The 72,089-nt window shown below is 39.5% G+C and overlaps 1 long non-coding RNA gene across 1 annotated transcript; it reads right to left on the bottom strand.

Annotated features, from left to right (window-relative positions):
• Nucleotides 1-47,864: 47,864 nt before the first annotated feature.
• On the bottom strand, nucleotides 47,865-49,948 carry LOC140481018 (uncharacterized). Its single transcript, XR_011961454.1, has 3 exons — nucleotides 49,865-49,948; nucleotides 48,745-48,917; nucleotides 47,865-47,919 (listed from the first exon to the last, which is right to left on the bottom strand). It is a non-coding gene; the product is annotated as an uncharacterized lncRNA (long non-coding RNA).
• Nucleotides 49,949-72,089: the final 22,141 nt, after the last annotated feature.

Raw genomic sequence — 72,089 nt, 5'->3', positions numbered from 1 at the left:
CTGTTGCTAAGATGGAAGACTGGGAAGAACTATTTTCCAATGTTATCAACACTGAAGAGAATGCAGGTTCCAAAAACGAGCAAGACTTGTGAATAAATTGAAGCAATCCGATTATGTAGCACTGTGGCTCAGGTGTTAGCAGTACTGCCTCATAGTGCCAGAGACCCAGGTTCAGTTCCAGCCTTGGATGACTATGTGTGTGGAGTTTTCATGTTCTCCCTGTGTTTGTGTGCGTTTCTGCCAAGTGCTATAATGTCCACTCACAGTCTAAAGGTGTGCATGTTAGATGCATTGGCTATACTGAATTGCCCCATAATGTGCAGGCTATGTGAGATAGCCATGATAATTGTAGGATTATGGGGATAGAGTGTGGAGCTGAGTCTGGTACGGTGCTTTTCAGAGAGTCGGTGCAGATTTGATGGGCTGAATGGCATTTTTCTGCACTGTAGGGATTTTAATAAGGAGTCTACTTTAGTTCATTCATGTATCTTGAAATGCTGTAACTCAGAAGTCAATAGCAGATACCAGGTATGTAGGTTGTGTGTCTTAAGAACTGGCAATTATACTTTTCAAAACAATCAAGGTTTAGATCAAACCAACCAGTCACAAAACTCACAACACAATTTCTAACATCAGATGTGACTCCACATATGAACAACATTCGTCGGATAATCCTGAGTATGTGAAGAATTATACTGATCACCAATTTAGCAATTTAGGTTTGTCAGTCAGGCTTGAAGTGTGGTGTATTGGAAGGAATGTAGATTAATATACATAGCACTGTTCTTTACAAATAGATAGAACATATACACACAATATGCATATTTGAAGTCCACAAGATTGATGGCAGTCATTTGCTGGCTCATTTTTCTGAGCCTTAATAATTCTTAACATTGATTTAACATTGAAACAATGCTTAGTGGTTAACTGACAGTCATCATTAACTGCTGTATTCTGCATGACAATGTAACTACCAATCAGAGTTCAGTTGCAAAACAATCAGCACTATCCTTTCATACAGTGCAAATTTTAGCTTTCCCCTCATACTGGGATTCTTGCAAATTGCCCCAATGAGTGCAAGATGGAAATTTTTGACAAATTATATCCTTTATTCATCAACACTCAAGTTTAATGCTTGTAAATGATGAAATATTAATCAGAAGAAATGAAAAACCTGAAAGGTGTTAACATTGTATAAGTGTGTATGGATCTGGGAGTGTTAATGTTGAAGTGATTCTTAAGCCTAACACAATATGATAATTTCATGCAGACATGGGGAAATAAAAGCTTAAGATCTCAAAGAAGTGTGACTTACCATCTAGGTATTCTCAGTGGTCTCTCTAATAATGCACAAAATATCAAAGTAACTTGTACATATTTCAGGTCATTACAATAAGTTATATCTTGTTTAAGACAGGAGCCTCTTCGTATTAGACTGCCAAGTATTTATTTTCTACCACATTACACCAAGCAGGCTATGTAGATCTATACCAACAGAAAAGATGGTGGAATCAAATCTATTGGGTGCAAAGTGCTAAGTGATGATTAGAACTCATTGTTCAGAAAAAAAGTAATTTCTGAATTTGCATATCATGATTTTTGAAAACAATATACTCCAGGTCTTAGACTAGATTCTCTACAGTACGGAGACAGACCCTTCAGCCCAACAAGTCCACACCGCCCCTCTGAAGAGGAACCCACCCAAATCCCTACCTTATATTTACCCCTGACTAATATACCTAACACTGTAGGCAATTCAGCAGGCCAATTCACCTGACCTGCAGGTCTTTGGATTGTGGGAGGACACACACACAAGGAGAATGTGCAAACTCCACACAGACAGGTAGGAATTGAACCTGGGACACTGGTGCTGTGAGGCAGTAGTGCTAACCACTGAGCCACTGTGCCACCCTGTGGAGATTGTAAACATTTTAATGTGATGAAAAGCTAGATAACCTCCCAGGTTTCTTAAACCTGAACATGGAGTCACCAGTTCCCTTATGAAAAAGACAGATTTTTGCTGATTCCATTTTTGGTTATTACAACCCAGGAAATGTTTTACAGGGCTCTCCATATGATTTATGAGCATATGATAATGTAGCCATGTTAATGGATGACATTGTATTTTGTGGTGTGTCCAAAGCAAAACATTGTACTTGACTTGAAAGTTACCATTAAAAAAATTAGAATGAAAGCAGCTGTATTTTTGAGTTAATGTTTGGTGGTGTTATTCCTCATAGAATTACTAAGAATTTGGCTATAGACCATATGGCTCATTAACATTGAGGAATATTTATCTATTATACTATAGGTTTCCAAAGAATTGTCGGCACCTTAACTCTAAGTCTGCATGGTCCTGTCAATTTCTCCCAGTGCTTTCCCAAATAAACCTCCTACACCTTGTTTGTCACAAACCATTCAATAGTTAGCAGAGATGTTTTAGCGCTTCAACAGTGGTTTGACAACTTTCCTAAAGGGCTGCTGTTGTATTCCTGGGAGTATCTTGCCATAACAAAGTTCCAAGTAGAGCCATTGCTTCAGATTCTTGTGTCAGTCATTGGAATGATATGTCTCAGCCAATGGAGTTAGTTTTGAGTAATTAGTTAGCTTAATGCTTGGCCTTCATTTTTGGTAGAAGGGCATCGTTGTTGGATGACATTTTCTCTTATCGGACTTTGAAGACTTTGCTGCTGGTAATGATGAGAATGGCGAATACCATGATCAGTAAATACAAAGCTATTCACCAAGACTTTCAGAAACTGTGTAAATAGTTTATTTTCTCTTCTGCCAGCAGACTGGAGCAGAGGGAGCGATGTCAGCAGCCTGAAGCAGAAGGAGATCAGGCAGCAGCCTGGAGCAGAACAGAGGCAGCCAGGAGCCTGGAGCAGAATGGAGATATCGGAGCAGAATGAGGTGCAAAGCAAAGTTAGCTACTTATTGGGAATGGGTGAACCCCGGTCAGACCATGCGGAAACCCTTAGAGAAAGACTGTAGTGCCTACCTTTTTAGCTTTATATCTTACTTTCTGAAGATATTTATGATATGTATATCTGTAATGTTGTGTAAATTTTTTTCTTTATTTTTTAAACCTAGGATTTATATCTAGGTGCTTTGTACCAAAGATGGCGCTGTGTGTTGATGACATTGTACACTTTTCACTGTTCTTTTGCTCCTGCTCTTTTATAACTTGAGAATAATGACAATAAACCTAATTCTAATTGTAATTCTAAATCTATGTGCTATTCCTCAAGGCAATGGTTGACACTTACTAATATCTCTCATGCCTGGAAGACAGGTCGATACAGTCATTCCTTATGCAGTCTTACCACACAACCAATTATGCATGATATATAATTGAAAAGATGTAAGCAATTGGTATGACAGCATGATCACTGAGGATAGAAATAGTTAGTCTTACGTGAACCAGAGAAAAGCATAGAGGTTTGAGAACTTTGTATATATATTTGTCTGTATAGTTAATTGTTAAAAACCTTCCAGATATTTGACTTAATACAAAGCTGTCTCTCTGTGGTATGTAATGTTTGATAACATATAGAATTGCATAGAAATGCATTAGTGCAAATGAATGTTTGAGGCCCCTTCCTGAAACAATTCATCTATATTCTGGGTGCAAATGTTGACATGTGACTTAAATGTCCATCCCTAAAGGAACACTGCATGCTGTCATCAAAAATATAATGTTAAACGTACATACTTATCAGAGTCATAGAGCCAGAAGCTGATGAATAAATTGTGTTTTCCCATCTTGATAGAAGACCTCAAGGCTATTGTGTTGACATTTAGTCCCTTTTCAGGCATATCCCATTCACAGGATTGATAGTCATATTGTTAAGTTAATTAATATTTTTACTTGATGTTCGGCAAAATGGGTGATAATGATTAATTGTCTGAGCAAATATAAATGGGAGTGTTTAGAAACAAGATGTGTGGGGTAAGACTAAGGAAGTCAATAAACTTTCCTCACAAAATAAAATATATCATACATCTTGCTTTAAAAAAAAGGCTTTCCCTTCCTTCCTCCTGATCAGCTCCTCCTGTCTCAATTGCCATTTCTTTCACGCTTTCTCCTTATCAGCTCCCTTCTGAGAGCTTTGTATAATCTACACTATGATCTATTGCTGGTGTGGCAGTCTGTCCAAATTTGTCTTCATTGAACCAAGGATTTTCCTTTGGGTTCCTGAACACCATTCACAGAAGCTCGCCAGACTTATCCTGATGACTCTCAAGACTATAATTCAACAGAGGTTGTGGCATGGGCCATTAATATGAGCTGTTGACATCTCTCCTCATCTGAAAAGCAGTCAAAATGAATTTCCATCAGATGTTTTCAATCTCGATAAATATATTTCATTACATTCAATTTTAGATTACAAGGAGAAGTTACAGAGAGTGCATATGCTACACTTAGTAATCTAGTTACGCTTCGGCGAGGCGGTGTGGACTTGTTGGGCCGAAGGGCCTGTTTCCACACTGTAAGTAATCTAATCTAATCTAATCTTAACCATGTGCCCAAAAAAGTAAGGTATAATACTGAACAAGAAAACTAGTCAGAGCTGATAACCAGGAAGCAAAACAAAATAATCAGAGCTAGTCAGAAGATTTGTATTGACTCTATCCAGATCTTTGCAGTTAATTTATCAGTATAATGAAAGGCAAAAACTTAAGTCTTCCTCATTCACAATCTCAAGTGATATCTAAAGCAGCAGTCAATTTGACCATTTAAACCTTGCACAATATTTTTGGAATGATGACTGGGTCTGAAGTAATTCCTCTTTGTGAGACAAAGGGAAAATACAACTACACTGAATTTGCTCTCCTGCACATTATTTCTATCCAAAACTTGAAAACAAGTAAAATCTGATGGCATCATATAAAGTTGGAAAGCTTAATGTATCAAAATGATCAATTGCTCCAATCTGAGATCTAAGGTAAATCCTACTCAGATCAAAAGATCCAACTTCAATGAGAATTTAAACCGAGGCATAAAGATATTTGCAAAGCTATGGAGAAAGTCATTCCTTTTTTCATACACCTGCAGCTTTTAATGGTAACAATCAGCAGTTAGGCCTGAAGCTGCATCCTGTTATCTGAAATTGACCCATCATAATTGTTTTGCTGATTGCTACAGAAGATGTGGCCAAGTACATGGATTCCATTTGATTTAATTCTATGTAAGAAGTAAAGATCACAAAGAACTTAAATTCTAAATGAGGGAAACATTCAAACCAACCAACTCAAAATTAATCGGTCAAGTTGTTTCATTTTCTGTATGTAATCAGAAAAATTGTCACAACGATACAAGAACATGCAGAACAGTTGCAGTTAAAATATTTATGTGACCCCTTTGTCCCTTTCCATTAAACATGAAAAGCAGAGTCTCATGTTAGTACCATTGACAGGTACCAGTTTCTCTCTGCGGCCATGATTAATGAGTACTAATTGGCTGCTCAACTGAGGGAACCTTCAGAATCGTTACATGTGTTCTTCAATGTGAATTACTGAAACAAGAACAGTAAGAGAAGCATAAATTCTGATCGCTCCCATCCCAGAACTGTTTGCCAGAATAATTTTGTGTAGTTGTTTGGCCTTTCATACACGTAATATGTTGTGATGTAACATATGCAAGATTAAAGCTGTGGGCTCACAAAATTCCACTGCATTCACATTACTGGCATTCCCTCACTAGAGCTGTAGTAGAACCCCTGTTTAAATCACCCATACTGAATATCCACTGCATTTCTGCTAAAGTAACGATGGCAGAGTAGGAGCAGATTAGAGCATTACCTGGCTATGTTAACTCCAATGTAACAAACTGGAATTTAACATCGTGAAAAATCACAGATTAAGAACAGTCATTTTCCAGTGGTCGATTTTAATATTTTCGTTCTCGACAGTGAGTAAAATTCAAATTGGTCTTTGCAATTCCCACTTAAAGATTTTGCCATCATTGCTAAATGCAGATTTCCACATAGACATAATTGTTTTAATGAATTTTGACCTTGAAATCTGCGCATAATCTTTTAAATGGAAATTTTAGCCATTATGTCAAAAGGATTAGACTATATGAGAAATGAAGTCTTCTACAATGACACAGGACTGTAATGTTTTGGTCTCCTTATCCAAAGGAATATTGTATTGGCTTTAATGGGTGATGTAATAAATGTTCCTTAGATTGATTACTGAGATAAAATGCCTTTTCTATGGAAGAAGGTTGAACATAATGGATTGATTTTCTCTGTCTTTAGAAGCACAAAAGACAATTTCATTGAAATGTTAAATAAAATTCTTAAAACCTTGAGATTGATATGAGAAGGCAATGAGCCTGACTGAAGACCCTAGAACTAGGGATCATAGGTCAGGATAAGTCAATGTCCACTTAAGTCATAAGGTAGGAGAAATTACTTCACTCAGAGGCTTGTGAATCACAGGAATTTTCAGGGAATCAGATAGTTATGCAGTTGATGAGAATGTTCAAAGCTGAAGGGATGGATGTTTAGGCACTGAAGGAATCAAGTAATATAATCACATAGTAACAGAAGTGGGTCATTCAGCCTATTGAATCTGCTTCATCATTCAATTAGATCATATCTGATCAAACAGCTCAACAACCAGTCATTTCTCCACCCTATCTACATATCCCTTAATGTTATCAGTCTCCAGAAATGTAATCATTTCTGACCCGACCCTACTTAATGATTGAGCTTCTGCAGTCCTCTGGGGTTGAGAATTCTAAAGATTCACTCTATTACCATTTCCAAAATTCATTGCATTTTACGCCTAGACATTGCAAGTGCATGTCTAACTACTTCTTAAATGTTATGAGGTTTCTACATCCACTACTCTTACAGGCAGTAAGTTCCAGATTCCCACTGCTCTCTGGGTATAAAAACATTTCCTCTCATTCCCTTTAAACCTTCTGCCCCTCACCGTAAATATTTCCCCCAGTCATTGATTTCTCTACCAAAAGGAAAAGTTCCTTCCTGTCTACTCTGTCAATGCCCCTCATAATTTCATGCATTTTAATCACACCCTCCCTTAGTCTCCCCTATTTCAAGGAAAACAACCCTAGTTCATCCAATCTTTGTTTGATTTGAATCTATCACAAAGTTGATGAATAAAAATGGTTGAATTGTAAAATGGGGGAAAGCATTGCTTTGTCCCTTTGTAAGATGATTTTTTTTTCAGTGCTTAGAGTGAAAAAGTATGTCTGAACAGCAGTTAAAGTGCAGGTACACAGATTGAAACATTTTGTATCAAACAGTGAAGCAGTATTTTCACCAAGAAGATAGATTTTTTCAAGTTCAACCAATTAATTTGAAAAGGCACTTGGAGACTAAGAACAAATTAAATTTAAATCTGATGGTTTTGACAATGTTGGACCAATCAGGTTGTAAAGAAATTACTATGTCCACAACGGGTGTAAAGAAGGAGGCATAAGGTCAGAGAGGGGTGAGCTAACTGCCATCTGATGAGATAAGAAATCTCCACGCTCTCATAAAAAAAACATTTATTCATAAAGGTACATGCACCTTTAGCGTATATCGCTGACACCAGAATTCGATGTAGTGAGGCATTCAGAATAGAAGAGTTAAAGAGACACATTCTCGACAGCAGAATCAGCAGAGAGGAAGTGGAGCACTCCAGACAACATGTTCTGTGTGAATTTTGACAGACTATGGTTTAAGTTATTGTTCTTATTACCTGGATTTATGTAAATGGGACCTCTGTTATTGAAACAGCAAACCAATAGAATTTAGTTCAGTTAGGAACTAGGTAGTAGTTAGGGAGGAATTGTCCATTCCTGAAGAAATGCCCGAAACATCGATTCTCCTGCTCCTCGGATGCTGCCTGGCCTGCTGTGTTTTTCCAGCATGACATTTTTCAACTCTAGTACTCCAGCATCTGCAGTCCTCACTAGGGAGGAATTGTCCGGTTTGTTAGTAATTCTATTAATTTGTTCAATGTTGGGCTGAAATAGATAAATTATTGCTTGTTACTTATAAAGTGAGTAGCAGTGATTCCTTTCATTTTACCATTCCTTTATAATAGATTGGGACTGAGAGGTAGATTATGCCCCTTGTCATACTTCTTTATCAGATTACAAGGAAAAGCAAAGCCCTTTGGGTGTTTCAGTTTTAATTATCAGAGGAGCGTCGACCTCCTCTTGGTAACAAGTCATCAAGAGATACTGCACAGAAAAAAGTCCTTTAGTCCAAATTGTTCGCGCTTTGAAAGAAATGTGCACCTGCACCCCTAGCTCTCTTTGTTTGGCAACATTCCTTAAGGCTCTACTATTAACTATATGATTCCTGCCCTGATTTGCTTTACCAAAATACAGCACCTCACATCTGTCTAAATTAAGCTCAGTGTGCAAATCCTCAGCTCATTGGCCCATCTATCAAGGTCCCTTTGTATTCTGAGATAGCCTTCTTCACTTTCCCTACACTACACTATGGGCAGCACATTGGCAAAGTGGTTAGCACTGCTGCCCCAGAGACCCAGGTTCAGTTCCTGTCTCAGGCCACTCTCCGTGTGGAGTTTGCACATACCCCCCGTGTCTGTGTGGGTTTCCTCCCACAATCCAAAAATGTGCAGCTTAGGTGAATTGGTCATGCTGAATTGCCTGTAGTGTTAGGTGAAGGGGTAAATGTAGGGGAATGGGTCTGGGTGGGTTGTGCAACGATGTGGACTTGTTAGGCCAAAGGGCCTGCTTCCACACTGTAAGTAATCTAATCTATCAATTTTGGTGTCATCTGCAAACTTACCAAACATATCTCCTATATTCATATCCAAGTCATTTATATAAATGAAAAAAAAAGCAGTGGACCCAGCACTGATCCTTGCCACACATCACTGGTCACAGACCTCCAGTAAGAAAATCAACTCTCTTCCAATACCCGCTGTCCCCTACCTTCAATCCAATTTTGAATCCAATCGGCTAGCTCCCCCTGCATTCCATGTGATCTAACCTTGCTAACAAGTTTACCCTGCAGAACCTCAACAAATGCCTTGTTGAAGTTCATATAGACAACAGCGACCATTCTGCCTTTATCAATCTTCTTAGTCCCTACTTCAAAAAACTCAGTCAAGTTAGTGAGACATGATTTCCCATGCAAAAATCTGCATTGACTATCTCTAATCAATTCTTGCTTTTCCAAATATATATAAATTCTGTCCCTCAGAATACCCTCAACAACTTACTCACTACTGTCATCAGGTTCATCGGTCCACAGTTCCTGGCTTTTTCTTACCACCTTTCTTTTGTAATGGCACCACATTAGCTACCCTCCAGTGTTCCAGTACTTCACCTATGGCTATTGATGATACAAATATTTCAGAAAGGGCATCAATGATGTCTTTTCTAGCTTGAGTACATGAAAAATTTTAATTCTAATTATCTACCTTTATGCATTTTAAGACCTCCAGCACCTCCTCTTCTGTAATATGGACATTTTGCAAGACAACACTATCTATTTCCTTAAGTTTCCTACCTTCCATGTCTTTCCCCACAGTAAAAACTGATGTGAAATGCTTGTTTAATTTCTCAGCTATCTTTTGTGGTTTCACACATAGACAGCCTGTGTTGATCTTTAAAGGGACGTATTCTTTTCCAATTTACTCTTTTGCCCTTCATGTATTTGTAGAATTTCTTTGGATCCTTCTTAAACCTATTTGCAAAAGTTATCTCATGTCCCCTTCTGGCTCTCCTGATTTGCCTTTTAAGTATTGCACCCTCGGGGTTCACTCAGACCAAGCTGTCTATATCTGACCTATGCCTCCTTCTTTTTCTTGATGACAGCCTAAATTTTTTCTTCATCAAACATTCCCTACACCTACCAGTTTTGCCTATTACATTACTGGGAATATATTGTGTCTGAATTCGCATCATCTCATTTTTGAAGCTTCCCAACTTCAACCCACCCCTTTATTTATGACCAGCCTCTCCAATCAACTTTAACTTTTTGATCAGGTCCAAACTTTTCCGTGACTATTTTAAAACTAGTAGAATTATGATCACTTGCTCCAAAGTGCTCCCACACTGACACCTCTGTCTCTTATCCTGCCTTATTTCCCAAGAGAAGGTCAAGTTTTGCTCATTCTCCAGTTGGCAAATCCACATATTTTATAAGAAAAAATTCTTGTACACAAAGTTAACAAATTCCTTTCCATCCAAGCCCTTAATAGTATAGCATTCAAAGTCAATGTTTAGAAAGTTAAAATCCCCTACCATTGCAACTCTTTTATTCTTACAGATAACTGAAATCCTCTTAATATTTGCTTTTCAATTTCCCACTGATGATTGGCAGCCTATAGTACAATCCCAATGAGATGATCATCCCTTTCTTATTTCTCAGTTCCACCCATATAACTTCACTAGATGTTTTTAAAGAAATATTTTCCTGCAGAACAACCATAATGTTATCCTTAAACAAAAACACCACTTCATTCCTCTCTTGCTCCACTTTCTATCCTTCCTATAGTGTTTATACCCCAGAATTTTAAACTGCCAGACCTGCCCACCCCTGAGCCATGTTTCTGTCATAGCCATGTTAACTCAGTCACATGTTCCCAACCATGCATTGAGTTCATCTGTCTTACCTGTCAAGCCTCTTGCATTGAAATAAATACAGATTAATTTATCAGTCTTACATCATTCTCTGCCATGTCCTTGAATTCTTGATTAATTAATTTTCTCCTCTTGTCTGCCTACTGTACCAGCCTCAAATTTATCACTTTCCTCACAATCTCTTTGGGCTGCAACTCCCTTACTAGTTGAAATCCTCCTGGATAGCAATAGTAAATATCCACACCAGGATATTGGTCTCTTTCCAATTCACGTGTAATATGTTATTCTTATACAGGCTAATTCTACCCCAGAAGAGATCCCAATGATCCAAAAATGTGAATCCTCGCCCCTTACACCAACTCCTTCATCATGCATTCATCTGCCCCATCCTCCTATCCCTACTCTCACAAGCACATGGCACCAGGGGTAATCCAGATATTATCCTCAAGGATTTATTTCTTAATCTCCTGTCTAATTTCCTATATTCTCTCTGCAGAACCTCACCCCTTCCTCTATCTATGCCTTTGGGACCAACTGTACGATGACCTTCTGGTCACTCTCCCCTTTCAGAATATTTTGCACCTGTTTCGAATCACCATTTACCCTGGTACCAGGAAGGCTCCTGATGTCTAGCTGACAGCTACAGAAACATCTGTCTATGCTCCTGATTAGAGAGTTTCCTGTCACAATCTATCGCCCGAATCCTGATATACTCCTCTTTACAGTAGAGCCAGTCAGGGTACCAGAAACCTGGCTGTCAGTTCTGTCTTCCCTTTACAGGTTCATAACTAAAGTTCTCTAGCTCAGGTAAATAATATTCGGCCTTTTTGTTTCTTTTTTCGACTAGCATGTATGTCTTCTCACTTACTTACATTAGATTCCATCTACCATACTCTGGTCTATTCACTTTTCCTGCCCAAGTCCCCTTGATCCTCATTGCATTCTCTTCAAAACATGCACTTACATGTTGTATGTCATTAGTAACACATTCAAATCATTCATGAAGATAATGAATAGCTATGGAACAGACAGTATGCCACCAGTAAAAGCCTGTTACTTCTTGTTTTGTAAATACCTATTAATTAGTTAAAGCTTTCACAAGTTTTAGTATAGTATGTATCTTGTTGGTATGCAACATAAATAAGTGAAAAATATAACTAAATAATTAATTTTAAAAACTCATCAAGAATGGTAGTATATATGGCATGACAAAGCTAAGTGGGAACTCAAGGTTTACCATTTTGATCCAATTATTGGTGTTTGAAGTTCAAGTAACTTTGGCTCAGAGTTTATAATCTGGAGGCTGAATTAAAGACATTGTGATGCATAACAGAAAGAAAGTTCTTTGAATTCTTTGTACCAGAATGCAGTCACAGCTCTTAGGATAGGGTGATCTGCTATGGTCAGTGATCAGGGTGAGGAGGGTGTGATGGTAAGTGAGGCAGGTAACTGGACACAGAGTGCAGTCGTGTCAGCCTCAGGTGGGAGGTGCTTTCAGCTTACTGGGATGAAAGCAAGGGATGGAGAAGCTAAATAGCAAGAAGCCACCTAAGCAATAGGGAGACAAAAGGAATGCAGTGGTGGTTGAGGAAGGTGGTTAGGTCATTTGGCTGGATGGCTGGTTAGTGATGCCAATATTGTAAATTCAATTCTTATATCAGATAACGTTGCCATGAAAGCTGGTGTGTATGAACCTGAGAGAAGCAATATTTGATTCCTGTGCTAATACAAATGAAGGATTCTCCTATTCAACCTTGCCCCTCACCTAAGGCATTGTGACCCTCAGGTTGAACTATCTCTAGAGAGGGAGCAGTTTATGGTCTGATAAGGCTATGGTGATCTTTACTTTTACCTTAACGCCAGTAATTCCTTGGAAACTGATGTGGACAAACATAGCAGTTATAGAGTCATAGGGTCATAGAGATGTACAGCATGGAAACAGACCATTCGGTTCAACCCGTCCATGCTGACCAGATATCCCAACCCAATCTAGTCCTATCTGCTAGCACTTGGCCCATATCCCTCCAAACCCTTCCTATTCATATACCCATCCAAATGCCTCTTAAATATTGCAATTGTACCAGCCTTCACCACTTCTTCTGGCAGCTCATTACATACATATACCACCCTCTGTGTGAAAATTCTTTTATATCTTTGCCCTCTCAACCTAAACCTATGCCCTCTAGTTCTGGACTCCCCGATCCCAGGGAAAAAACTTTGCCTATTTAACCTATCCATGCCTCTCATAATTTTGTAAACCTCTGTAAGGTCACCCCTCAGCCTCCGACACTCCAGGGAAAACAGCCCCAGCCTGTTCAACCTCTCCCTACAGCTCAAATCCTCCAACCCTGGCAACATCCTTGTGAATCTTTTCTGAACTCTTTCAAGTTTCACAACATCTTTCCAATAGGAAGGAAACCAGAATTGCACGCAATATTCCAACAGTGGCCTAACCAATGTCCTGTACAGCCGCAACATGACCTCCCAACTGCTGTATTCAATACTCTGACCAATAAATGAAAGCATATCAAACACCTTCTACACTATCCTAGTTCCTTCAACTCCACTTTCAAGGAGCTATGAACCTGCACTCTAAGGTCTCTTTGTTCAGCAACACTCCCTAGGACCTTACCGTTAAGTGTAAAAGTCCTGCTAAGATTTGCTTTCCCAGCATCTCGCATTTATCTGAATTAAACTCCATCTGCCACTTCTCAGCCCATCTGGTCAAGAGCTTGTTGTAATCTGAGGTAACCCTCTTCGCTGTCCACTACACCTCCAATTTTGAGGTCATCTGCAAACTTACTAACTGTACCTCTTATGCTCGCATCCAAATCATTTATGTAAATAAAAAAAAGTGGAGGACCTAGCACCGATCCTTGTGGCACTCCACTGGTCACAGGCCTCCAGTCTGAAAAACAACCCTCCTCCACCAACCTCTGTCTTCTACCTTTGCGCCAGTTCTGTATTCAAATGGCTAGTTCTCCCTGTATTGCGTGAGATCCAATTTTGCTAATCAGTCTCCCATGGGGAGCCTTGTTGAACACCTTACTGAAGTCCATAAGATTCCATTAACCGCTCTGCCCTCATCAATCCTCTTTGTTACTTCCTCAAAAACTCAATCAAGTTTGTGAGACATGATCTCCCATGCACAAAGCCATGTTGATTATCCCTAATCAATCCTTGCTTTTCCAAATACATGTATATCCTGTCCCTCAAGATTCCCTCCAACAACTTGCCCACCACCGAGATCAGGTTCACTGGTCTGTAGTTCCCTGGCTTGTCCTCACCACCCTTCTTAAACAGTGACACCATGTTAGCCAATCTCCAGTCTTCTGGCACCTCACCTGTGACTATCGATTTTGAAGGTGTGTACAAGGGGGAAGAAAGAAAAAGAACAAAATAGCTTTTTTCCTCATTTAGGAACTACAAACTATACATCATTAACACTAGTAGGTAACATATCAATGAATAGAAAGTAATGGAGGCTAGGCCATTGAACTTACTGCAGATTCAGTTAGATAGCCAATTGATTGACAAAACAGTCCAAGAGTTATGGGAGCAGATTAAAAAATCGGAGTTGAAAAGACAATCAGATCAGCCATGACATTATCAATTGATAGAGCAGGTTTGAAGGGCCAAATGATCTTCTCATCTTCCCAAGTCCTATGTATTATTATTTCTGGCATCCTTCAAAGCTACTTCCTTTGATGTAATACTATCTTTGTCTTCTTTCATTCACAATTGTTCATTCATCACTTTTGGGATATGGCTGGAGAATGGAATTGGTATTGCAATACTATCATTACCTTTTCGGATGGAAGACTAGGTTTGAGGGGCCTATGATCTACTCTTGTTCCAATTTCTTGCATTTTTACAAGCTTGTGTTTTTTATGACTAGGCATCCAAGTTAAAGTTGTGATGAAAGGTCACAGACCTGAAATGTTAAATCTGGTTTTCTGTCCTCAGATGTTGCAGGAACTACTGAGTGTTGCCAGCATGTCTGTTTTTGTATATCAGTTTTCCAGAAGTTGCAACGTTTTGCTTTTGTATCTGATTTAAAGCTGTGTAACAGGTTGTTTTCTCCAGACATGGCTAGTGAATTCAAATAGAAAACTGCGCACAGCTGCTTAGCTGGAGTGCAATGACAGCCATTCTGTCACAAGGCTCATTATTGAACAATCATCAGGTTTATTTAAACAACACTTCTGCTACTTAAACCTTTCAGGTATATTCTTGCAGAATAAAGATCAAGAACATTGGGGGAGAAGATCTCTGCAGGCATTGCTATTCCTGGTAGAAGAAAGAACTATTTTTCTAAACCCTAATCGCAAAACACAGTGTTGTGTAGAGTAATTTAGGACAATGATAATTTAATAACCATAGAATCCCTAGAAAGTACATTGCATCAGGAAGTCATTTGATTGTGGTCACAGAGGTGAATGAGGGGGAAATATGTTTATGAAGGTACTGGAAGAATCACCTACTCTAGCAGGGTTTAAATATCCTGTTAAAGCCAGGAGTTGAACTGAACTCTAAACTTACACTACTGTTCGGCAGAGAAAGTGGAGTAATGTGCACATGGTGAATTTTTAGCTATGTTTATTCAGTAGGTTAGTAAAATAATTCAGCAAAAGTGAGGACTGCAGATGCTGGAAATCAGAATTTAGATTAGAGTGGTGCTGGAAAAGCACAGCAGGTCAGGCAGCAGCCAAAGAGCAGGAAAATCGACATTTTGGGCAACAGCCCTTCATCAGGAATAGGAACAGGGAGCCTCCAGGGTGGAGAGATAAATAGGGAGGAGGAGGTAGCAAAGATGATAGTAGGTGAATGGAGGTGGGGATGGAGGTGCTAGGTCAGAGGAGAGGGTGGAGCGGATAGGGGAAAAGGGAGATTGGCAAGTAGGACAGGTTGCAGCCCCAAACCATCATCTCCCAGACCATACACAACCTCATCACCTCAGAATATCTCCCACCCACAGCTTTCAACCTTGTTGTCTGGGAATCCTGCACCACCTGATTCTACCTCCTTCCCAAGATCCACAAGCCTGACCACCCTGGCTGACCCAGTGTCTCAGCCTGCTCCTGCCCCACCAAATTCATCTCCACCTACCTCAATATTGTCCTATCCCCTCTAGTCCAGGAGCTCCCCACATACGTTCAAGACACCACCCACACCCTCCACCTCCTTCAAGACTTCCGTTTCCCCGGACCCCAATGCCTCATCTTCACCATGGACATCTAATCCCTCTACACTTCAATCTGCCATGACCAGGGCCTCCAAGCCCTCCGTTTCTTCCTCTCCCAACGTCCCCATCATTACCCATCCACTGACACACTCATTCGTTTGGCTGAACTGGTCCTCATTCTTAACAATTTCTCCTTCAAATCCTTCCACTTCCTCCAGGCCAAAGGGGTAGCCATGGGCACCTGTATGGACCCAGCTATGCCTGTCTCTTTGTCGGCTACGTAGAACAGTCCATCTTCTGTAGTTACACTGGCACCACTCCCACCTCTTCCTCCGCTACATTGATGACTGCATCACCGCCACCTCATGCTCCCGCTAGGAGGTTGAGCAATTCATCAACTTCACCAACACATTCCACCCTGACCTTAAATTTACCTGGACCATCTCTGATACTCCCTCCCCTTTCTAGACCTCTCCATCTCCATTAATGATGACTGACTTGACACCGACATTTTTTACAAACCTACCAACTCCCACAGCTACCTGGATTACACCTCTTCCCAACCTACCTCCTGCAAAAATGCCATCCTGTATTCCCAATTCCTCCACTTCTTCTGTACCTGCTCCCAGGAGGACCAGTTCCACCACAGAACACACCAGATAGCTTCCTTTTTTAGAGACCGCAATTTCTCTTCCCACGTGGTTAAAGATGCCCTCCAATGCATCACATCCACATCCCGCACCGCTGCCCTCAAACCCCACCCCTCCAACCATAACAAGGCCAGAACCCCCCTGGTCCTCACTTTCCACCCTACTAACCTTTGCATTAACTGCATCACCTGCCGATATTTCCTCCACCTCCAAACAGACCCCACTCCTTTCTGCTTTCCACACTGACCGTTCCCTCTGTGACTACCTGGTCAGGTCCACGCCCCCCTGCAACCCACCCTCCCATCCTGGCACCCTCCCCTGCACTGCAGGAATTGCAAAACCTGCGCCCACACCTCCTCCCTCACCTCCATCCAAGGCCCTAAAGGAGCCTTCCACATCGATCAAAGTTTCACCTGCACATCCACTAATATCACTTATTGTATCCGTTGCTCCCAATGCGGTCTCCTCTACATTGGGGAGACTGGACGCCTCCTCACAGAGTGTTTTAGGGAACAACTCCGGGACACCTGCACCAATCAACCACACCGCCCTGTGCCCCAACATTTCAACTCCCCCTCCCATTCTGCTGAGGATATGCAGGTCCTGGGCCTCCTCCACCACCGTTCCCTCACCACACGATGCCTGGAGGAAGAATGTCTCATCTTCTGCCTCGGAACACTTCAATCCCAGGGCATCAATGTGGATTTCACCAGTTTCCTCATTTTACCCCATTTCCAACCTTCCAGCTCAGCACTGTCCTCATGACTTGTCCTACCTGCCAATCTCCCTTCCCACCTATTCACTCCACCCTCCTCTCTGACCTATCACCTCCTACCTCACTCCTATTCACCTATTGTACTCTTTGCTACCTTCCCGCACCCTCCTCTCTGAACTATCACCTCCATCCCCACCTCCCGTCCACCTATTGTACTCTTAGCTACCTTCTTCCCAGCCCCCCCACCATTTATCTCTCCACCCTGGACGCTCCCTGCCTCTTTTCCTGATGAAGGGCTTTTGCTCAAAACATCAATGTTCCTGCTCCTCGGACACTGCCTGACCTGCTGTGCTTTTCCAGCACCACTCTAATCTAAACTCTAGTGAAATAAGTCAATGTAGGCCAATATCCCATCAGCAAGTCATCCTTTCCTTACACATGCATTATACATGACATTGATCCAAATAGGTCAGAGCTGGCTCCTAGCGTGATCAGACCTTCCAACACTCCTGTTTATTTTTTTTTTCCCTCAGGCAACAGCAGCAGTGGTGGAGGTCCTGGGGAGGGGCCCCAAGGCAAGCCCCAGGCAGCAGCAGTGAGGCAGGCCCCAAGCAGCAACAGGGAGAATCCTTGCACGTGTTCACACACAGAGTCACAGTCCTACACTGATCTGATTTCTCCAGAATGGGGGAAAACACCCGAGTGACCAGTGACAAGCACTGCCCTTCACATCAAAAACATTCCTGTTTATACCTGTTAACCAGGCATCCTGGATTGGACCAAGTTAACAGCCCCAATCAGGGAAATCATATTGTATTGAGTTCACTTGGCTGACCTCGTTCCACTCACTACAGTTAGTCTATTAGTTGCTTACTAAGTAATGATCAGTCCATATTTTTATGCATTTGTTAAAAAACTAAAGTCATAACTTATAAATGTGGAATCATGTTATAATCCTTAATGTTTGTCAATAGAAAATTAATTTGCTACATTGAAAACTCTTAGTCTTAGTAGGATTGCAACAGATATGGGAAGTGAGGCAGTCAATTTGCAGCTGATTAGGTCCTAAAATAAGCATATAATAATGATTGGATAATTTGCTTCCTGATGTTGGTTAAAGGATAAATTTGGCAGAACACCAGCTAAAACAATCCTGACCTCAAAATAGTGCTAAAAAATTGTTTACACCAACTTAATGTCAACTATCCAAGACCAGCCCACCATCTCCAAGGCACATGTCAAGAGTGTTATGGAATATTCTTCACTTGCCTGAGTATATCCAGCATCAACAGCACACTAAAAGCTCAACACTACCCAGAAAAAAGCAGTCTACTAGTTTGACACTTTATCTGCCACATTAACTATTCCACCATAAGTTCACCATGGCTCCCACTTCTGCCATCTCCAAGCTGCACTAATGTATAAATGCATCATTAGGCATTCAGTTGCATTTGTAAGTTAATAAAGAATACTTCTTCAGTCGGTCACCTACTAACTAATGGTTAGTCCATGTTGATTTCAGTGCAATTGTTACAAATGGCAAATTGACCAATCCTTTGCCAGCATCTACTAAACCTGCAAACTATGCCATCTAGAAGAATAAGGGCAGTAGGCAGGTGGGAACATCACCACTTCAAAAGTTCAACTTCAAGTCACATACCATTTTGACCAGGAACCTATACATTGCCCATCTTGACACAAGTCAAAGCCCTATAACTTCCTTGCTAACAATTGTCCTCATACAACAAGAATTTTAATGTTTTAAAAGGTGGTTTACCAACACCTTCTGAAAGACAATTAATAATGAATGATAAATGTTGGCCTTGTCAGTTGCTTTCTGTCTCCCAAATTAAATCAAAAGAAACTGGAGAGGGCAAGCAGGCAGTTCCTCAATTTAATATCTTATCCAAATACCACACTTGCATCAAATACTTCTTCCTAGGTATTGCATCACATTGTCAGCCCAGAATATATGGGAGTGGTACTTAAACCAATTGATGAACTATTTCAAAGTCAAGAGTGTGATCTCTGAGACAAGTCTGGCACCCAACTGTTCGAGTTAATCCAACTGATTGTAAGGTATTAGTAGCTGAGGTGGTATGGAAGATGTGAAGAGAAAAAACATGCTATAAGCTTTTGTTTTCAGAGGTATTTCAGATTATTTTATGCTCATAATAGACATATTGGCGACAGGAAACAGAAGAGTGTAAAATTTAAATCTAATGTGCTCATTAATTAAAGTGGAGCTCCCAGAAGGGATTGCATGGCAAAGCAAAATTAAAAATAATGGAAAAAATGTGGCTTATTAAAATATTTTAAGTGTTTTGGCACATTAAATTCAAGGTTTTCAACAGTTGCTGATTTTCATCACCAGAGACATTCATTTACATCTTGCCAAGAAACATATCCAGAAGGTTAGTTCCCAATCATGTTTGATAAAACTCGCAAGAGAAATGAGACAGAGCACCTGCAGTTCAATGCCAGCGGATATCAATCTGCAAGTCTTTTATTTTTCTGTTTTGTTCATATTCATAATTTAAATCTTAGAACCCAAAAGATATTTAGAATATATTTGGTATGCAGTGCTTGGTTCTTGAGAAAATGCTCATGTTTGGGCTTCTCACTCTCTTCCAGATTTAATGTACAGGTCCGTATTATAGGATTAATCAATGGTCGTTCTAATTAGTTAGGATAAGTAAATAATAATATAAGGTGCTCCCACTTTGCAATTCAATCCAGTGCGATTACCAAGCATGTTCCAGTGCCTAAGATTTTGCTCAGCTTAGTAGACTTCAAAGAATTGAAAATATATATTAGTATTGGCTGTTTGCAAGAAGACATTACACAAGCACATCACTCTAAATTAAAATTATATTGGATACTGCCTTGAATGGTGGAAAATTCATTCATATGCAGCTGTTGAATATGTTTCAATCCCTTAACGTTTTTGTTAATTTTGCTGCTGAAGATAATTTTAGCTGTGTAAGCTTCTCCAACATAAATTTCTACTTCTTGTCTTTTCTAATGTCATTTCTTTTCATTTTCTCTCCTTTTTTTCTGCTTCTGCTTTAAGTGTGTCTGCCTCACAGACTAATATCCATATTCTGCCAATATCTTCGCCGGTAGCTAGTCAGGTATTGACTGGTGGGATGGCATTATGAGTGAAATGGAACCATTCCAACCTCCTGCCATGAACTTTGGCTGACAAACCATTCTCTAAACCCAAACAGGTAAATCTGAGGGAAATACAAAATGGGACATCAAGTCTTAGCTGATCGAGATTGAGAGACGATAGACACTGCATATTTAGTGGCAGTTTGTTGCCAAAATGGATTAAAATTTCAGCCCTCTAATTAGTCCTAAGAGGAGGAAAATGATTGGAAAGTGGGAAAGCAGTAGGTATCAATGATCTTCTGAAATTATTTGGAGAAAAGAGAATAATTCCCAGCTCCACATTCAGGTAAGAGCCTTTTTAAAAACATCAATGCTTTTGAAACTTCAGAATTGTGTGAGGTCCCATTACTTTGGATTTGACAAACCTATCATTAGCAACTAAAGCAGATATTGGTCTACTTTAGGGACGTATCTCGGATGTGTGTGTGTATGTATGTTGTGTGTGTTGTGTGTGTGTGTGTAAGAACATAAGAACTGGGAGCAGCTGAAAGCCATTCAAATCTTCAGCCTCTTTCAGCATTTGATATGTTGGTGGCTAATCTTGTCTTGACCTTAATTTTATTTTCCTGTCCACTCTTCATAATCTGTCAACCCATTATTAATGAATAGTTTGTTCGTTTCCTCCTTAAATTTCTTCTGTGTCCTGCCATCCATGACATTCTGAGATAGTGAATTCCACAGATTCACAGCTTTTGCGAGAAGTAATTTCTTTTCATCTCTGTTTTAAATTTGCAACTTTTTAAATCCTAAAACTATTATCTCTCATTCTAGATTGTCCTACATGAAGAAACATCCTCTCTACACCTACTCTGTCCATCACCTTTGATATCAATTAGATACAGAGATTATAAGCCTAAATTGCTCAATATCTCAACATAAAACAAATCACTTATCTCTGGAATTAATCTGGTGAACCTTCTCTGAACTGCATTTAATACAATTATATCCCTACTCAAGTAAGGGGCTCAGAATTGTACATACTACTCCAGCTGTGGTCTCACTAAAAACTTGTACAATTGCAGCAAAGCTTCCATACTTTTATACGCTCTTCCTTCGGCAATTAAAGCCAAAACTTCATTTGTCTTCCTTATTACCTGCTGTCCCGCATACTGGTTTTCTGTGATTCATGCACTTCGGTTCCCATTATGTACTTGTAAAGTGGAAAGGATGGCAATGAAGTTTTAGACCTTTGAGACATAAAGTTTCCTCCCTGGCAACAAGCTGAACTCTGATACCTTTGGTTACCTCTTCTTTAAGGGCAAGCTTAGGCATTAAGGCCGTAATTTGATGCCTTACACGCATTCAAGCTGATCAAAGCAAGTTGAGACAACAAATCAGGCAGAGGTCCGTTATGTTTGCTCCTAATTCTATTTTTTCCGTAAATTACATACACAGCCAGAAGTATTAACATTTGCTGAATTTGCCTGTATTTAACTTAATACCTTTTCCATCATTATTACTTTCAGGCCATTGATTATAAATCCCTGCATATTACCAGCAAAGAGCATTGCTAAGGGGATTAACATGACTTCAAAAGGCTAAATAAAAGAGTTAGAATAAAAGAGGGAGAATCATTAATGCATTAGGCTGTTGTCAACATGTAGTTAAACCTGATTTAGTGTCCTGACCAGTTGTCCAGTTACACACACTTTAATAGTGGTTAACTGAATTCTTACCCAAAATGTAATGGCCTGACTGATTTTTCTTGCAAATCAGAAACAAGTAAATTTGTTAATGCCAGACTCCACTCTCATTTCAGCTGAGAATTTTAATTTTGTATTTATATCTGTAATCTTCCACAGAAGACAGTGCATTTAGCAGCAAAACCACAAAACATCTGCAGATATTGTAATAATTTGTTTTATTGACAATGAGAAATTGTTTGTTGAAAATATAATGTTTGATTCAAATAAAACCCCCAAAATGATGTTAAGCACTAAAACAATAATAAAGATTCTCAACAACTGCAGAAACCATGACCTGATAATCACTAGCAAACTACATAAGAAAAGCTGCAATGTGTGGAATTGCTTTCCATAGCCAAGGGGTAAGGTAAAATCATGAGTGAACAAAGTACTTTCAAATGCTTGCCCAAGTAACTTCAATGCTGAGTCTACCTGCATCTGATGCTGTAAGTTGTAGCCTGATTTGGAAAGTAGGCAAGAATGAGCTGTATTTTTTCAATAATGTCATACAAGCCACACAGTGTATCCATACCAGACCATTAATGAAGATGTAACAGCTGCACTTGTCTGGGGACTGGGTTATTATATTTATCTTCCCATAAAGTATCAAAATATCACTCTTCCTCAGGACAAAGCCTACACAGAGTAGTGGTATTTCTCAGCATTTGATGTGTTGACATGTTGCTGCATTCTAGTTATGGAACTAGACTTTTAAATATCTGCACAAGAGGTGAAGATGGCTCTATTTGGGGTGGCATGGTGACTCAGTGGTTAGCACTGCTGCCTCACAGCACCAGGGACCTGGGCTCGATTCCCTCCTCAGGCAACTGTCTGTATGGAGTCTGCATATTCTCCCTCTGTCTGTGTGGGTTTCCTCCAACAATCCAAAGATGTGTCGTCCAGGTGAATTGACCATGCTAAATTTTCTGTTATATTAGGTACATGAATCAGGGATAAATATAGAGTAGGGACTTGGTCTGGATGGGTAACTCTTTGGAGGGTTGGTGTGGACTTGTTGGGCTGTTTCTATACTTGTTTCTATACTGTAGGGAAACTAATTTGTTCCATAGAGTGGAAGATGGAATAGACCATGAAGTGAGTGATTGTGAATGTGGATCCTTAATTTTCTCAAAAATTGACCCACTATCAATTAACAAATTCAGATACTGAGGCCTGCTGCAGTTATTGGAACTAGTTGCTGGATAGTTTTCTTGAAAATAAAATACTTGCTCCTTTAACTTGTTAACTAAGGGCTGAATATTTCTCTTTCAGTTAAAGATTTTTTTATTAAATGGTATTAATTCAGACTGCTGTGCCTCAGAGTGAATCTTCTTACATGATGTTCTGCTTTTTACCTCATTAATTTTGCAGCTAGGCTGTTGGACATGTCTCTCAGGCAATCACATAGTGAGCAAAGTGAATGTGCTTGCCACTGCTGAAACCTTCCAGCTTCCATGCCATTGGTATAGTTGCACATCACTCAGATGCGGCAAGGAAAGAACAGCTCCTCATACTGAGGTGTGCAATATAGGAAACGTCACGGAAGAAAGGCGTGACATGCTCTCCACTTCCAGAACAGGGATCTGGAGCTGTTCCTTGATGATCTGCTGCAGAGCAGCACAATCCATTTCACCTGTTGTCAGCCAAAAGACACCATGCTAACGGACATAGTCAGCCTGAAAGAAATTGCAGCTTCGGTCAGTGCTCTATCCAGTGTCAAAGTTTAGAAAAAATTCCAATGATTTCCTGCACTCCACAAGATTAAGTTTTGCCCTCTTCTATCTGCTGGCTCAGTTTGACAGGGTCAGTACTCAGTCAAACTCTGCTATTGCATATTTATCTTATCATGGCTCATGGATTACTTCTCTTAGTATTGCATGCTTCATGTCCACTCAAGAGCTCTAATCTAAACCTCATCCTCCCAAATTACTAATGCTTTCTGCTCTCTGCCTTTTTTATTACTCACTGGGAAAGGCTCACCATCTTTTCTTCTCATGATGACTACGAACTGCTGTTGCATTGAATGTCATCATACTCAATACATCCTTCTGTCTCATGGCAGGAAAATATAGTTCACAACAAGGTGGAGAGATCCAAAGATGGTGGGATGAAGATGGCAGACATCAGGCTCATCAAGTGTGGCTAAAATTCTGGATCTAGGCAGAGAAGACCAGGACACCTCTTGGGGTTTTGTGGAGACACACATGAGAAACCAATTGAGCCAATTTCAGTGTGCAGTGCAGCTCTCCCATTATCATCTTACCACTTTATCTGCAGATTTATGATCCTCCAAGAAAAGGAATTCCTCATCACCTATGCCTTAAATGTGTGACCCCTTATTCTGAGACTATGCCCTTTGCTCCTAGAGCTCACCCATGAGGGTAAACAACCTTCCCATATCGACTATATCAATTCTCTTAAGTGTTGCCTTGTGTGGCAACATTATACACTTTTCACTATACTCCTGTACTTCTGTAACTGAGTACGCATGACAATAAAATCTAAATTAAATCAAAAGGATGAATTAACTCTTACTTTTATACTTTACATAAATGCAAAAGCGTTTATGCATTTTTTTTTTACAAATAATTCCCTCTCTTTACTTATGCAGGCAATTGGGACCTCACAACGAATCTCTCCAAAGAGGCTAATGCTGGTGGTCTTCAGCTCCACCTCTAACTTTGAGGTGGAAGATCACTTACAGGATGTAGTGGCAAGGCGTGTACTTTCACCCTCAACCAGCTTGGAGACTTTCATCTCAGTCAGCACTTTATCTAAATTCAAATCAGGAACAGAATCTGTCACTCATATCACTGACATGTCTCCGCAGATGGTATGGATGGTGGTCAAAGCTTCAGGAGCTCAGAAGACAGTCAGAAACCAAGCACCTTGTTCAGTCCCAGACACTGTTGTTGGCCATTGATAAGTTTGTCAAACTGCAGTGACAGGAATCATGCATTTCAGTCTGGCTTCAGCAATTCTCTAATTGCTTCCATGGGCAGGTTGAGGATTGCCTTGGATGCCCAGGTTCAATAAAGCATCAGTGGCTGCTGGATACTCAGGAGAATATTCACTCCATCACACAGATTGTGATTTGTGTCGTTGATGTCCCAAGAAGAATAGTGTCCATGATACATACTTAGATGATGTATAGAAGAAGTAGTTGCATGACGACTGGGACAGGAATTCAGGTACCCACTCTCTTGTTGAAGGAGGTTTGAAACTGACAAATAAGATGAGTTGTCGTTTTAATGAAATACAAATGCATGGATATAAGGCAATCACCACTCAAGGGTGAGAATCTAAAGTCATCATTCAAGGACTGAGGAGAAAACTGAATTTGACAATTTGCTTTTTTCATTCTCACCCTATTTCATCACTATTCTCCTCATTACTCCACACAAAAGGGAGGAAAACATTTTGCCCATGACTCTGATTAGTTGATATGGCACCATCAGTATGTTGATGTTTGGAAAGGTGCATATAATTTTAGTTCAGAATTTGAAGGGTGCAGCATCAAATATATGCTGTCACAGTCAAAGGTGTAAAGTCGAAGTTTGTTTCTGCTTACAGTAGGAAATAAAAGACTATCTGTTTAAAGTCCTTAGAATGTTCTTGAGGGGTTAGGCTTTGACATGCTAATTGAGATTTTCTGATTTAATGACAGCTATGAATATGGCTGATTTCTTTGAGTTCTCAATGTTCAGATATTTCTCCAATTTGCTTTATGATTGGGATTTTTCTTTCCTGAAAGACCAAATAGAGAAAGAGAGAGAGATCCTTCGCCAGTTTCAGTCACAATCCACCTCCTCAGCTCTGTCAAAGTGGTTCCTTGAAACATCGCTTATTTCTGTATTGCCATTCTGAGTTTGATGTCTCACAATGGGATAATTGAAGGGGACTTTAGTTTTTACCTCCAACACATGAACTTCTTATGAAGGTATTAATTAAACAGGATATATTTGGCATTAATTTCAGTTCAGACCGATTCTTGTTTATTCATTCACTAAGCTTGACTCAACATGTGGTCAGGTGACCAAGGCATTGATTTTGAGTCAGTGTTTTTCAGTTTTGAAACTGTTTCAGTTTCTGAAACTCTCCAATATTAAAATTAGATGATTGGTGTTGATAACTTACCCATATTTTATTACAATCATGATAACCAATTAATTCTCCATTTTCATCCTTCTGTTTATTTCTGAAATCCTTGATCATAAGAAAATGCTCTCTTCCAATGTCCATTAGGATATCTGGATGGCATTTTGCACCCACTTGCACATCCAGCAAATTTGTGGGGCAAACATACTTGAATTGAAGGTTATAGGAACAAATACAACCAATAGAGTTATGAGTTGGCCTGCTGCAGAAAAGTTTAGGTCAATAAATATCTCAATTATTGAATGATGCAACATCTTTGTGAAATAACTCCAAAGAGACCAGTATCTGTCATCAGGTCACCCTTTATTTACACGTGGAAAGACCTTGACATTTGTCTAACTCCCTCAGGGCCAGCTCATAGAGTGAACAGGATATCAGACACTTCTGTTCTTATCTGTAAACCGAGGCTCCCTGATTGGATCAGATTAACAGCCTCAATCAGGGAACTCATTCCATGAGGTCCAATTGGCTGACCCCATGATAGTCATTACACTTTGAATGGAAATTTTCAGTTAAAGGAAGTTGTTTGATTAATAGTCCTTTCAACACAACTTGTTGGTTCAATTGTAATCCAGCAGCGAAGAATACATTCCACAATAAACAGGTGGCTGGCAGTAGATCAAAGCATTCAATCAGCATTCATAGAAACTTAGCACCTGAACAAATAGGAAATTACCCATTCAGCCACTTTTTAATACTGGATTGTTGACAATGGGATTGTGCTGGATTATTCAGAACGCTGTGAATTGAATGAGACAGATTACTCAGATTGTTCTCATAATAAAAAGCACTGACTGGCTCAGTAAATTTGGCACAGGAGTACAATGTCCTTTCAACTCAAACTCATGAGACTATGAATTTCAGAAATAAGAAAAGGAAGTGTCATTCAATATAACTTTGGCAAAACAACATTTGGTAAGATGTTGGATTGTGATTAAAGACAAATGAAGAAGATGTAGTGTGAAGTCAATAAGACATGAAAATCCACTGCAAAAGAATCACAGAAACCTAATGCCCTCATTGATTCATAAAATAAGGTAACCCACATGTTCAGTCTTTCACAAGAAAATAAGAAACAGGAACAGGAGTAGGCTATTCAGCCCTCAAGCATACCCCATCAGATCGGGGCTGATCTGCCCAGGTCTCAACTCTTCCTTGATGCCACCTCACCATAGCTGAAACTTCCTGATACTTCAAAAATCCTATCTACCTCCTCTTTAAATACTTTCAGTGATCAAGCCTCCATAACTCTCTGGGATAGAGAATTGTGATACTCACTACTCTCTGCATCTTTCCACCTCGGTTTTAAATAAGTGTCCCCAAATTCTGCAACAATATCACTTAGTTTGAGATTACCCCACTAGTAGAATCATCTTCTCAACATCTACTCTGTCACGCCCCTATATATATATGCTTCAATAAGATTTTTCCTTATACTATTAAATTCTAAGAATTTAAACTTTTTAACCAATCTTTATCAGTCAACTCCTTCACCCCAGGAATCAGCTGAGTGTAGCTGTTTGAACTACCTCCAAAGGCAGCATCGCTTTTCTTAAAACAGGAACCTAATCTGTACACAGGACTCCAGGTGCAGACATGCTAACACTATGTACAGTTGTAACAAGCTTTCCTGTTTTAAATCATGAATCTCCCAGCAATTAAGGTCAGAATTTGATTTGCTTTCTTAATTACTTGCTGTACCTGCATGCCAGCTTTTTGTGTTTCATGCACAAGAACAACCAGATCCCTCTGCACTGCACTTTTTTTGGAGTTTCTCTCCATTTAAATAACAGCCTTTCCTTTGATTCTCGGAAAAAGTGAGGGCTCTGATAAAGGGCTTATGCCAGGAAGGTCGACTCTCCTGCAACTCAGATGCTGCCTGTCATTCCCGAAGAAGGGCTTATGTCCAAAATGTCAATTCTCCTGCTCCTCGGATGCTGCCTGACATTCCTGATGAAGGGTCTATGTCCAAAACATTGATTATCCTGCTCCTCGGATGCTGCCTGACATTCCTGATGAAGGGCTTATGTCTAAAACGTCGATTCTCCTGCTCCTCGGATGCTGCCTGACATTCCTAATGAAGGGTTTATGTCCAAAACATCGATTATATTCTCCTCAGATGCTGCCTGATCTGCTGTGCTTTTCCAGCACCACACTCTCAACTCTGTCCTTTGATTCTGCCAACCAAAGTTCATGACATCACACTTTTCCACACTAAACTCCAAATCTTAAATTGTCACCCACTCACTTGACCATTTACATCCACTTGTAAATTTCTTAAATACTCATCACAACTTCCTTTCCACGTTTATTTGTATCCTCTAGAAATTTGCATACATTAAAGTCTGTTCCCCTCTCTAAATTATTGAAATAAACAATAAGTAACTGAAGCACTAAGACTGATCCTTGCAGCATTCCTCTACTTATGCCTTTCCAAACTGAAACAGAGCCATTAATTGCTTTCTGTTTTCTGTCTGTTAACCAATCCTCAATTTATGCTAATACATTACTTCCAATACTTTTACTGCAATCTTGTGCAATAACATTTTATTTGGCGCATCATTGAATGCCTTCTGAAAGTCCAAGTGCATTACATTTACTGGTTCCCTTTCATCAAATCTGCTTGTTATATCCTCAAAGAACTGCAATAAATTTGTCAAACATAATTTATCTGTCAAAAATTAAGTTGATTTTGTTTGATGTCATTAATCTTTTCTGGATTCCTCATTTCTTTCTCAAAGTAGACTTTATCATTTTCCAGTTGTCAAATGTTAGGCTAACTGGGCTCTTGTTATCTGATTTCTGTCTCCCTACCTTCTTGAATAGGGGCATCATATCAGCAGTGTTCCAATCTACTGGAACTCTCCCAGAATCAGCAATTTCCTTTTATATCCTTGAATTCAGGCCAGCAGCTTATGGCAACCTGTCTACTTTTAGTGCCATTTATTTATTAAACTTGTTTATCCTCATGATAGAAATCTTTCTTCTGATCAGTACCTTGTTATTTAATAACTTTGGGACGTTTATAATATCATTTGCCACAAAGACCAATCTAAAATACTGGTTCAAATTATCTGTCATTTCCTTGCTCCCAATATCAATTCCCCAGTCTCACAGTGCCAGGGACTCGGGTTTGATTCCAGCCTTTGGTGACTTTCTGTGTCGAGTTTGCACATTCTCCCTGTGTCTGTGTGGGTTTCCTCCAGGTGCTCCGGGTTCCTCCCACAATCTAAAAATGTGCTATTTAGGTGAATTGGCCATACTCAATTGCCTATAATGTACATTATTAGTCAGGGGTAAATATTGGGTAGGGGAATGGCTTACTCTTCTGAAGGTCGATGTGGACTTGTTGGCACAAAGGGCCTGTTTCCACACTGCAGGAATTGTAATTCTTACCACACAGTTGGGAAAAATCCCAGGATATGCGTCCTGCAATAGTTCAGTTGCCTGAGTTTCCACTGTCTTTTCAACCACAGTAGGCAGCACTTCTATCTGTGAATCAGCTATATCATTAGCAAGGAAAAATTGTACTCCAAGAGCTGAGAGCTTGTCCAGTATTGCTACCATAACTTCGCTGCTCTTTACTGGACACTCTAACCTCACTTTACATAATTGAGCGCATCTCATCTCACCATGAATTCCTGTTATTAATAACTTTTCTGGTAATAGTCCATCAGAAGTACATATCTCCTTATCTTTCAGCTTCATATACTGAGAGGATCGTATGCCTCTTGATATTGTAAACTTTACCTGCTGGTCTTGGCCTACGCAAGTAAACTTTACCTTTGCAAGTATACGGTGTAAAAGGATCTGGCACTTCCTCCTTAACCAATCTCCCGACCAGCTTGTACATTCTGATGCAGCTTATTAGCCTTCACTGTGCTTTCTGTTGCCACCCCAACAAAATTCATTGGCTTTTCCTGTTTCCCTACATCTGGCTTCCCAGTACTTTTCCTAACCCACCAACACTGAGATTTCCTGCGGCTTACTTTATTGCAGTGAAAGTACCAGAGCTTTTTAACTTCTCTGTCCACTTCAAGGGTTTCCTTTTTTTACCCTGTGGCAAGGTATCCTTATGATCTTCACCAAGATCTTATTTTCCCTTTCCACGTGAGAATTTCTTTTCCCCAATTTCTATCCCTCACAGATTGAAATTGGATTTGGAAGCCAAACTTTGATTTATGGGCCAACTCAAAATCATCAGCCATTTCAGCTGCTAGTCTTGCCATTTTAACTCTCTGCTCTTCCACACGAGTTCTCATTACTTCAGAAAGTGAATTTTTGCACTCTTCCAAACTAATTGCGTCTCTAAGAGTATCATAGAATTGCTCTATTTTTAATGCCCATATCCATCCATCAAAATGACTTAGTTTGTTCTTTTCAAGGTCCCTTCTTTGGTTCCTGCAACATTGTCTGTAGGCTTCGGGCACAAATTCATATGTACTTAAGATGGCTTTCTTCACCTCCTCATATGCCCAAGATACCTTCTCTGAAAGTGATGTGAATGTCCCACTAACTCTACCTTCAGCCTTCAACTGCATCCTTTTAAGCTGATTTTCCTGTTTAAGTGCCAATTTCTGAAGTTCAAATTCCCTCTCTTTCTTCCTTTCCACTCTCTTCTTTTCTTTTTGTTCTGCTAAAGTGATTTGTTCTTTTTCCCTTTCTTCTACTTTTAATCGTAATTTCTTGTCTTTTGCCTCTAACTCAAGCTGCTTCATTTTCAATTGAATTTAGCCATCTTTAAAGATTCTGTTGGTATTTCCAACAAATTAAAATGCTGAATTATTGATGTAATTATGGGGGTTGAAAAATGTGGTGCTGGAAAAATGTAGCAGGCCAGGCAGCATCCGAGGAGCAGGAGAATCGACGTTTTGGGCATAAGCCCTTCTTCAGGCTTATGCCCGAAACGTCGATTCTACTGCTCCTCGGATGCTGCCTGGCCTGCTGTGTTTTTCCAGCACCACATTTTTCAACTCTGGTACTCCAGCATCTGCAATCCTCACTTTGTCCTATTGATGTAATTATGTCTCCTTTCCTAATGTAAGGATGCAATTCCAATTCCATATTGCCTGCTAATTCCAGCAGTTTTGCCTTAATTGCCTTTTGTAAAATCTCCAAAGTTCACTTCTTCCACCCCCAGAAAATCCTTGGTGACTGAAAGAGTCATTCATATCCCAAACATTGTTTAAACCAACGGAATGCAACACCCAGAACAAAAAGGCACTAACACCTACCACTTGCTGTGTTCAGGTCCAACAACCCTGAATCCCAAATCAGAACTATAGAACAAATCCCAGACGAGCCCCTAATCTGTTATGTACCAGGCCAGACCCCCTCAAAACATTTCAAGAAAGTAGCCCAGATCCTTACTTTGCTTAAACTGGTATAACATGGATATTCTAGGACCGATGCAACTGCAAACCATTTAGCTTTAAACAAAACCAAATTTATTTACAAGATCACATAATGAAACACAAATAAAAGAGAACAGAATACCGAATAATTTAACCTATCCAAAAACTCAACAGATTACCCCAACTTCATGATGCTGTTCCCAATACTCGCAACAATCTCCCTAAACACTCCTTGGCACAAATGGTAAAATCAAACACAGGGTCTTACAGGAGAGAAGCCAGAGAGAGAGCAGGATCAGCATGGATCTGCTTCTTTAAGGTCCAGCAGCTTTTTCAACACGACTGTGCTAAAACCAAATGAAACCTGAGAAATGCTGAGCTGGGAGAATTGGCCACACCCCTTTTTAAAAAAACTTTAAAGCCTTTTGCTTTAGGGAATTTCTGTTATCTATAATCAAATTGGCCTTAAACTCCTTCAACTCCTTTTCGGAATTTGTGTCTTTTACAATCTTTCTGAAAAAAAAACAAGAACAACATAACCTAGTTAAAGGAGCAGCATCATCACATAATTATCACATTTGTTGCTAATTTTCAATCTGTTTTACAATGATCTCTTCAAAGGTCAGGTTTCAGAAACATGCTGACTCTTCTTATAGATCAAAACTTGACCTTCAAAGACAGAAAGACAACATTCTGAAAGATTATATACTTGGGTTTAAGTCATTTCCAAGACTGTAACAGATTAAAATGATTCTGTAACATAAATCATAAGTTTCACAGCATATTAAAATCTTTAATCCTCACCATCCAAGACCACAATTACTCCTTTCAGGTGAAATAGTGATTTTCATGTATGTTTTTCAATCTAAGAAAGGGTGGTTCAGAAATTACAAAAAAAACCAAGGATGTTGCTCGGGTTGGAGAGTTTGAGTTAAACAGAGAGGTTCTGTAGGACGGAGTTGTTTTGCCTGGACTGTTGGAGGCTGAGGGGTTATTTTATAGAGGTTTATAAAATTATGAGGGTCACGCATAGGGCAAATAGACAAGGTCTTTTCCCTGGGGTGGGGGAGCCCAGAACGAGAGGGCACAGTTTTAAGGTCAGAGGGGAAAAATTCAAAAGGGGCCTAAGGGGCAACTTTTCCACACAAAGGGTGGTGCATGTATGGAATGAGCTGCCAGAGGAAGAGGTGGAGGATGGTACAATCACAACCTTTAACAGGCATCTGGATGGGTATATGAATAGGAACTGTTTAGAGGGATATGGGCCAAGTACTGGCAAATGGGATGAGATTAGGATATCTGGTCTGCATGGACGAGTTGGACCGAAGGGTCTGCTTCAATGCTGTACATCTATATGACTCTATAAGTCTACTGTACTTTATTCATTGCTCACCCATCAAATGGTCTGCATCCCCTTTGAATAATTCCATTTTTCCCAGCCTGAAAATCAAAATGCCGACCTGTAATTTCCTATTTCACTTGTGGACCCCACCTGATCTCCCAACTGTGAAAACCCCTGCACTTATGCAGCCCTGGGCTCTGGGACTTAAGGTGCCCAGTTATATGAAGAATATTATTAAGCAGGAGAGGGTTCAGAAGAGATTTACCAGGATGTTGCTGGGGGTGGAAGGTTTGAATTATAACAAAAGGCTGGATAGGCTGGGACTTTATTCACTGGAGATTAGGGGTTTGAGGTGACCTTATAGATGTTTATAAAATCATGAGGAGTATTGATAGGGTTAATGGTAGGTGTCTTTTTCTGTAGAAGGCGGAATTTCAAGACTAGGGGGCATCTTTATAGGATGAGAGGGAGAGATTTAAAAAAGACATGAGGGGCAAATCTTTTACACGGAAGATGGTTCGTATGTAAAATGAGCTTCCTGAGGAAGTCGTGTACGTGAGGACAGTTACAATATTTAAAAGACACTTGGATAAGTACATGAATAGGAAAGGTTTTGCCAGGAGCAGGCAGATGGGATAAGTTTACTTGGAATTGTGTTCGACATGGACAAGCTGGATCGAAGGGTCTGTTTCCGTGCAGTACGACCCCATGACTCCATGTGCAAACTGCTTGTGATCCCAATCATGGCCACTACTGTTGATGAGACAACAAACTGCAAACCCATTGGCTAGCAGATTGGATTTCTTTCTGTGTGAGGGACTGAAATCCCATCTCCTGCAAATTTATGCCCTTTCATATAGGCCTGCTGTGATTGACAGAGATATGTTCCCTACTGATTATCTGGGTGAAATGGACAGGAAACCCTATTATCCAAAAATTCCCACACATTGAGTTCAACCATTTCAGACCATTAGCACAGAAATGTGAAAATAGGAACAGGCGTTGGCTATTAGGCTCTTTGAGCCTGCTCCATTATTCAAAATGATCAGGCTTAATCAGCTAACTCAGCACCCTGCTCCTACTTTCTCCCCATACCATTTAATCCCTTTAGCCATGAGAACAACATCTATGCCCTGCTTTACAATATTCCATGTTTTGGCTTGACAGAATTTGGCCCTTCCAAAACAGAATTCCACAGGGTCACCATTCTGGGACTGGAAACAGCATTTTCTTGGCTCAGTCCTAAATGGCCTACTCCATATCCTTAGACTATTACCCCTGGTGTTAAACTCACTGGTTATTAGGAACATCCATCCTTTATTTACCTTGACTAGCCCTGTTAGAATTTATTAGGTTCCTATGCTATTCTTCTTTCATTCTTCTAAACTGCAGTGAATATAGTCTTAACTGAACCAGTTTTTCTTCATGCATCAGTCCTGCCATCCCATCCCAGGGTGACACGGTGGCTCAGTGGTTAGCACTGCTGCCTCACAGTGCTAGGGATTTGCATTTGATTGCAACCTTGGGTGACTGTCTGTGTGGAGTTTGCACATTCTCCACATGTTTGCTTGAGTTTCCTCTGGATGCTCTGGTTTCCCCCCAGAATCCAAAGATGTGCAAGTTAGGTGAATTTGCCATGCAAAATTGCCTATAGCGTTCAGGGATGTATACGTTAGTCAGGGGTAAATAAAGGATAATATGGTGGGGGAATGGATCTAGGTGGGTTAACTCTTCAGAGGGTGGGTGTGGACATATCTTGCTGAAGAGTCTGTTTCCACACTGTCGGGATTCTATGAATTCAGTCTGGTAAATCTTCATTACACTCCTTCCATAGTGAGAACATTCATCCTCAGGTAAGTCATCAAATGTGCACACAAACAATTAAACCTGTTGGACTATAGCCTGGTGTTGTGTGATTTTTTAACCCTATAAACTCTGTCTGCCAAATCTTATTCCCTACTCTTTGCTTGTTTCACTTTTCACTTACTTTTTGCTAACAGCAAAACTGCTCAAGCCGTATCTTTTGTTTAGTCCCTCACTCTAGCTCTGTTCGTTTAACTGTGTAAGTTCTGTCAATTAGCCTCTCTTCTCTTCTCCCATTAGCATAGATCTTCCTGTGCCCATATTCTACTTGGCTCTTAATCAAATCCTGTCCAACCTTTATTTTTTCCAGTTCTGACTGAAGCTTATCAATTTGCGCAGTAACACAGTTATTCTCTCTCTCTGCCGGAATGTATCCAGTATTTTGTTTGTTTATATTCCATGTTTGCAGTATTCATAACATTCTGCTTTTATGTCATTTTGGAACATTGTCCTGGCACGATAAACAGCAAATCTTTGCTGGGATCCATGTGAAAATATCTTTTGTGTTTGCAGAATTCTGCCTTGCCCAAATATTTTGCAATGTTATAAGATCAGGAAAAAAACTCAGGCACCCACACTCAATCACATTCAGGTGATAAGGGAGAACATTTTAAAGGTTTTTTAAAGTCATTTCCCATTTTTCTGAAAGTACTCCTAGTACTCAGCACAGTAATGGTTACATACCTGCTGGCTTACTCCATGCTCCAGGATCATGTGCTGAGGGATGCAGTAAAAATTGTAGCAGCTGCCATTAGACACAATACGGAAAGACTACTGTCTAAAGCCTTTCAGCCAAAATGTACCATGGAGCAAGTAACTCAGTGAAACCCTTGGGTTGTAGGCTTGTCACTGAATGCATGTAACCCATGTTGCATGCATTGCAATCAGATTGAGGCACCTGAGTATCCAAATCCATTGAAAAAACTTGTATGTTATTCTATTGCCTGTAATATCTAAATTGAAATGCATCTTGAGATAATTTTATGAATATTATACTTTTTACAAAAAGAAAATGACTGGAGACCAAAACAACATATGTACAATTTTAAAGCCTCACACTCTTCATACAAAGTTACTCCTCCATGGAAAGCAGGGGTATTGCTGGCACTGAGGTACTGGTGTTGCTATGCACTGCTGGTCCTATTGTGATTTTGTGGTTTTCTCAATAGGCTGTTTAAAGGGGCAGTGTCTGAATTGGGTTATCCCTGACAATGGGGATTGTGGTGCACAATTCACCCTAGACAGATATATGAATGGACAGGGAGCAGAGGAATACAAATCCTTAGAAAATAGGTGAAAGGTTTAGATAGAGAATCTGGATCAGCACAGGCTTGGGGGGGGGGGGGGGGGGCGAAGGGCATGTTCCCATGCTGTAATTTTCTTTTTTGTTTGTTTGTTCACAGCTATTTTATTTAACACAGACAGTGCACAAACTTTGTGGTGCTACTTGCTGATTTCCAGGGTTTCCAGGCCCTGTTGGGGTTAAGCACACTATCATTGGCTGGACACAGCAGCTTGGGGACCAATATTGTGCATCAGCAGTCAGTCCCACACAAAACTAGCCCCTACTAATGAAAGGGAACTATCAAGATGTGCATTGCAGCTGACAGCAAGTGGCGGCAGTAACAGTTGAAGAGAGTCTGAACTTGGAAAAGTTGAAAGCTGACAGATTAAGAAACTGAGTGAACATGAAAGTTTTGGATTCTGGCAGTTTTGACTGAGAATCATGGAAAGGATGAGAGATGCTCCTGCACCTGCAAGAGTGAAAGATTCTGGATGGTCACACTATCAAAAACCATTGGAAGCAGGCATTATTGGAGGACAAAGTGAGGAGACTAGATCTTGACGCAGTGCAGAAAGTAGTGACATCCACAAGCCATTATAAAATGCCCCATATTCTATTAACTGTACCATGAGCCTCAGTTACTGTTCAAATTGAAACATACTCATTGATCATCTAATAATATTCTCTAGCAATCAGAATCATACCTAAAAGTTATATCCTCAGCTCCCCCTCATATACTTTACATTTCTGTGAACCACACAACCACATCTCACACCAAGTATGCTGTCAGAAATTTAATCACATCAGCCATCTCAACTAAACATATTTCTCCCTCACTGATACCCAACAGTAAAAACGCTTTGAGTTTACTCCATTGACTGTTTTGTGCCTAGAGGGACCTGGGTCAAGGTATTACTCCTAACCTTAGTCCCCAGTCTTACCCTGGCCCCTAACTTGAGTGTAGAGTAGCCCTAGAACTCCAGAGCCCCTGATATTGGGCCCTGACACACACCCCTCTCCTGGGCTCTGCTTGAATTATCTGGTGGTTAAGAACTCCACAATTCAAATGCAAGATTTTTTTGCAGGATAAGAAATCATGCAAGCAGAGAAGATAACTAGAGTTAGTTAGAGGAGGCCAAGTACAAGGGCTAAACCCATGGTGGGGAGACTAGAATTGCCATTATTAGGGACACATTTCTGAGATTAAGGACAGAGTGGCTGTGTCAAAGAAAACATTGAAGGTGATCGTGTCCTCACAAAAAAACCTTCTCAAAAACCCATTACCCCCTCGTCCCACCCTCTTTTCTGATTACCCAACTGCATCGTTTACTTTCCCTTCAACTTTATGCAGAATTATTTTGTTTCTTGTTAGATGTTAAAAAAGTGGAAATACACTGGGCAGTCAGGTGGAACATGAAAGAGAAAGGCGAGGGCGAAGATACAGCAAAGTTAAACATTCCACAACACCAAGTTTTAGTCCAACAGGTTTATTTGGAAGCACTAGCTTTCAGAGCACTGTTCCTTCATCAGGTAGTTGTGGAGTATAAGATCATAAGACAGAGAATTTATTGCAAAAGATTACAGTGTCATGCAACTGAAATTATATATTGAATAAACTTGGATTGTTTGTTTAATATATCATTTCAGTTGCATGACACTTGTAACCTTTTGCTATAAATTCTCTGTCTTATGATCTTATACTCCACAACCACCTGATGAAGGAACAGCACTCTGAAAACTAGTGCTTCCAAATAAACTTGTTGGACTACAACCTGGTGTTGTGTGATTTTTAACTTTGTCCACCTCAGTCCAATGCCAGCTCCTCCACATCAAAGTTCCAGCAGCATAACTTGATTTCTGCTTGCTGCCATCAGCCAAAGTACTGACACTGTAAATATCTTAGACTTTGCATGTGATTCACACCAGAAGTAAGTTTTCTGTCGACAGAGCTAGGGTTATGGGGGGAAAGGACATACATGTGTTTTGCAACAGAGGAACCAGATGAACACTTTGATGGAGAAATTTGTAGCCGTGTGTAGCTGAATGTTTGGTACACTAGGAAATCTGATGGGAGAGTCTGCAGTCAACATCAAGGAGGATGGAGTCCAACACACAGTGCTTTGAACACATCCTTTTCAGCCTGGGAAGCAGTGGCCAATTTCAGTCACATACTTGTGGATCCAGCTTTGATGGGTGTGGAGGAAATGTTGCACATGGCAACACAAGCAAAAAGCTCTATATGTCAGAGTGGAAACTCAGACAACTGTCATTGTGGCTGCTCTAAAAGGTTTACAAAGTGTTATACCAGTCATATGTACATACACTTCTGAGGTGCCAAAGTAGCTGAAGTGGCTGCATTTCTAGAGCATGAATTGGCTGCCCTTTCATAGGAAGGCAGCATTTATCCTCCCACACCTCCTTCTCCTACAGTTATCTTATTGGTGTTTCTCCATCGGATTTCCTACTGTACCAAGCATTCAACTCCATATGGTTATGAACTTCTCCATCAAAGTGCTCATCTGGTTCCTTTGTTGCAGGATCCATGTATGTCCTTTACCTCCATGACCCTAGCCCTGCCTGCAGCACACTTAAGTGTGGAGTGAATCACATGCAGATTCTACCTCAAAGATACATACAGTGTCAGTACTTTGACTGATGGCTGCAAGCAGAAATCAAGTTATATTGCTGCCAGTTCAAGATGCCATCACGTGGTGCTGTCAATAGCTTGGCTTTCTAGACACACAGCAGTTCAAGATAGCCCTCCAAGGCCATTAGCAGTTAGCTATTGTAGTTTGGTAAAACAAACAAGGGTAGAACTTACACAATTACTGGCAAGGCCCTGGGTAGTGTTGTAGAACAGAGTGACATGGGGGTTCAGGTACACAATTCATTGCAATTTGCATCACAAGTAGACAGGGTGGTTAAGAAGTCATGGGCGGCACGGTGGCACAGTGGTTAGCACTGCTGCCTCACAGTGCCAGAAACCCGGGTTCAATTCCTGACTCAGGCGACTGACTGTGTTGAGTTTGCACATTCTCCCCGTGTCTGCGTGGGTTTCCTCCGGGTGCTCCGGTTTCCTCCCACAGTCCAAAGATGTGCACATCAGGTGAATTGGCCATGCTAAATTCCCCGTAGTGTTAGGTAAAGGGGTAAATGTAGGGGAATGGGTGGGTTACGCTTCGGCGGGTCGGTGTGGACTTGTTGGGCCGAAGGGCCTGTTTCCACACTGTAAGTAATCTAATCTAATCATTTGGGATGCTTGCCTTCATTGGTCAGATCTTTGAGTATAGGAGTCAGGAAGCCATATTGGTGAGTACTGTTCTGGAGTACTGTGTGTATTTCTGGTTGCCCTGCTAAAGGAAGGATATTATTAAATTGGAGAGTGTTCAGAAAAGGCTTACCAGGCTGTTGACAGGAATGGAGGGTTTGAGTTATAAAAGTAGGCAGGATAGGCTTGGAGATTTTCACTGGAGTGTAGGAGGTTGAGGGATGACCTTACAGAGATTTATGAAATAATAAGGGGCATAGAATAGCAAGGATCTTTTCCCTAGTAATGGGGGAGTTCAAAGCTAATCGACATACTTTTAAGTTGAGAAGAAAAGTTTTAAAATGAACATGAAGGTCAATCCTTTCACACAGAGAGTGATTTGTGTGTGGAATGGACTGCTAGAGGAAGTGATTGATACAGATACTGTCACATTTAAAAGATATTTGGAGAAGTAAATGATTAAGGAAGGTTTGGAGGGATATGGCCCAATTGCAGTCAAGTGGAACTAGTTTAGTTTGAGAATATGGCTGGCATGGATTAGTTGGACCAAAGGGTTTGTTTTTATGCCATATTACTCTATGACTCTAAGGGAATGCACAAGGCTAATTGATTTATTTTATGTACTTGAAAATTTGTTCAGAATCTGCATTTTATCACCACTTTTATTTTTTCATTGTGGTTAGACAGAGGTTTTGATAGGCAGTGACAGAAAAAGGCAAGGTGCATTGTTGCTGGGAAATAGAAAATTAATATTCAGTTTCTGGTAATGTATTCTGGCTGTCTATATTACCTCTTCAGTCCTTTGTCTTCTCCTTTACTTAATTATCAGTTATTCATCCCAAACCTGGAGGCAAAAATGTTTTTTTGATGGAGGTTTTGTGTGGCCTGCAGTAGGGCACCATGAATTTTGACAACCTCACTGGTAAATACATAGGGCTGTATCAGTTCTCCAATCTGAGGAAGCATGGAGACTCGCCCCCTTTCTAAGGCTACTATCGTGTATATAGCAGAAGGTGGATTTACATAACAACATCCTTACCAAAATCCAGACATGTCAAGAATTGATCTTTTCTCCAGTTCAAATCGAAAAATTATAGATACGGTCTCTTGCTGAGATCCTCGCTCCCATTCTTCCTCCTTCTGCTTCTGGTAGCTTATTCTGGTTAACATGATAACTAATAATAGTACAAATCAAGCTGTATTCCAAGGAAAATGTCAAGTAGTGTATAAATACCTGAGAGAAACTAGCTTTGCAGAACCTTAAAGTTAGCAAAAGGTATTTTGGCACCCACCATACCACTCTCTGGAACTTTGAACTACATAAAGTACCAAAAATCAAAAGCCTGACAAAATCAACCTGTAACTAACTAATAAACTATTATTCATAGCTTTATATTCCACTGATGAGGGTTCCTGTTTGATGCTTGACATAATTTCAGTTACGCAAAGACAGAATTAGCTAGATTTTTGAGCTCCAAAGTAGTACTGTTAGCAGCAGATTTGTTTTGCATTCTGACTGGCACCAAGCTCAGCCTGCTCTGTATATTGCCAGTGATAGTTCACTGAGCAAAATCATATGGTTCCCAGTACAGTCTTTCTAACTGGCATGTGAATGGGTCAAGCATTATATTTCGACTTCCAAAGCCATTTATAACACCTAATTTTCTTCCTCAAGTTAATTATTTAATTTGCCTGACTGGTTTGGTATCGTCTAGACGGTAATAAGTCTTTACAAGATAATTTAGTGCTATGCCACCATTATTACTGACCAATGAAATGACAAACTAAAACAACCACTTTTCCTCAGAGTGCCCAAAAATCTCGTGGACTCTAACAATACTGAAGCAATTTAAAATATTTGCATTTGGGAGAGAATTACTGAAGTCGTTTAAAACTTGAAGCACCAAATAATTCAGTTAACAAAACTAATTTTTTTCTTAAAAACTACCAACAAAGGCAAGTCTAATCTGTTAAAATGCAAATGCTAATACAAAATATAAGCATGTTTTAATAAGTATGTTTCAATAAATTACATGCACAAAATGGAAACTTAGAACAAGGACCTGGCTGGGTCTCATTTTGTGAGACCTGTTGTGTCACAGAAAGCGCTCTTATATTGACCCATTGTTTAAATGTGTTCAGAATGCAGGTAACTTGTGCTTGCTGCTCATATTTTACCACCAAAATAACTGTAGGGCAAACACAGTAAACAAGCAATAAAATGAAAACATTTGAAGATCATCTTAAATGTGATGCTTCCCTGTGAGTGATTTGACTTCTTCAAATTACTCATTCCAAGATGATTAAAGGAAAAGTGTCTGTACAACTGAAATATGCATCATATTTATTTAAACACACAGTAAATTCCTTCAATTAGTGAATATCTGCTGTATAATGTAATGCAATGTGTGTGCATACGTCAGGATCAATCTTTTTTTTAACATTCATGGGTAACTTTGGGGCATGTTAAATATTCCCCAATTCACTTCCAAATTGCCCACTATTTTGATATTGCCCTTCCTTTATCTTTACTGGTCCAAATTCTTAAAGTCCCTCCCTAGCAGCGATATTTGGTGTGACCTACATATCAGAAATTGCAACACATCATTTGATAGCTCACCAGCACGTATTCAGGGGAATTAGAGATGAGAAATTGATTTGACTCTGACAGTAATGCACATACTCCATGAACATTAAAAAAAACATTTTTTCTCCAAATTCTTCTGGAGATTCTCAGGCGTATTGAATTTTGGTAGCTACCCAAACTTTTATTAGAATTTTTCAATGAAAATTCTATATTGTCGAGCCATTAAATCATTATAAAATGAAGTTGTAGTAATTTTATCAATTTAGCATTAATAATGAGTCAGCATTACTGATATTATACCACTAGATTGAAAGGTTTTTATTATGCTGTTGTTTTCTAAGTCTCGGAACCATTACTTAGACTACACCTTCCCAATCTATAAACTCTACCATCTCACAGGATGAGTATTTTTGCTACTTTGCAGGATGAAAGGACTGAACACATGGGAACACAACACAGTTCAATCTCCCTCCAAGTTGCACACTACTTTGTTTTGCCCTTCCTGTATTTTTATGGGGTACAAATCATCAAAGTCCCTCCCTAGTAGCACTATTGGTGTACCTACATTCAGGAATTGCAAAACATCAATTTGCAGCTCCCCATCACTTTCTCAGGGGCATTAGAGATGAGCAATTAATTCTGCTCCTGAGACCAATGCACATACTCCATGAATAGTAAAAACTGTTGTCACCATCTTTTTCTGTGACTGGCTGTGTATTCATCGGCACATATTACTTTTCTTACGTACTTTAATTTGTCTAATGTTACTGTTAAATTCTTTTGCCGGTCCTCTGTAAGCCCAGGAGCACAAAATGGTTGTGTTGTTAGGATTCTTGGAAGTTCAATACAATCGTTGTCCTGTATCATTCTTCTCTAACCCCCAGAGTTGTTCTCCTTGCAAATGTGAAGATTGACGGCAAACAAATAATTGGGAAGCTGCCTTCAGATTATAGTTGAGATGTTAACTACATTTAGGCCATCCTTCCTGCTATTTTATTAGAGAAAAAAATCACTTCTCCGACTTTGAAAATGTAATTATATTCAAATATATGCAAAACAAACACGTTGCAACCGATCCAGTTTAAAATGATTAAGTCATTTGGCAAAGCATACAGCATAACATAAAAGGATGGTGAAAGTCATTCGTTAACTACTTCGCTATACTCTTCTTCTATTACTTGGTTTGTTCCTTCACTATGAAGTTTTGCCCTATGATAAACTGAAAGTTGGATTTGTTTTTGGAATTGAACAGTCTAGAGAACATGAAATAATATTTTATGGAAAGCAAACAACAGGGCAAATTGTATTATCTTATTATGAATATCTGCAACTTCTATAATCCCATAATTATGAGGTATGTGTGTTGTAGCATCATTGTCCTTATTTTGAGATTATTCTAATTCTTAAGCACATGCTAAGGGGCTGAGTAGCTTGTTCACAATCAAACGTGACACCAGTAGTGTGGGTTCAATTTCCGCACCAGCTGAATCTGCCATGGAGGTCTTGCCTTTTCAACCTTGCCCTTCACTTGAAATGTGATGATCTTAGGTTAATCTCATCAACTGTGGTCTCTCTCTAATGAGAGAGTGGGGTTATGAACCCTTTACTTACAAGAAAGAGGAGGGAATAGTTCCATAAAATTCTTAATACATTCCATTAATATGGTTCATTTTGCTCTACTGAGAAGCTGTAGTGGTGAATATAACAAAAAATGTCAGATACCTTTGTTTGTTTCTGCATCTACATATAAGCTCCAGTTCAAAGAAGAGTGTTTGCATGAAACTTGTCAAACTGTTATGCACCATAGGATGCATTTATTGATATGCATTATACATAACATTTTCCAATGTCTTATAATTGTGACAGCACTTCATAAGTACTTAATAGCTTGTGAAGTGCTTTGGAGAATCCAGAGCTAATGAAAAGTACAAAGTTCGTGCAAAAATTTAGCAATGTGTATCTTTTGATTTCTGTTCTGCCTGCTGGCCAAGTTGATTTCATTCTATGGAGTGTCTACTCCTATCTATCTTATTCACTTTTTGCTTTATGAGTCTGTTTTTTCATGTGTTCAATTTTATATATGTCACTTTCCCTGATGGATCAATTTCTCTGTCCTACTGGTTCACTGAATAATTATCCCTTTTTCTATGCGGTTCTTTTCATCTCAGTTTCCTTGTGAGCTGTCTCCTCACTGATATTTTTAAAAAAGTTTTATCAACAGTGTAAACGCTCAGAATGCTTTAGAAAGCTTGAAGTGTAATTGTAAATGACATGTCAGAAAACTGGCTTTGTTTCATTTCTATGCTAAAAGTTTATTATCTTTACAAGTGTCTCTGAAAGTTTCCTTTACAGTTGTTGCAGAAAATGTATAGGTTGCATGCAACTCCTGTGAGCAACATTTCCATAAATATTATATTTTCAAAGGCCACCCAGCAAAATAATACACCGGTATACTGGACTTTTTAATTGATCACTTTGGTAACAGCATCTGCAAGCTGGTAATTCATCTCATGTATATGGTGAGGTGAAGGAATGTAGTTGGTGTAAAGTGAAAGGTAAATAGGAAAGAACAATGCTGTTATAGTTTCCCACAATGGTATGTTTGCACATCAGCAAGGCAATTAAGGAGCTGAACAAAGGTATGGATCTTCACCATGTAGAAGATGAGAAAATTTAGACTAATTACTCCAATGATTTTCAGGGCAGGTCATTTGTCTAACCTTCAATTCAGAAACATGTTCAAGGACATTATTTCTGACAATAGTAATCATGTAAAAGATACTGGAAAAGAAATAATTTCTGTAATGTGGTAGAAGTGATTAGTTATAGCTTAATGGATGATCATAAAAGGAAAGTACAATGTTGTACTAATCCACAGATCTCTGACAAGGCATACAGTCATGACTTGGAGATGCCAGTGTTGGACTCGGGTGTGCAAAGTTAAAAATCACACAACATCAGGTTATAGTCCAACAAGTTTATTTGGAAGCACTAGCTTTCAGAGTGCTGCTCCTTCATCAGGTGGTTGTCTGATCTGATGAAGAAGCAGCGTTCTGAAAGCTAGTACTTCCAAATAAACCTGTTGGACTATAACCTGGTGTTGTGTGATTTTTAACAAGGCATACAGTGTATCCTGAAGAATGCAGATGACATGATGACATATGATGCTCCAATATAAAGGTATTGTCTTTATCTTCTGCAACAGTAGAAGAATAGTAATAGCCTGCTTGCATTTACAGTATCTTTGTGCTATGTAGTCAATAAACACAGAACCCAGATTATGTGTAAATTTGTGATGTTAAAACAGTGTAATAAGTTAGTGTGGTTAATAAGTTTCTACATATGAAAGTTGCCAGTGAGGCTAAACCATTGTCTTGACAAATAGCACGTACATTTAGTGTCACTATCTAAAGTTCTTAACAAGTCACTTTAAACTTTATTGTGAATTTTATGCCACAAACCATGTATCCTGTGATGCCATCAGACTGAGGAGAGTGAGAAAGCCCTTGTTCTGCACATGTCTTGGAAGAGTGCACAAGTATACAGTAGCACAGTTTCAGACACAATTTATTGATGAACTTCAAACATACCAAATATAATGGTCAATGTATCAATAATATTTAGACTAGTCGCATCTTTGATTTGTCACATGAAGTAGTCAGTGACCAGGATATAATACTATCTTTGGATATGGAAAATATCAGTCACAATTTTGTTCTATGGCTCATTAGGAATGTAATGTAGAATGAGAGTTTTTCTCGATAGTTGAGCTTGTTGGAATTGACATGTCTCACACAGCTTAACCAGTTAATCAAGTCTTTATTGACACCAGACCATTTAAACACCAATCTTGTGCTTTTATTTCAGGCTAACTGTGACCAATGAGCAAATGGTCAAGCATGTCTTGAGATAAAGCACTTCTTGAATTTTGACTTGTTTACTTTTGGAGATTACCTTCTTGGAGAGTCCTAGATCATCATGGAATTTTCAAAAGAGTTATGCTTACTTGGGAGCCTGTTAACTCATTCTGGCCACACACTGGTGTTGACAGTTTTGAGCTGTTGCAGCAGGTCATCAGCTAATGTAGCTGACTGAATCTGCTCTGCTTGAGTAAGACCATAATGTATGAGATCAATGTTGTTTTGTACCATGTAACACAATTCCAATTCGAACTTGTCTTGAATATGAATATGTGAGTCAATGTTGTGCTGGACATCATCTTGCAGGTGGAACACTGCATCACCTTTAAAATTGCCAAAAACATCAAACCTGACAAGTCAACTCATGCATAAACTTGATGTTGCAGTCTGGAATCTTTGGAGTTGTAAAGACAGATTTTTTACCTGTTGAATCATAAATAGATCTGTGCATACTTGCAGGCTCACATTAGCTGGTCCAACTGTTTCAACAAAGTAAAAGGTTTCAGGTGTCCATGCCAAGGATCTGTATTGACCAAGTTGTGGGATGCCAATGCTATTGTAAGGATTGATTTGGTGATATGATTGGTTCATCATGTATGAACTACACCCAGAAATTATATGATGAAACATGTATAGATAACTGTGAACATGTTAAAATGAAAATCATATTTACACATCTGCTAAGGACTTTTGGTGAGTCGATTTTTGAGGTTACTTTCAGTGGCTTGGTGCATGAGAATAAGAATGGAATAGTTTCTGGATTGGGCAAATTAGCCCTAAAAATTTCATTGCAGTACTTCATCAGAAAAATAATTACTTGTTTTTTTTTGGATATTAGCAATTTCCTTGTGACACATTTGTCACTTATTTGTTTAGATAGGAATGTTTCCTTCCTCTACCTCAACTAGTGAGTGGTAATTAAAAATCAAAATTTTGTTTTACCCTCTTAATTTAAGCTGTCATGAGAGCCTTTCTTCTCTCTCTGAGTCGATTGCCTCACTTCCTTTTTCCATGATATTAGTTCAGTTCAGAAATGACCTTTTTACTCCTTACTTCACAATTCTATTTTTCTCAATAATTTCTGCTTCAAAATAAAATGATGATATAAAATCGGAAATTCAGTTAAGAATGCAATGTTCCTGCAAGTTTAGTTTAATTTTCCGGTGAAGCAACATTTTATTTTTCTTTTGTGAGTTTTAATCATTGTGCAAGGAGATAAATGTGTTGCCGAATGACAGTTCTAAGTAGAAGGAAGTGGAATAATTTTTGAATGGTATTGTATTTGCTAGAAATAATAATGAGACAGCTTTTAGATTGCCTCAAGGGATGAAGATTGGCAGCATTATGATGCATTGCTACAAACAGGCACCCAAGTTTCGAGGGGCTTTTGTGGTGCAGTGGTCATATTTCTACCTCTGAGCCAGCAGGTCCGAGTTCAAGACCCACCAGCACCAGAGATGTTTAATAATATCCCTGGTCTGGTCAATGGGGAAAATCCTTATACCCAAGTTCTTGGGAATTGGTGTAGTGCATGGAGTTATGCTAAAATCATTGGGAGAGGAAAGTACACCTTTTAAAGAGATGAAAATTGACAAACGATTTGACAATTGGAATATGGTTGGCTGACTTGCAGATGTAGACACAAAAACCCAAATGTTCCATCTTTTTGAAAATGGATGCACCTGCAATATGGTGGGGCTTCTGCTGTAACAGGACATACCATGAAAACTCAATGGTTTCCAGTTTTTGAAAAGTTCTCATATAAGGTCTACTGCAGTGTGCTTTGTCAGACAACACTAGTTGCCAGGAAAGTACGCATTTACAAATAATGTCACAATGGAGCAAATGACAGAACCTCCAACATTTAAACACAATTGCAGTACATGTACAAATATCTGATTGGATCTACTCATGTCACCTTTTAATTCCAGCAAGACATTAGATAAATGTTAAAACAGCTAGTGATGCAAACAAATGGTCACAAACCTTTTTTTCATTCTTGACTGGTTAGTTCCTCAAGGTAACATAGTACTCACACAAAATATGAATAGAAGAACTTTATTTTGATTTAAATATCAGATTATTAATCCATTCTGTATAACACTGACTTGACTTCGTTTTAACTGCAACAGGACAACTTAGAACCTGCAAAAGGAAAAAGATTATATATGGTCAAGGAGTAACTTAAGGTTATAATGCAGTTTCCAGATTTTTGCTGTTATTAAATGTATCTGGTGAATGACTGCGCAGTTCAATTTCACATAACTCATTCTCCAAAGCATGGATCAGAGCAATGGATTCTATAATCACTTTGTTTGACCAATCATTTTATGTTTGACAATATCATGTTCAAGTAATTCTTACTGTAAGCAACAGCCTGTATATTACAGTGGACCACTGATCCACGAAATTAGAAACATCCTTTATCATCGAAAAGCTTCATATTTAATTAGTAGATACATGGAGGTTTAAATTTGTTAGAGCCCGAACAGAGTGGGGAATGTAAATGTTGGTATGCTCTGATCAGTTGCCTCCTCACTTGGGCATTGAAACCATACTGAATTTGTTTCTGTGTCTGCTTAGCAAGAAATAAATCAACTGCTGGTGTTATTTTTTGTTTTCATTGACAGACCAGCTAATAAGGCTCTGTGGAAAATCACTGCCATGATTCAAACATAGCTAACACTCAAGGTGAGGTGCAAACAACTATATTATATACATTATACCACTGTAAAGTGATATGCAGAAATGAATGTGGAAAGTCATCTATTTTTCATAAATGACAGGAGGTTCGTAGGCAGTGGATATCTGCAGGAGGAGGATCTTCACTTTTCTACCAAATGGCAAAGGCATCGGCAATGGTGGACAAAATTGGAAAAGCAGTCACCCACACAACAGTTGTGCAGAAATTTCAATCAGTGTCAGAAAACCTAATCTCAATCCTGATCAGGTTAAAATTCACCCACTTACCTTCAGGTCGCATCTGCTCCAGAGATTCCTGGATAAGGGCCTGCTGTTACAGAGTTATCCAGGAAAATCCAAGAATCCAGAATTGAAGGAACTAATTTCAGAAAACACGTACTCTTTTACAGAAATCCGTGTGGTGTGGTTTGTAGCTTAAACATCCAACAAACACGTGGTAGCTGCAGTTGAACGGAAAGTACATAAGATAATTTAAGGATTAGAGTTGGGGACAGGTAGGTGGAGGTATAGTTAGGCTGCTAGGTGAAGTAAAGTGCCTTGATACCAGGTAAGTAGATGAGTTCTCAGTGTAGGACTTCTCAGTGGGAGTTGTTGTTTTGCACAGTTGTTAGATCATGTGGTTCAAGTCCAGGCAAGTATGTTAGGTCAACCAATTAGTACAGTGTGCTGATGGCTGGTTTGCTGATGCACAGAGACTTAAACATTGTTGCCTAAATTCCCATACCAGCACAGATCACTGGTGGTCCTGCAGTATTCACCTCACTCTCTCTCCTGAGGCTTGGTGACCCTCAGGTTAGACTCACCCACTGTGGTCTCTTTCAAGTGAGACCGTAATCCCATGGTTCTTTAGGTCTTTGGTGATGATTCCATTGGGTCAGCTGACTGGGGAGTTGTGTCTTGTGGAGGGGAATGTAGTCAGGTTGAGTAGAGGGGAGTTGGATTGGAAGGTGCCACTTCTGTGTGCGGTCAGTGGTGAGTTAGGGGATCAAGTTAATAGTTGCTCAGAATCCAGAGCAGGTTTTTAATCCTCTAAGGTTTGCTGGGCAACTATTAAATTTAACTGTGAGAGTTTCTGAATTCTGTGTTAAAATGGTTTTCTCAAAGGTTTAATGTGCAGGGAACTGGGAAATTCCCTCAGAGTCAGCTACATCAGGAATTCTACATGGTCCTTATATGCAGTCAATCAGAAAAGGTGTCACCACTAAATTTTACTCAGAAAAATCCAGCTCAGAGATTTCAAACAAACAAACATGCAGGTGGTTCTCCTATAACACCGTAATTACATTCTAGCAAAACCTCACTTAATAGAAAATCACTTCATAGAAATAATGGGAAAAGTGGGGTTGTGGCAGACAAACAAAACATATCACAATCACTCAAAACTCACCCAAACGCCTAACGCAAAGTAGAGCGCAGGCTGAATGAAGGTTGAAATCATATTCAAGAAACAAAAGAAAATTTAACACAGTACATTTAAAAAATGTAAGAAAGTTGGTCTCTGTGCAGTAACTCTCACAGAAAGCTGCTCTGTCATTAGCTGACATTGTGCATGTGCAGAACAGCAGGAAGACCGGCACTGACGTTATGCTTGCGCGGACACCAGTACATGCGTAGAACAGCACAGAGATTTTGGCAATGTATTAGCCTTATTGCGCTGCAGAAACGCACATTATTCCAGAACTGCCTATACATGTGATGTGGAGGTGCTGGTGTTGGACTGATGTGGACAAAGTTAAAAATCACGCAACACCAGGTTATAATCCAACAGGTTTATGTGGAAGTATAAACTTTTGGAGCGCTGCTCCTTCGTCAGGTATTGATGGAGCAGGATCATAGGACACAGAATCTATAACAAAAGATCATAGTGTCATACAACTGATGCAATATATTGGACAAACCTAAAAGGTTTGCTGGAAAGACTTAACAGCAATCTAGCTTTGTCTAACATCCATAATCAGGTGTTGAGTAACCTTTAACTTTACCTGTACAAACTGACTGCAGAAGTAGACAATTTGGCCCTGGAATCTGCTCTACCATTCAGGAGAATTATAGCTGATCTGTTTGTGTTTTGAATTTTATATTTTCATCTCCCCCAATGACCCTTGATTCCTTGCCTAACAAAAATCTGCATACCATTATCTTAAAAATATCCAATGACCTCCAACTCCACAGCCTTTTGAATCTGAGAGTTCAAAGCAACACTTAGAGAGAGGGAAAAAAAGATGTCCTCATATCTGGCCTAAAGGGTGAACCCTAATTATAATCCGTTTACCCTAGTTCTGACCTACAAGAGGAAACACCCTATCTATTCCCCTCCCCCCACCCCCATTAAGACCATTTAGGATGTTGTACATTTCAATTAAGTCACCCTTCAGTATTCTAAACTCCAGCAGAAATAAGGCTACACTGTCCTCATAAGACAACAGGCTGATTCCAGGTATCAATCTAGTAAACTTTTTCTGAGCCACCTCGAAATCTTTTTAATCCTTCCTTAAATAAAGAGACCACAATTGCATACAGTATTCAAGATGCAGTCTCACCAATGCCTATGTAACTGAAGCATTCAATTGCTCTACTATAAAGAATACCATCGTATTTGCTTTCTGATTATATGCTGTACCTGTGTGCTAACCTACTGTAACACATGTACCAGAACATCTGAATCCTCCTGTACCTCAGAATTTGGAAATTGTTCTCAGTCTAAGTAATACTCTGCTTTTTTATTCTTTCAGCCAAAATACGTGAGTAGGAAAGGTTTAGACGGATATGGGCCAATGCTGGCAAATGGGACTGATTAAGTTAGGATATCTGATCAGCAAAGATAAGTTAGGCCGAAGGGTCTGTTTCCATGCTGTACATTTCTATGGCTCTGTGACTGTATCTGTCTGCAACTTCCTTATGTCTTCTTCACAATATACCTTCCTACCTCTCTTGTTGTCAGTGATTTAGCCCAATGCCTTCACTCCCCTCATATAAGCCATCAATCTGACTTGTAAAACATTGATATCCCAGCACATATATCAATGGAATTTGACTCATCACATCTTGTCAGTCAGAGAAACACACATTTATGCCACCAATCAGCCAAACCTCCATCCAGACCACACCCCCATACCATGAGATCTTATCTTCCACCATAACCTTTGATGTTACAATTTATCAAATGCCTTCTAGAAATCCTGTTAAGATACATCCATAGTTTCTCATTTATCCACAGAACCGTCAATGAACTTCAGTATACTGATTAAACATAATATGTCTTTGATGAACTTTGCTGGCTTTTCTTGATTTTTCCTCACAATTGAGTCTACAATTAACTCTGCAGATCAGTGAACTTCAGACGATCTTATTATATACTTACAGACTCCTTGGGTGAGCAAAAGAAGAGTAATTTCTTTAAATCTGCTAGTTTTCTTTACTATGATGTCAGTTATACCCCACATCCTGCTGAAGTTTCATAGGTACTGTTGCCTGCTGACTGACAGTGAAAAGGAGAAAGAGCAATTCCTGCAGCGTTGACAGTTAAATCAATATTACTTCTTCAGAATGTTATTTATTTTTCTATTTATCCATCAGATTCAGTCGTAGATGAGACATTTCTTCTTCTGCATTTTTAGCAGCGATAGAAAATGTGACTGCACAATTTTTCACAGATGAGCTGATGGAGCTTCATTATTTCAAGTTTTAAGAAGAAGTCGGTGGAGAGTATGTATTATACATGTCCTCTAAGGAAGCCAAGAACACAACTGGAGGTTGACACTTATAGCACAAGAGGGGGATGTGTGTGACGAATAGGGCAAAAATGTAATTAATTTATGCTTAGAGTGAAAAATTTGATGGCAGATGAAGTATCAGGAATGAATCCATCATTCTAATTGTTAAGAAAGGGTCATGAGTTGTGTCAGATGATGTCAGACCACATGTAGCTGGAACCTGAGAGAGAAGAGAAAGCTTCTGATGAAGTCTTGCAAGTCTACCTTATAAAATATTGAAAATATTAGCTCACAACAGTATTGTTTATAGTTCACTTCCATTGGAGACATGCATACTCCATTCATATTGTTAATGCCTGAGTTCCGGTTAGCAAAACAGAAGCCAAACATACCATCAAAAACTTCATTCCTCTCAAACATTTTCTATCAATATCAATTCTTCCTTTTGGTTCTTATGTTACCTTAAAATATTTACTTCGACTCTCATTCTCAGAATGTGTGCATTGCTGACATAACAATGCTCTTCTTATCAGATTAGACCATATAACAATCAGCTGAAGGAGCAGAAATAGGGAACTTAGTCTGCAACTCCACTTTTCTGCCTTTTCCTCATAACCCTTGATGCCCTTACCGATTAAAATCTGTCTAGCTTAGCTTTGAATATACTTAATAGCTCAGCCTCAACAGCACTCTGTAGTTAAAAATGATTCATAGTCAGAACACTATTTAAGAGAAAAAAAATCTTCCTCAACTTTGTTGACATATGACATTTTTTTTTCAATTTGACACGATCTGATTATCTACGTCCTAGAGTCTGTTTTCCTCATTGGGATATGATTTTGTTGTGAGTCACTAATTATTTTCTTAAAAGTCTGGCATTGTTCCTCAACAATCTTTCTGTTAAATCCCTTTCCCAGTCTACTCCCAGTCAATTCAGCCTTCATCCCTAAGTAATTACTGTCCAATTGCTTCTAATCCAATTTTCTTACTCTCGGACTCAATGTTAAATGTTCTAATGTTATAGTTATTGTTTTCTAGTGGAATCTCTATTTTGAAGCCATTTATTATAAATCCCTGATTACACCTCATCAGATTTAAAATAGCCTGATCACTGATTAGATCCATAAAATATTGTTTGAGGAAACTGTTTGAAAAACACTTGTGAATTATTCCTTCTAGTTTCCACTGCCAAGCTGATTTTCCCAGTCTACAAGAAGATAAAGTTATTCATCATTGTGTATTGCTTTATTCTTCCCCATACCCTCATTAGTTATAGAATAAAGAACATAGAACATAGAACAATACAGCGCAGAACAGGTCCTTCAACTCTAATGTTGTGCCGACCTGTGAACTAATCTAAGACCATCCCCCTGCACTATCACATCATCATCCATGTACTTATCCAAGGACTGTTTAAATGCCTCTAATGTGGCTGAGTTAACTACATTGGCAGGCAGGGCATTCCACACTCTTACCACTTGATAAGCAAAGAACCTGCCTCTGACATCTGTCTTAAATCTATGACCACTTAGTTTGCAGCTATGCCCCCTTATACAAACCAATATCATCATCCTAGGAAAAAGACTCTCACTCTCACTGTTGTTGCAGTTAGTGGGTCTGTATACTATGCCTGCAAGTGTCTTCTTCCTTTTGTGACTTCTTAGCTCTATGGAAATATGGATTTTATATTTTTCAATTCTAGACCATTTCTTGCTGTCAAACGTTTTCCATCTCATACTTTCAAATCTGTCCCACCTTCCTTCCCTTACTGACTGTCCTTTGGAAAAGTTGTATTACCTTGATTTCTTTTTTCTCAACATTCATCCCCTTATAATGACATCTTTGTAATGATTGTATAATCATACCAATTAACCTCCTTGTGCTGTTAATTCATTTATTTTGTTCCAAATACCACGTGGATTTTAACAAAAAAAAATAATTTTGTATTTTTACCATTATTATCCCTTTTGCTCTGTTTCCTGCTATTTTCTTCTGTTTGCATACTCTGTGCTTTGTTGTCTCATTCGGGATACCATTACCAAGATAGTTGCCATGAAATGTAGCCAGATATTTTTGTTTTGTAATTCTACACATCCTACTTCCCGAGTTCACCCACCAACCCCACTTTAATTAGTTTAAAGCCCTCTGTGTGGTTCTTATTTAGTTTAATTTAGGTAGAGAAGCCAGAGAATTTCTAGAACCATAGCACTCATCCATGGACTCCATTAACAAACGCATAGACCTAGACCTAAAATACCAGCCAGTACAATGAACAACCGGAACCAGCAACAGGAAGCAGCAGAAATGGAACCAAGTCAATTCCAAATGACACAGTACAGCAGCGCTTCATTGGAGACTCCAAAGCACTGAAGATGTCACCTAGACAGGGGATGAAATGTCTGCAAATCAACTTCCCAGCTCTGAAAACATACCCACAACTGCAAATTCCAGATGGAACACATCAACTGTGAGTCTCATAATGTATCATTCCAATCTATTATGAAATGTGAGGAATAGATTCTCTAAAGTGTGAAAACAGGCCCTTCGGCCCAGCAAGTCCATACCGACCCTCCGAAGAGGAACCTACCCAGACCCATTTCCCTCTGACTAATGCACCTAACACCATGGGCAATTTAGCATGGCCAATTCACCTGACTATGGGAAGAAACCCACGCAGACACTGGAAGAATGTGCAAACTCCACACAGTCAATCGCCTGAGGCAGGAATCGAACCCGGGTCCCTAGCACTATGAGGCAGCAGTGCTAACTACTGAGCCATCATGCCACCCCTTAATGGGAATAAAGGAAGACCATAACTAATTGAATTGGAGTCTCGGAGAATGAGAGGAATTCTCATAGAAATTTATAGACTTCTAACAGAACTGGACAGGGAAAACATAACTTGGGAGTCTAGAACCAGAGACACAGTTGAAGGACATGCAACAAAGCTAATGAGAACTGAGGTGAGGAGAAATGTCTTCACACAGAGAATAGTGAGCCTGCGGAATTCTCTGTTAAAGAAATCAGTTGAGATCAAAACATTGAATGTTTTCAAGAAGAAGATAAATATGGTACTTAAACAAAAGGAATCAACTGGTACGGGGAGAAAGCGAGAGCAGGGTACTGAGTTGAATGTGGCACTGGAAAAGCACAGCCAGTCAGGCAGTATCCAAGATGCAGGAGAGTCAATTTTTTGACATTTATGCTCGAAATGTCGACTCTCCTGCTCTCGGATGCTGCCTGACTGTACCTTTCCAGTGCCACACCTTTTGACTCTGACCTCCTGCATCAGTAATCCTCACTTTCTCCATGGTGGAATGGACTCAAATGGCTGAATGACCTATTCCTAATCCTATATACTATTTTCTATGAATTACCAGAGATATCTGAGATGGTACCACTATCCAGAATACCTAAAGACAGTTTGTAATCACTCAATGATTGCATTTATTGCTCCAGTTTTATGAATTTTTAAGCCAACAGGCTCTCTCTTTGCTGTTTTATGAAATGATGTAAATGCAAGATAGAACACCAAAGGCAGGATTCATTGATCTGACCATTGCCTCTCTGATTTTACACTGATTGCTATCTTTATTGAGGAAAACAAAATCAGTCACAGAGATATGGCCAGAAAAGAAACTAGTTCTGATGGAATATCCAGCCACCTTCAGCAAATACTGTCATGGACCAGAAAGCACACAGAGCCAGACCACTTATGCAAATTGCTGAAGCGAAATTTGTAGCTGGCTCTTTTCAGGAGTCAACAATCTCTCAGCAAAAACCTATTCTCAAGAGAGTGTGATCAAGATACAGCAGCCAGCAGTCTCACATTAAGGACAGCTGACCAAGTATCAGATCAGATGATATACATTACACTGTCAGCATGGGGAGTGCCTTGAAAGGAATACAAGGGCCTAAGAAGTTGTTTTTTATACTAAAGTTGTATGGTTAGGTGCTCTACTTCTAAATGTGTAAGTGTATGTTTTATAAGATGTTGACAGGTAAATTGACTGATAGCATTTGAAATACTGTAAAATATAACATATTTATCTAGGCCATAGACATTATATGTGGCTGCATTGATCTAGCTGACATCTTGCAAGATTAAAAAGAAACCTATTAGAATTTGTCAAATGGTACTCATAGCAGAGTCAATTCCAAACTGTTTTCAATGTGACTGGGGAAATTCCTGCTTTGTTGTTTCTATGATAATGCATCTTTGCAGATGAAATTGTGTAACGTGTAGCAAAGGACAATCATTCTGAAAACCTCAGTGGGGTTATAGAGTCATACAGCACGGAAACAGGTCCTTCAATTCAAACAGTCCATGCTGACCATAATCCCAAACTAAACTAGTCCCACCTACCTGCACTTGGCCCATATTCCTCGAAACCTTTCCTATTCATGTACTTATCTAAATGTCTTTTAAATGTTGCAACAGTAGCCACATCCAGCACTTCCTCTAAAAGTTCATTCCACACACGAACCCCTCTTTGTTTTAAAAAATTGCCTCTCATGTCTTTTTAAAATATTTCTCCTCTAACCTTAAAAATATGCTCTTTTGTCTTGAAATCCCCCACCCGAGGGAAAATGACACCTGCCATTCATCTTAGCTATACTCATTATTTTATAAACTTCTATAAGGTCACCCTTCAACTTACTATGCTCCAGTGCAAAAAGTGCCATCTTATCCAACCTCTCCTTATAACTCAAAACCTCCATTCCTGGCAACATCCTGGTAAATCTCTTCTGAACTGTCTCTAACTTAATAACATCCTTCTTATAACAGGGTAACCAGAACTGAACAAATACTCCAGAAGAGATCTCACCAATATCCTGCACAACCTCAATATAATGCCCCAACTCCTATATACAAAGGTCTGAGCAATGAAGACAAGCATGCTAAATTCCTTCTTAACCGCCTTATCTACATGTGATGAAGACTTCAAAGGAATATGTGCCCCTAGGTCTGTCTGTTCTACAATACTGTCCAAGGTCCTACTTTTAATTGTTTAACTCTTGTCTTTATTTGTTCTACAAAAATGTTATACCTTGCGTTATCCAAACTAATCTCCATTTGCCACTCTTCAGCCCATTGACTGAATTGATCAAGATCTCTTTGTAATCTCAGGCTTGTATCGGGAGAGACACCCAGGCACTAGGAGCACTGCTTTGAAAAGTCAGTGGTGAGTGTCGGTGGATGTGTACACTTATTCAGCTGGTTTGACAGGATTTCATGAACAAAGCCACCTGGCATACAGGAGAAGAAAGAAAGGAGACATCTCCTTCATTGCCAAGAGCAAATCTAGAATTGATGTTGAGAGACAACCAATAGAACTGATAGGAAGTCTTTCCCCCTCCATTGATAGTTCAAAACTGAAGCTACGAAAGTATACTTTGGTTTTGGCACCTCCTGTTACATGCTAATTTCCTATCTGGCATCCTTAAGATATGAATATATTTGGCCTGGATTAATCTCACATCTAAACAACCTTCATGAAGTGGCCTCGTAGTCAGGTGAGCAGATTTTCCTAACTCATCTAGACTACAGCAAAAGCCCACAGAGTAGCAGAAAAGCTAAGCAATTGTAATCCCTCTATTGTTCAAACTTACAAAATACTATTGAAAGTTTTCTCGTTATAAAAATACTTGCATTTAAGATTGCATCTACAAATCTGATGTCAGAAAATAAGATATATCAACCACATGGGACACTGTTACAAGACCAAAGTTGTCTTAAAATAAGGGTCATAAATTCATTTAATTAATTGATAATTAACTGCTGCATTTATTTTGATTTGTTTATTTAGGATTTAGAAGCAAGTTGTGCTCATCCATTAATGGAATGATTGTTCAGATCTTTGGCGTGTTCCTTTGTTTGATCAACTCTTTAATTTAAGGGGGATCTTTCTCCTGGAAAGGACACGGGCTGATCTGACAGTCATTGCTCAGAGTATGAAAGGGAATTAATAATGTTTGCTGTTGTGGTGATTCGATGCAGGGGAACAATTAGAATATAAGACCATAAAGATATCATAATTATTCATAAGGAATCATTTGAAACATCTTTTCCTAAAGAGTTTTTGGCTTACAGAAATCTACAACAAAGAGTAGTTGAAGTCACTGGCCTCGATCAAGTTATATAAAGGGAAGATGTGAATTCTTACAACTGCATTGAAATTTCAAAATGCTGTAAAGCCAATGAAATGCTTCTGAAGAATAATAACTATTGTGATGCTAGAGGTTAAAGGGAAGTTAAGCACTTAAGGGAGATAAGGATGTAATATATTGGTTCCTTTAGAAGTAAGATGGGAGCGTGGTGCATAAACATGAATTTGGATTTCTTGCTTTGTATGTTTTTTATGTTATAACTGCTATGAAAGTCATTCAAATCAGACAGAAATTCAATCTCAAATGGGGCAGTTAAAGCAGCACACATTGCTTCTGATTATTGCCCAGTGCAAGCATTGGGTGAGAACAGAGGAGGCTTGTGTGCTGGGCAATCCTTTCTGTGGTCAAATAGTCATTTACTTCCTTGTGAAAGTTGATGTGTGAATAATGATAGTTGAAGTTAAGCTCAGGAGGGAACAGAGTGAATCTATAATAGAGCAAGGAGGCAATACCTTCAAGTGTCAGTGTGAATATTTGTAGGGGGGAGTGGAATTTAGTGGTGGCAATGTCATGCATCTGTATCCTAAATTTAACACTTATATTGATTAATTTAGTTGATTTGTAGATATTGTCACTGCTTAACAATCTTGTTGGAAGTCTGCACTGACTACCCCTGATAATTTCTGTTTCTTGTGGAGGTAAAATTAATTTACATTTACATTTAGAGAAAGTCAGTGAAACCTAGAAAAATTGTCTGCCAAGTGATTCCACACTCAACTGATTAAGATAATACCAAATTAATTTCAGGATTTTCAGGACTTTGCAAAATAAGATTGTAATTAAATGCTACTTTGATAAACAAAAAGCAGACAGTTTTAAGAAGAAAAGCACACAAAGAACTGAACTAAAATTATTAAAACATGGAGAAGCATAACTAGAAAGAAATACTCTCCTATCTGCTTTTTGCAAAATCAACAAAAGATATATCGTCATTTTTCCATCACGTTTCTCCACATTTACTCAATTCTCTTAATTATTTGATAAGATCTTTATAAATTTCCAAAAAGGAATAATATACAGATTCACTATAAATAGTGTAAAAGGATGTATATATGTATTTTCTACCAATGTTTGCACGATCTTTTGATTCCTTCCATTTAAGTGTTTCCTTCTCAGTTTTTCATATTCAAATGGCAAAGAAGTACAATGCAATGGAATAATATTAACCACTAAATAACTGTTGCTGTATTGTAAATACAGTAACCTATAAATAATTGTGCATATGATATGTAAGACATGTGTAACAGCTTACATTTTAAAGGCAAATTTTAACTATTAGACAGGTGTCTGAAGTGGATTTATGTCACAGTAGCTGAGAAGGCAAAGACATTTTGAGGTCTGCTCTGTCCTAAGTCCACAATATTAATGTAACACTGAGCTTTCTGGGCTCTCTTCGTCTATCCTGATGGCGAAACTGGTTTGTGCAAGCTAGTTCTGCCTTTAAATGGCAAATGGGCACTAAGTGTGCTGTACGAGACTAGTTTGCATATTTAAAAGGGGTTATCACCTAAAGCAGCAGTCAATCCCTGTGAAAATGACAATCAAATCAAGAGAATTAATGAAATGAGAAGCCATATTCGGTTACTGCTGAGAATTTCTTTGGTCAATTTTCTCTCCACCAATCCTGAAGACATTTGAGATAAATGTTCAACTTCATCATACAATACCCTGATGGACGAGATCACCAGCTGTTTTTAGAAAGGTTTCTTCCAATGAAAAAACAAAAATTGGGCAGCTTCTGTCATGGATAGCAAACAGTTTCATGAAAATGAAATTAGCAGTAGTGATAAAGGTTTATTCCACAGATTTTTGCAACCTTCTGCTTTGAGAGGTTCTTTGGCAGTGCCTTAATCAACATGTTATTCTCCATGTTTCAGCTTATACCGGAGGGAATTAGATTTCCTCCTTATTAACATCACAAAAATGGGAGAGAAGACAATATAATTAAGTTGGGAGACACTTCATCTGCTCTGAGACACCCAATGCTGCATAAATATGCCCATATAGAAATATATAAATAAGTGTTGTCTATCAATAAAAATGAATGGATTTCATCACCATTTGCTTTTTATTAATGCTGGCTGCATGTGGCATAGAAATAAAAAGTGGGGAAGGAACAGATGCAACATTCTCCATAGTTGTCTTTCTCATCTACTATAGCTTGTTGGAGGACCTGCAAACTCCCCAGAAAACATTGTAAGCTCTTTCTCCAGAGCTGTTACTCAATCTCTATCTCTGAAGTAATATGAACGGGTAAGGGAATCACCAGATGTTTTGCTTTTGAGCCCTAACAGCATAACAAGACAGTTTTTATCCACAAGGTCTGAGAAAATTGCTACATCATAGAGTCATATAGTCCTATAGCAAGGAGACAGTCCTTTCAGCCCAAACTGGTCCATGCAGACCAAAAGAAAAAAGTCCTAGCTTGTCCAAACTCTCCCTATAACTCAGATCATCGAGTCCTGGCAACATCTTTGCAAGTTTCTTCTGCACTCTTTCCAGTTCAATAACATCCTTCCTATAGCAAGGTGACCAAAACTGAACACAATACTCCAAGTGTGACCTCACCAATGTCCTGTATAACTGCAACATAACTTCCCCACTTCTATACTCAATGACCTAACTAATGAAGGCCAGTGTGCAAAAAGCCTTCTTCACTGCCCTGTCTACCTGTGACTCCACTTTCTGAGAACCGTGCACCTGAACAGCAAAGTTTGTCTGTCCACTACACTCCTTAAGGTCCCGCCATTCACCCTGAAACTCCTACCTTAATTTGACTTTCCAAAATGCAAGATCTCACACTTATCTATATTAAGCTCTATTTGTCATTTCTCGGCCCACTTCCCCGGCTGATCAAGATCCTCCTGCAATTTCTCATAATGTGTTTTGTTTTGTTCGGTTGCTCCTTTACCTTTACAAATTAGCCCCATTGCCTTGATCACAAACAGTATGAAGGTAGATTTTTCATAATTCACAAACATATTACAGAAAATCATGATCAACCTGACCAATGTATGCTGGCAATGGATGAGGGACAACATTCAGAAAACTTCTCTATGTTGTTTTCATTACTACACCTATTACTGAAGTTTCTAATTCATGTTTTGTTCTGATGATTTAAGTTCTAATTGCCTGGATTGTGGCCCAGGTGATATTTGAAAAAGAAGCAGAGAAAAAATGGTGAAAGGTTAAAATTCAACTTTCAACTCATCTGTTCTCTGAAATATATGGTTTTTGACTTGCTGGGTTTTCTCAGCTTGTTTTGCTTTTGTTTCAGATTTGCAGCACATATAGCTTTTTAAGCTATGAAATGGAGAGCCTCATTTCCTGAATCTTCTTGGCCTACCTACCAGTACACAAATTCCTTGTCAACTGACCTTTTTGAATAACTATGTGCATATGACTGTATTTTAATGAGCTACCTTGTTCTTGCACTTCACAGGGTGGGATCATAATATAAAATGGAAATGCTGAACATAAAAATTATGAGTATGAGTAAACCCATCAGCCCTTCCAGCCTGCTCCAGCATGCAATGTGATCCAAGCTGATCTTGTATCTTAGTGCCATATTCCCACTTTCTTTCCAATAGAAACATAAGGATACCTACTGATTAGCATATTAATCAGATCTTAGTGAGAACGTAACGAGCTTGAAAATAGTTCTGACAATGTTCTGTTGCCCACGAGGAATCAGCAGCACTGGGAATTAGTGTTTGTGTCAAGTAAAGGAAGATTCAGCACTTTAAAATAAGACAAGTTAAATGTGTGCTACATGGCAACCTCAGCTCAGGTGTTGTCATTCCATCTGTTCATGGAAATACACAAAGACCTTGATATTAACTTCTTTATGATGCATGACAGTGGAGAAGATATAGCTAGAGCTCATAGTAGTTGTCTTTTCCCTAGCATGGGGGAATTCAAGAGAGGCGGCAAATTTTTAAAGTGAGAGGACAGAGGGACACCTGCAATTGTTTGGTAATGTTGTGGAAAAGTGTTGTGTGAATTCCCTGTTTTGGAAAGATTGGACATAGCATTTTGTTCTCTAAATGATGGTCTACAGCCTAATTAGCACCCTTGTTTAAATCAAACAAAAGACAGCTTGAGCTTTGGAAAGAGTAATCCAAGCTGGAGGACAGGAAAAATTTCTAGCTGTAACAGCTGCTCCTTTTCTGAGGTATTTCAGATGTTGGAGGTGATTTCCTCAAATTCCAGGAGCAGCAATTACTGTTTTATACGCTGTTGCAATTCTTTTGGTCCTTTGAAAAAAAAAAGTCAAAACAACAGCACTTTTAAAAGGCAGAAAAAGGCAGAAAGCTCATGGTCTATCAGGGAGAGAGAGAAAAAGAAACTCACACTGCTAACAGACACAGCAGGGAATCTGCGCAGTTACTGCCTTTGCTGTTTGAATTGGAGTGTGTCCAGGAAAACTTAACAAACAGTGAAATTCACAACTGATCTCGGACAACCTGTTTGGGAGAGGTCTCAGCACGGAAACCGATAAGTGAATAGTTTTAAGTGTAGCCTTGCTGTAAACCTATAATAGTGAGTAGAGTGGGTTCTTTCTTGATTATATGTTTTTATTGGGATCTGTCTTTTGATTAAATTTTAGAAATATAATCCATAAATATTAAGTTAGCCTGGACCAGTGTTTTGTACAGCAATAAGTCAGTGCTATTTCTTGGTCTGTAGATTGGAAAGAGCAAATTGGCCTTTAGTAGAATGATATTCTCTTCTTGTCAGATGTGGGAGTTTCAGGAGAGTTTAAGAGTTACTGAGGATTATATCTGCAATAAATGCCGTTGGTTGCTAATCCTGTCAGATCGAAAGGATTGGTTGGAGAAACAGTTAGAGGCAATGAGGAATTTGCAAGAGCTAGGGGGTGTGATGGATGGCAGTTATAAGGAGGAAGACAAGCTGCAGATACAGTCAGGTAGATGGGTTAACACCAAGCAAGGTAGGAGAGGTAGGCAGGTAGTACAGGAATCTTCTGTGGCTATCCCCATTTCAAACAAGTATGCTGGTTTGGAAAATGTAGGACGTGATGGACTTTCAGGGGAACGTAGCATGAACAGCCAAGTTTCTGGTATCAAGACTGGTTCTAATGCATTGAGGGGTACATTGGGTTCCAAGCAATCGATTGTGTTAGGGGACTCTCTAATCAGGGGCACAGATAGATGCTTCTGTGACCAGCAGCAAAAAATCAGAATGGTGTGTTGCCTCCCTGGTGCCAGGATCAAGAATGTTTCAGAGAGGGTGTAGAATGTTCTCAAAGAGGAGAGGGACCAGTGGGAGGTCATTGTACACATTGGTACCAAAGGCATAGGAAGGGAAAAGGATGAGATTCTGAAGGGAGAATACAGAAAGTTAGGCCAGAATTTAAAAAGGAGGTCCTCATGGGTAGTAATATCTGGATGACGCTGTGTGCTACAAGCTCGTGAGGGTAAGAATAGGAGAATAGAGCAGATGAATGCGTGGCTGAAGAGCTGGTGTATGGGAGAAGGATTCACATTTTTGGATCATTGGAATCTCCACTGGGGTAGAAGTGACCTGTACAAGAAGGATAGATTGCACTGGAATTGGAAGGGGACTAATATACTAACAGGGAGATTTGCTAGAGCTGCTCGGGAGGATTTAAACTAGTAATGGGGAGGCGGGGATAGGGAGATACCGCGGAAAGAAATCAGTGTGAGACTGGTACAGTTGAGAAAAGAAGCGAGTCAAACAGTCAGGGCAGGCAGGAACAAAGCAGAGAACAAGATAGGACTGATAAATTAGACTGCATTTATTTCAATGCAAGAGGCCTAACAGGGAAGGCAGATGAACTCAGGGCATTGTTATGAATGTGGGACAAGGATAGCATAGCAATTACAGAAACATGGCTCAGGGATGGACAGGACTGGCAGCTTAATGTTCCAGGATACAAATGCTACAGGAAGGACAGAAAGGGAGGCAAAAGGGAGTGGCATTTTTGATAAGGGATAGCATTATAGTTGTACTTAGGGGGGGATATTCCTGGAAATATATCCAGAAAAGTTATTTTGGTGGAACTGAGAAATAAGAATGGGATTGTATCATAGACTCCTTAATAGTCAACGGGAAATTGAGAAACAAATTTGTACAGAGATTTCAGTTATCTGTAAGAATAATAGGGTGGTTATGGGAGGTGATTTTAACTTTCCAAACATAGACTGGGACTGCCATAATGTTAAGGGTTTAGATGGAGAGGAATTTCTTAAGTGTGTACAAGACAATTTTCTGATTCAATATGTGGATGTACCTACTAGAGAAGGTACAAAACCTGACCTACTCTTGGGAAATAAGGCAGGGCAGGTGACTGAGGTTCAGTGGGGAGCACTTTGGGGCCAGCGACCATAATTCTATTAGTTTTAAAATAGCGATGGAAAAGGAGAGACCAGATCTAACAATCAAAGTTCTAAATTGGAGAAAGGCTAATTTAGACATTATTAGCCAAAAACTATCAAAAGCTGATTGGATGCAGATGTTTGCAGGTAAAGGGACAGCTGGTAAATAGGAAGCCTTCAGAAATGAGATAACAGGAGTCCAGAGACAGTATATTCCTGTTAGGGTGAAAGGATAGGCTGGTAGGTATAGGGAATGCTGGATGACTAAAGAAATTGAGGGTTTGGTTAAGAAAAAGAAGGAAGTATTTGTCAGGAATAGACAGGAGAGATTGAGTGAATACTTACAAGAGTGTAAAGGCAGTAGGAGTATACTTAAGAGGGAAATCAGGAGGGCCAAAAGGGGACATGAGATAGCTTTGGCAAATAGAATTAAGGAGAATCCAAAGGGTTTTTGCAAATACATTAAGCACAAAAGGGTAACTAGGGAGCGAACAGGGCCCCTCAAATATCAGCAAGGCAGCCTTTGTGTGGAGCCGCAGGAAAGGGAGGAGATATTAAACGAGTATTTCGCATCAGTGTTTACTGTGGAGAAGGACATGGAAGATATAGAATGTGGGGAAATAGATGGTGACATCTTGAAAAATGTCCATATTACAGAGGAGGAAGTGTTGGTTGTCTTGAAATGCATAAAGGTGGATGAATCCCCAAGACCTGATCAGGTGTACCCTAGAACTCTGTGGGAAGCGAGGCAAGTGATTGCTGAGCATCTTGCTGAGATATTTGCATCATTGTTAGTCACAGATGAGGTGCCGGAAGGCTCGAGGTTGGCTAACGTGGTGCCACTGTTTAAGAAGGCTGGTAAGGACAAGCCAGGGAACTATAGACCGGTGAGCCTGACATCAGTGGCAGGCAAGTTGTTGGAGGGAATCCTTTGGGAAAGGATTTACATGTATTTGGAAAGGCAAGGACTGATTAGGGATAGTCAACATGGCTTTGTGTGTGGGAAATCATGTCTCACAAAATTGATTGATTGTTTGAAAAAGTAATAAAGAGGATTGCTGAGGGCCGCGCAGTGGACATGATCTATACAGACTTCAGTAAGGCGTACGACAAGGTTCCCCATGGGAGACTGGTTAGTGAGGTTAGATCTCATGAAAAAGAGGAAGAACTAGCCAATTTGGATACAGAACTAGCTTGGAGGTAGAAGACAGAGGGTGGTGGTGGAGGGTTGTGGAGTGCCACAACGATCAGTGCTGGTTCTACTACTTTTCATCATTTATAAAAACGACTTGGATATGAACATAGGAGGTATAGATTAGATTAGATTAGATTAGATTACTTACAGTGTGGAAACAGGCCCTTCATCCCAATAAGTCCACACCGACCCGCCAAAGCACAACCCACCCAGAATCTAGTGTAAATAAGAAGAAGTGACAGTTAGTTAAGTTTGCAGATGACACAAAAATTGGAGGTGTAGTGGGCAGTGAAGTACGTTCACTCAAATTACAACAGGATTTTGATCAGATGAGCCAATGGGCTGAGAAGTGGCAGATTGAGTTTAATTCAGATAAAGGCGAGGTGCTTCATTTTGGGAAAGCAAATCTTAGCAGGACTTATACACTTAATGGTAAGGTCCTAGGGAGTGTTGCTGAACAAAGAGACCTTGGAGTGCAGGTTCATAGCTTCATGAAAGTAGAGTTGCAAGTAGGTAGGATTGTAAGGAAGGCGTTTGGTATGCTTTCATTTGTTAATCAGAGCATTGAGTAGGAGTTGGGTGTCGTGTTGCAGCTGTACAGGACACTGGTTTGGCCACTTTTGGAATATTGCATGCAATTCTGGTCTCCTTCCTTTCGGAAGGATGTTGTGAAACTTGGAAGGGTTCAGAAAAAATTTACAAGCATGTTGCCAGGGTTGGAGGACTTGAGCTACAGGGAGAAGCTGAAGAGGTTGGGGCTGTTTTCCCTGTAGCATCTAAGGCTGAGGGGTGACCTCATAGTCGTTTATAAAATCATGAGGGGCATGGATAGGATAAAGAGACAAAGTATTTTCCCTGGGGTGAGTGAGTCCAGAACTAGAGGGCATCAGTTTAGGGTGAGGGAAGAAACTTATAAAAGGGACCTAAGGAGCAACTTTTTTTACATAGAGGGTGGTACATGTATGGAATGAGCTGCCAGAGGAAGTGGTAGAGGCTGGTACAATTGCAACATTTAGAAGGCATTTGGATGGGTATATGAATAGGAAGGGTTTGGATGGATATGGGCCAAGTGCTGGTAAATGGGACTTGTTTAGGTTGGGATATCTGGTTGGCATGGGCGAGTTGGACTGAAAGGTCTGTTTCCATGCTGTACATCTCTAAGACTCGATGACTCTGTATGGATATGGGAGCTGCCAGTTTCAAGAGCTAAGTGTCCCTTTAGAACACCCAATGTGGGTCAAAAGGATCAGACGTGATGGTAGCACCCTGGCCCCTCATCACCCTTTCATCCAATACCTGCAGTGTGGAAACAGGCCCTTCAGCCCAACAAGTCCAACTGACCCTCTGAAAGTAACCCACCCAACACTATCCTATTTCTCTACATTTACCCCTGACATATATATTTAACCCACACATCCATAAACACTCTGGACAATCTAGCAATGGCAATTCACCTGACCTGCACATCTCTGGATTATGGGAGGAAACCAGAGCACCCGGAAGAAACCCACGCAGATATGGGGAGAATGTGCAAGCTCCACACAGACAGTCACCCGAGACTGGAATTGAACCCAGGTCCCTGGCACTATGAGGTATGAGTATTAACCACTGAGCTACCGTGCGCACCCCCTCCCCCTTTTTTGGTTAACTGTGGTCCCTGTACACTATCAGAATCAGTGACTACTTCATCCTCTCGGCACTACAAATCATCCATTACACCCTTTTTTTTTAGATTAGATTCCCTACAGTGTGGAAACAGGCCCTTTGGCCCAACCATTCCACACCGACCCTCCGAAGAGTAACCCACCCAGACCCATTTCCCTCTGACTAATGTACCTAACACTATGGGCAATTTAACATGGCCAATTCACCTGACCTGCACAACTTTGGACTATGGGAGGAAACCGGAGCACCCGGAAGAAACCCACACAGACGGTGGAGAATGTGCAAACTCCACACAGACAGTCATCCAAGGCTGGAATTGAACCTTGGACCCTGGCGCTGTGAGGCTGTAGTGCTAACCACTGTGTCATCATGCTGCCCCATCAGCCTCCCTCTGAACCTCTCTTAACTTCTGATCTTTGATACAGCCTGCGTTTACAGTCAAACTCCACATACTAACTCCCAATTTTGGGCCTGAGCAAAGACTGCTGAGGTCCATCCCCAGTGATCTCAGGCTGTAGCATTGTATCAATAATCTTCTTGCCAACAGTTGACTCCACTTGTCAATTTGGAAGCAGAGTAAAATATTTATAACTTACAAATTTCTTTCAGAAATTCTGTATGCTCAGTGTCAGTTGATTTCCCCCACATTCTCTGCACTCTCACTACTATAACAATGCCAATATTGACAAAGAGTACTATGGTGAAGGACTTGAAATTAGCAGTTTAAAAGCATTTGCTTTTTTTTTATTTTTAAAGTCTAGATGTTTGCGCATTTAGTTTCAACTCCGCATCTGACTTCAACAACCCCACAAATAGCAATAAAACAAGTTGCTATAGTGTTACCAGACCACAGGGCTGCTCTGTTATTATTAAGAGACAACTGGTGGTGATTTAACCTCAGGATTACCACACCTCAGGCAAGGAGAGAGGTTGAGAAGGTAGAGCCTTTCACAGTAACCTCAGCTGGTGCAGGAATTGAACGTGTGCTGTTGATGTCACTCTGCATTACAAACCAGCCCCTAATTTGATTAATTGCAATGTAAATGCTGGAAGAAATGAAAAGGCTAAGCATCCTTGCTGCATTTAGATATATTACAATGTTTTGTTGAGGTCTGCATTTGTACTGGGAACGTTCCACCTTTGTCTAGTGTGCTCAAGAGGGGAATTCTCCTCAAGGAACAGACAGAATATCCAAAGTAATTTCAAACAATTGCCACAACTGGGATACCTATTAGAATAGGCATAGCAGCTAATAAAACCAACTGAGAATTTTACATTTAGTTGCTCAAGAGAAATATTGTTAGTTGTTGTGCAAGAGCTGGAACGGGTAGTAATTTTTATCAGCATCTGGCAAATAGGCATAGAGCAGCAGGATATCAGGCTTTGTGTTGCTTCTGTTATGGTAAAAAAAAAACCTTTTAAAAAAAAAATGACCATTTCTTAATTCAGTGGAAAATGGCTTCTACTTCATGATTGTGACTTTGAATGAGTGGCACACATGCTGCAACCAATGCATATCACATCATCTCAATGCCAAAAATTTCCCCTATAAATATTTGGATTACTGAGACTTACAGCATATGTTGCATTGCAACTGATGTTGTTAACTTTACAAGGATAATCATGACATCAACTGACAGTGTGTCCAGTATTAAATCACTCTGAAATTATATGAAAGACTTAAAGCTTTTGACTCACTTTCTTTCAAGTTATTGTCTCATGTTTATAAGTTCAAATTGGGGGATTTCATGATTCATTGGCAGAGATGAAGAGGTAAACTTGGGACTGAATTTAAATCTGCAGGTTTTCAGCCTTTTAGCAAACTATACATTTATGGCCAGGCTAATAATACTCTTGAAATTACAATGTAAATGAGGGAAATGTATTTCTCTCATTTATTTGTATGAATCTGGAGCCTCATGGTAATGTCTATCTTACCTTATTGTGAAATGTCTCTTTAATTCCAAAGTAAAACTGAAATGTATTCTGGAAATTGTATTATTGGACTTCCAAGCAAGCATTTTACTTACAAATTATGCCTATGAGTACTGAGGATTGCCATGGGCATGGAATCAATAGTGCAACGGACAAACAGAGAGATAATTGAAGATCAAATTACCACTGGTAAGAAACATGTTTCAATTGTTTTTAGTAATGGTGTTTAGACACAAACTAACTCTGCAAATATGCAAAGAAACTGAAATTGTTGGAGAAACTCAGCAGATCTGGCAGCATCTTTGGAGAGGAAGCAGAGTTAGCATTTAGAGTTCAATGTCCCTTTTTCAGAACCTTACTTCATGTGCAAATGTGCAACCGTTTCTTAAAATATGTTTTCAAAATAGTATTTACTGGATTACCTTGCTTCAGAGATATATTTTATACAATTGTGCTTGTGTTCGTTGAAAATGGCAATGATGTTTATGAATTAACACATTATTGCACAGTGCTTTAGAATCCTTCATGCACTGAGATTGAACAGCGTAGCATCTATGAAAGCTATATTATTTATGGCCATGTCTGTGCATGTCGACAATTCTTTTTGTTTAACACAATGCTACAAAGTGCTATAGCATTAAGTCAATAGATATATAAATTTGATACCAAAATGATATATTTCTGATTTATTCATTCCGGGGATGTGGACTTCACTGGCACAGTACACATTTATTGCTCATCACTAGTTGTCCTTGGGAAGGTTGTGGTGAGATGTCTCCTTGAACCATTGCAATTCACTTGGTGTTGGTACAAACTGGCAATGAAGGAATACCGTGTTATTTCTAAGCCAGGATTGTGTGCTCCTTGGAAGGGAAATTGCAGGTGGTGGTATTTCCGTCTAGCTGCTGCCTCTAGCTTTCAGATGGTAATGGTCCTAGGTTGGGAAGATGCTGTCAAAGGAGCCTTGGTGAATTTCTTTAGTGCATCCAACAGATGATACACTACTGAGTGTTCATAGTGGAGGGAATAGATGCTTGTGGATGTTGTACCAATCAACCAGGTTGCTTTGTCCTGGATGATGTCAAGCTTCATAATTGCTGTTGGTGCTGCACTCATCCAGGCAAGTGGAGAGTTTTCCATCATATTCTTAACTTGTGCCTTGTAGATGGTGGAGAGGAAGTGACTTATTTGCTGCAGGATTCCTCGTGTCTGACCTGCTATTGTAGCCACATATTTATATGGCTAGTCCAGCTCAATTTCTTATCAATGGTAAGTTCAGGATGTTAACACCGGGGGATTCAACAGTAGTAATCTGATTGAATAACAAGGAGCAAAGATTTTAACATATGGTCCACTTTTATTTTGTTCTACTGCAAAACCTAGGAATTACTGTCTAATCCAGTTGATTCTTGTAGTTGAATTATATTTCCCATTGCGCCAGAGAACATCGAAAACCGAGCATGGGGAAAAAAATCTCATGAACCTCAAGTACAGCTCAATCTGTTAAATGAAAAGTAAGAGTGCAATGGATAAGAGAAAGGGTCCATTAACCTATCCCAGAGAATACTTGGTTCTCTTCTGAAATTAGCTTAGGATGGTTATGCCATTGGAAAATAAAACAAATGCGAAGATTTAATTTGATGTTGCAGGTGGATCCAATTTGGCTTTTACTTTATGTAATGTTGCTTTACTGTTCAAAAGAACCAGTTAAGAAAGCAGAAGAATCACTCCTCCATGACCTTGGCTATTGATGTCGTTGGAATAGATGATTTAGTGGGTCAAGTTTATTTTTTGCTGATTCCGACCTCAGTTTGGCTGCACAGCAGTGCAAAATGAAGAGAATTGGGATGGCAGGTCTCTCCACTGCTCAGTGCCCAGCCATGCATCAGAAAAACTTACTTTCCTTTTCCAAAACCAGGAAGTCGTATGCTTAATTTTTAAGCACCATGCAACAATCAAATGACTGTGAGGATCAGAGCTTAGCAAAGCAAACTATTTCTCTATTACTGACTTCTGATGAAGTGCACTCGATTTGAAGCATTAACTCTGCTTTCTTCCCCCAAATGATGCCAGACCTGCTGAGACTCCCCAGCAGCTTCTGAGGTTGATTCAAATCTCTAGCATCCACAGTTCTTTTTTTTTATTCCCTAGCCTCCGCCTTCAAATTCAAAACTCAATCTCTGCCAGGACAAAGGTAGCAGTGACAGAAAGTCTGCAATTTATAACCTTAAAGCATTGTGATCTTATACTGGAACACTTTCTAATCTCAATAAGGGTGTCATTTCTGTAAAATTTTCCTCTTGAATAATAAAAAAGAAATGTTGCCTCTCTGTTTTGGTAAAGACTTCTGTCTGTTTTACCACTATTAATTTATATTCATCATTAAGTGAACATTATATTGAGATATTGAGATTATATAAAGATTGGAGCAACTGGGCTTGTATACCCTTGAGTTTAGAAGACTGAGAGGGGATCTGATTGAGATGTATAAGATTATTAAAGAATTGGACACTCTGGAGGCAGGAAATATGTTTCCGCTGATGGGTGAGTCCCGAACCAGAGGACACAGCT

The sequence above is a fragment of the Chiloscyllium punctatum genome, chromosome 9 (genome assembly GCF_047496795.1).
Source record: "Chiloscyllium punctatum isolate Juve2018m chromosome 9, sChiPun1.3, whole genome shotgun sequence".
Classification (NCBI taxonomy): domain Eukaryota; kingdom Metazoa; phylum Chordata; class Chondrichthyes; order Orectolobiformes; family Hemiscylliidae; genus Chiloscyllium; species Chiloscyllium punctatum.
Note: the sequence above shows the minus strand (reverse complement) of the source record. Positions and strands in the feature narration are given on the sequence as shown.